Source organism: Scyliorhinus canicula, chromosome 17 (assembly GCF_902713615.1).
Source record: "Scyliorhinus canicula chromosome 17, sScyCan1.1, whole genome shotgun sequence".
Taxonomy (NCBI): domain Eukaryota; kingdom Metazoa; phylum Chordata; class Chondrichthyes; order Carcharhiniformes; family Scyliorhinidae; genus Scyliorhinus; species Scyliorhinus canicula.
In genome coordinates this window covers 103,668,570-103,740,658 of record NC_052162.1, presented here as the reverse complement: position 1 = coordinate 103,740,658, position 72,089 = coordinate 103,668,570, and the positions used below count along the sequence as shown (strand labels likewise).

General features: G+C 46.6%; 1 protein-coding gene and 1 long non-coding RNA gene across 2 annotated transcripts; one reads left to right on the top strand and one right to left on the bottom strand.

Moving 5' to 3' along the window:
• Window positions 1-27,636: 27,636 nt before the first annotated feature.
• On the bottom strand, window positions 27,637-40,374 carry LOC119951432 (zinc finger protein 239-like). Its single transcript, XM_038774613.1, has 4 exons — window positions 40,306-40,374; window positions 39,476-39,565; window positions 36,123-37,095; window positions 27,637-29,320 (listed from the first exon to the last, which is right to left on the bottom strand). Exons 3-4 carry the CDS (start codon window positions 36,986-36,988, stop codon window positions 29,239-29,241), a joined length of 948 nt encoding a protein of 315 aa, XP_038630541.1. The 5' UTR covers window positions 36,989-37,095; window positions 39,476-39,565; window positions 40,306-40,374; the 3' UTR covers window positions 27,637-29,238.
• A 1,206-nt stretch (window positions 40,375-41,580) lies between these two features.
• LOC119951447 lies at window positions 41,581-58,792 on the top strand. The gene is made up of 3 exons (XR_005457628.1): window positions 41,581-41,768; window positions 57,896-58,110; window positions 58,529-58,792. It is a non-coding gene; the product is annotated as an uncharacterized LOC119951447 (long non-coding RNA).
• Window positions 58,793-72,089: the final 13,297 nt, after the last annotated feature.

Below are 72,089 nucleotides of genomic sequence, written 5' to 3'. Positions count from 1 at the left end.
TGCAGACCTTCTCGGTTGACACGATACCTTAAGTACATAACCTTAGAAAACGCATTTTCCTCTCTTAAAGGCAGACATCTGTCTCAGAAAACCAGGTGTTTCTTTTTGAAAAATGAAATGAAATGAAAATCGCTTATTGTCATGAGTAGGCTTCAATGAAGTTACTGTGAAAAGCCCCTAGTCGCCACATTCCGGCACCTGTCTGGTACGGGAATCGAACCGGCTGCTGGCCTGCTTGGTCTGCTTTAAAAGCCAGCCGGCGACCAGGACGTAATCCAAGTCGACTACCACTCGTGGAGGATGTTTTCCATTAACCTCTGGAAAATAGCGCATGCTGTTGACACTCTGAATTGCAACCTTGAATATTCATAGAGACCTGTGTGGGTATTATTGGTCGCTAATAAAGAATAAAGAACAAAGAAAAGTATAGCACAGGAACAGGCCCTTCGGTCCTCCAAGCCTGCGACGACCATGCTGCCCGCCTAAACAAAAATGTTATACACTTCCAGGATCCGTATCCCTCTATTCCCATCCTATTCATGTATTTGTCAAGATGACCCTCAAACGTCACTATCGTCCCTGCTTCCACCACCTCCTCCAGCAGCGAGTTCCAGGCACCCACTCCCCTCTGTGTCAAACACTTACCCCGTACCTCTCCTCTAAACCTTGCCCCTCGCACCTTAAACCTATACCCCCTAGTAATTGACCCCTCTACCCTGGGAAATCTGACTATCCACACTGTCTATGCCCCTCATAATTTTGTAGAGCTCGATCAGGTCGCCCCTCAACCTCATTCGTTCCAGTGAGAACAAACCAAGTTTATTCAACCGCTCCTCATAGCTAATGCCCTCCATACCAGGCAACATCCTGGTAAATCTCTTCGGCACCCTCTCTGAAGCCTCCACATCCTTCTGGTAGTGTGGCAACCAGAATTGAATACTATATTCCAAGTGTGGCCTAACTAAGGTTCTATACAGCTGCAACATGACTTGCCAATTCTTATACTCAATGCCACGGCCAATGAAGGCAAGCATGTCATATGCCTTCTTGACTACCTTCTCCACCTGTGTTGCCCCTTTCAGTAACCTGTGGACCTGTACACCAAGATCTCTCTGAATGTCAATACTCTTGAGGGTTCTACCATTCACTGTATATACTTTACCTGTATTAGACCTTCCAAGTAGTTGAGTTCATCCTTGATCTTTGTCAGAAATGTGTAGGGAACTGCATGGACCCTGATGTACTTTGGTTGGGCCTCAGGGTCTACATTTATTTACATAGGCTCTCCTGAAAACCTCTGGGTACTCCCCCAGGACTTTTTATAATCCTCCAGTGCCCATCCTGAAAATACACTGCCAGTCGAATTAGAGCCTCTGTAGCCGATCACAGCTCAGCAGACTTGGATCAGGGCCCTGTAATACAGCAGCCTGACGGACTGCTGGCCGTAGGCAATTGGGGTGATTGTAGTATCTGTGATGGTGATTTCCCCCATGTATGTTGCCAACCTCGCCTCAGTATCACTTAAGTTCAAATGCTGGATTCAATTAAGTTACCGTGAAAAGCCCCGAGCCGCTACATTCCACCGCCTGTCTGGGTACACTGAGGGAGAATTCAGAATGTCCAAATTACCTAAAAGCTCATCTTTTGGGGCTTGTGGGAGGAAACCGGAGCACCCGGAGGAAACTCACGCAGACACTGGGAGAACGTGCAGACTCCACACAGACAGTGACCCAAGCCGGGAATCAAACCTGGAACCCTGGTGCTGTGAAGCAACGGTGCTAACCACCACCCATGATTGCTCTTTTGGGAGCTGGTGAGATATGATGGGCCAAATGGCCTCCTGTGCTGTAAAATAATAACAAAAATGGCAAAATAATATATTTTAATTGTTAAAATATTGTGTGCGTCACTGGTTAAACCAGGATTTATTGCCCATTCCTAGTTGCCCTTCAGAAGGTGGTGGTGAGTTGCCTTCTAGCACTGCAGTTCGATAGCGGCGGCCCATGACACTGCAATGTAATTCAACTACGTGCACTCGTCCTCATCAGGCTGCTGTAGGTGCAAGGTCCTGGCTGTCGGCAGACAACTCCTGAGATCAGGGTGACGCACTTGTTGACTGGCCTGGCATTGTTGTTACCTGTGGTTTCTCCGGCCACGGGTGCCGCACCTCTGTGAATCCTCCTCCGGTGTTTCTGGGGAAATGTCCCACCTGGCTGCAGTGGCCCTCGCACTGGGCTTAGCCCTGTTCATGTTGTGGAAAGGGAGGGTTCCCAACCCCGCTCCGAGGTAGCACTGCTTGTCGGAATGGGGAGACATTCTGCATTATTCACCTCCATCCCCAATGTAACCTGGAGCTCCTGGACTCCCTTTTCCAAGCTCTCCCGTGAGAGGAATATCGGGAAAGTAGGACAACTCTCAAACGCGCAATAAAGAGGGCTAAAAGGGGTTATGAAATATCTTTGGCTAACATGGTTAAGGAAAATCCCAAAGCTTTTTATTCGTATATAAGGAGCAAGAGGGTAACCAGAGAAAGAATTGGCCCACTCAAAGACAAAAGAGGGAATTTATGCATGGAGTCCGAGGAAACGGGTGAGATTCTTAATGAGTACTTTGCATCAGTATTCACCAAGGAGAGGGACATGACTGATGTTGAGGCTAGGGATGGATGTTTAAATACTCTAGGTCAAGTTGTCATATGGAAGGGGGAGGTTTTGGGTATTCTAAAAGACAGTTAAGGTGGACAATTCCTCAGGACTGGATGGGATCTATCCCAAGTTACTGAGGGAAACGAGAGACGAAATAGCTGGAGCCTTAACAGATATCTTTGCAGCATCCTTGAGCTTGGGTGAGGTCCTGGAGGTCTGGAGAATTGCTAATGTTGTCCCTTTGTTTAAGAAGGGTAGCAGGGATAATCCAGGGAATTATAGACCTGTGAGCTTAACCTCAGCGGTAGGCAAACTGTTGGAGTACATACTGAGGGCTAGGATCTATTCACATTTGGAAGAAAATAGACTTATCAGTGATAGGCAGCATGGTTTTGAGGAAGTGACAAAGTTAATTGATGAGGGAAGGGCTTTAGATGCCATATACATGGACTTCAGTAAGGCGTTTGATAAAGTTTCCCATGGCAGGTTGATGGATAAAGTGAAGCCGTATGGGGTTCAGGGTGTACTAGCTAGATGGATAAAGAACTGGCTGGGCAACAGGAGACAGAGAGTAGTGGTGGAAGGGCGTGTCTCAAAATGGAGAACGGTGACTAGTGGTGTTCCACAGGGATCCGTGCTCGGACCACTGTTGTTTGTGATATACATTTTCATTTCATTTCATTTCATAAATCATCCAGACGAAGGTATAGGTGGTCTGATTAGCAAGTTTGCAGATGATACTAAGATTGGTGGAGTTGCAGATAGCGAGGAGGACTGTCAGAGAATACAGCAAAATATATATAGATTGGAGAGTTTGGCAGAGAAATGGCAGATGGAGTTCAATCCAGGCAAATGCGAGGTGATGCATTTTGGAAGATTTAATTCAAGAGTGGACGATATGGTCAATGGAAGAGTCCTGGGGAAAATTGATGTACAGAAAGATCTGGGAGTTCGGGTCCATTGTACCCTGAAGGTGGTAATGCAGGTCTATAGAGTGGTCAAGAAGGCATACAGCATGCTTGCCTTCATCGGACGGGGTATTGAGTACAAGAGTCAGCAGGTCATGTTACAGTTGTATAGGACTTTGGTTAGCCACATTTCGAATACTGCGTGCAGTTCTGGTCACCACATTACCAGAAGGATGTGGATGCTTTAGAGAGGGTGCAGAGGAGGTTCACCAGGATATTGCCTGGCATGGAGGGTGCTAGCTATTAAGAAAGGTTGAGTAGATTAGGATTGTTTTCGTTGGAAAGATGGAGGTTGAGGGGGGACCTGATTGAGGTCAACAAAATTATGAGAGGTATGGACAGGGTGGTAGCAACAAGCTTTTTCCAAGAGTGGGGATGTCAATTACAAGGGGTCACGGTTTCAAGGTGAGAGGGGGAAAGTTTAAGGGAGATGTGCATGGAAAGTTTTTTTCGCAGAGGGTGGTGGGTGCCTCGAACGATTTGCCTACAGAGGTGGTAGAGGCGGGCACGATAACATCATTTAAGATGCATCTAGACAGATATATGAACGGGCGGGGAACAGAGGGAAGTTGATCCTTGGAAAATAGGCGACAGGTTTAGATAAAGGATCTGGATCGGCGCAGGCTGGGGGGGCCGAAGGGCCTTTTCCTGTACTGTAATTTTCTTTGTTCTTTGAGGGAGATCTCAATGGCCCTATTTAGGTCTAACGACGATTTAGCAAGCAATTTACGCTGAGTTGCGGAATGTACAAGGTAGCATCTCAGATAGGGATTGTCCTTTGTCAGTGTTCTGCCAGTTTGCGTAATCGTTGCAGTAAACTCAGTAACAGACACCCAAAGGATTTTCTCAGCCACATTAAATGGGTATCTTTGGACAGTGGCCAAAGTTTTGGGGGCAAAGTTGTTTGTCACTAGTGCCCCCAATTTCTCACGCATTTTGGCAGTCTGAGGCTGCACCCTGCAGGGTTAGGTTCTTTATGATGCTGGAAGTGGGGGCCCCACGGGCAGTCAAAAGAATAACCTTCTGCCCCAGTTTGCCCTTCAGAAATGGTACATAAGCTCCATGTACTGGGCTGTCTTCCACATTTGCGTCAAACACATCGAGTCTACCAAAGAGCGAAATTTTTGTAACAGTCCAAATCTTGCTCCTTTGCATTGAGAAACAGCCATAGTCATAGCCAGCAGCGCCTCTGTAGTTCTGTTTTATCCTGATCGCCAGTATTGTAGTCAACGAAGAATCCCGAAAAGGTGAGTCAAAAGTAGTTTATTTCCAACTCATAACTCAGAAATACAGCAACTAAGAAATTGTCAAGTCCCAGCCGGGACCATCCTGAGATGCCGACTCCTTCCTGGGCCAGCTTTTATCTTGAGGAATTAACTCTGTTGGGCCTCCGCCCCTCAGTGAGGGAGCTTGTACTCCATGAGCCCCACGGGGAGACCAGTCTGGATGCCCCTGTGAGTCTCGTGAGGGTCATAACATTGAGGATGGCGACTACTATGTGTTTAACGCTTGTTGGTTCCCTCACCACCTGTTGCAGACCCAGTCTAGGAGTTATTACCTTTAGGGTTCAGTCATTCTTGGTGATGGACATTGAAGTCCCCTATCCTTGCCACCCTCAGTACTTCCCCCAAGTGGTGTTCAACATGGAAGAGTGTTGATTCATCAGTTGAAGGTGGACGGTAGTGGTAACCAGCAGGAGGTTTCATTGGGTTCAGAGTCGATGTTAAGGACTCCCAGGGCAACTCCCTCCTGATTGCATACCATTCTCCTGCCACCTCTGCTGTGTCTGTCCTGCCGATGGTGATAGTAATAGTCTGGGAAGTTATCTGTAAGGTATGATTCCCTGAGCATGACTATGTCAGGCTGTTGCTTGACCACTCTGTGAAACAGCTCTCCCAATTTTGGCCCAAGGAGCACTTTCCAGGATCGATAGGGCTGTCATTTCCACTGTAGTCATTTCCAGTGCCTTGGTCAATAGAAAGTTGCTTTATGTGTGGGTCACGACATCGAATCGTATCACAGTTAGAAATGTCTTCTTCCAGGGCCTGTGCCAGAGACATGTCCCTGACAGAGTAAACAGGACTGTCCTGTGTTTGTCAGCCAGCAAACTGCAATAGAAGATTTAATAATAATAATCATATATTGTCAGAAGTAGGCTTCAATGAAGTTACTGTGAAAAACCGCTAGTCACCACATTCCGCCGCCTGTTCGAGGAGGCCGGTACGGGAATTGAACCCACGCTGCTGGTCTTGTTCTGCATTACAAGCCAGCTATTTAGCCCACTGTGCTGAACCAGACTCTATGATTTCTTCATAAAAGAGAGAGAAAGTGAACAATATAATATGCCATGCATTTCTGAAGATTTTATTAGGTTATTGGACACAGCTTTTTGACAATCCATTACTTGGATTGAATTTGTCTCCATTCCCGTGTCGAGTGGATTTCTGTACCAGGCGGGAGTGGTGACATTTGGGTACACTCTATTCTCCTCCAGTTCCAATTCTTTCTGCTGGATAATGCAGGTGTCAATATGTGGAATGTGCAAGTCAGTAAAAATTGTCAGCAAGAATTAATCAGCACTTTCTCATTGGAGGTTTTAATCAGTGGAACCTCCCCGACAACAAATTGCAGTTTGTACCAAAGATCAATTTTGGATTGAAATAAAAGTTGGAAAATTGAATCCTTTCCCACAGTCCATAAGTTTCCCTGGTTTCTCCAAGGTGCATGGGTGATCGTGTTAAGGACTCCCATAAATATCAGTTGACTCCTTGTCCACACACAAAACGTGTCGTTTTTCCTCGCTGTGAAAGGTGTTATGTTTTTTCAGGCTATGTAACTGGTTAAAACACTTTCCAGTCTTTTCACTGGAACACTCACTTGGGTGTGTGTGTGTAATGGTGCTTTTAATAGTCACATGGGTGTTTGAAATCTTCTCCCACAGACAGAACAGATAAACATTTCTCCTTCCATATTCAGGTCCTGATCAATCAAGTGACTGTCAGATCTTGATGTGATGTTTGCGTTTTCTGTCGCAAGGAGTGACGATACACGAGGTGGGTAAGGTGGTGTCTGACCATAGTGACTGTACTTGGAGGCGGAGGTGGGGATCCTGGGGGATCAATGCAAGTCTCTGTGAGTGAAGGTGGAGGACCAGGAGAACAGGCAGCAGAACATGCGAATTGTGGGCCTGCCAGAGGGTATGGAAGGAAAGATTGCCACAAAGTATGTGCCGAGGATACTGGCCTGGATGGTGGGGGTGCTGCACAAGGCCTCAGACGTGGACCGGGCCCATAACTCCTTAAGGCAGAGGCTGAGGGCAGGGGAGCCTCCGCGGGCAGAGATTGTGTGGTTGCACAAGTTCAGGGAGAAGAAGATTTTAAGGTGAGACTGCAAATGGAAGGGGAATCATGTCTGAATATACCAGGACATTGATGTGGAGTTGGCAAAGAGGCGAGCTGGATTCAATAGGGCTAAGGCGGTGCTGTGCTGAAGGAGGATTCAGTTTGGGGTGTTGTACCCGGCGAAACTGTGAATCACGTTTGAAGTCCGGGAGTACTATTTTAAGACAACAGAGGATATGAATTTATAAGGCACCATAAACTGGGGGAGAACTCAGAGTTGGTGTGAGATGGAGGAGCTAAATCTGCAAAGGTTGGATATTATGGCTGTTGTGTGTAACCAGAGGGTGGGAATTTTTTCAGGAGGTGTAAGTTTGTAAGGGTATGTTCACCCCCTCCTTCCCGCCATTTTTGTTGTTTTTCTTTTTGGGAGGAGGTGATTTGTGATTGAGTTTGAGTTATTTTCTTCACGGGTAAGGGCTGAGTATGGTGGGGCCCATTGGTTGGGATTGCAGGCTGAAGAGTATTCAGGTGGGTAAGGGGCCATTTGCACAGGCTCAGGAGGGGTGTGCAGGGGGAGCTTTGTGCGGGAGTTGCCACGCTAGCAGATAATGCTGATGAATGGAGATGAGGTGGGGGAGGATGTCGTGAGAGGTGGCTAAGTTGGGGGGGTGGAGAGTTGCGGGGGGGGTTGCGATGTGGCAGGTTTGGAGACTGAACGTGGTCATGGGCGGGGAGGGGGGTCATCTTGGATGGGCCCTGGTTTAGGGCAGTTTTAAAGGAGGTAGAACCGGTGGGTGATGATAGTGGATGGTAGAGTGGAATGAAGAAGTAAGCCTCCGGTCAGAGTTGTGACATGGAACGTCCGAGGGTTAAACGGGCCAATTAAGACGTTCCGGGTTTTTGTACAGCTGAGGAGTTTGAAAGCGGGGGTGATTTTTCTACAGGAGATGCACCGCGGGGTGAAGGATCAGGTTGGGCTGAAGAAGAGATGGGAGGGACAAGTATTTTACTCAGAGTTTGACTCGAAGATGTGGGGGTGGCCATTTTGTTGAACAAAAGGACGGGGACTGTGGGGCCAAGGAAGTGCGTGACCCAGAGAGAAGGTATGTGATAGTGAGTGCGGTGTTGGAGGGGATGCTGGTGGTGTTAGTCAACATATGTGCGCTGAATTGGGAAGATGTGGGGTTTGTAAAGGGTTTAGTGGGAGCTATCGCGGACTTCGATGAACCAGCTGATTATGGGTGGAGATTTTAATTGTGAGATGGAACCGAAGGTGGACAGGTCGAGCCCAAAGTCCATGGGAAGGTTGAGGATGGCTTAGGAGTGAGGTAAGTTGAGAGTGACTGCCCTTGACATAAATCTGACCTTAATTCCATTTCTCTCCAGCTTTGTCAAAGAGCCATCCAGACTCTAAACGTTAGCTCCCTTCTCTCTCCACAGATGCTGTCAGATCTGCTGAGATTGTCCAGTATTTCTGGGGGGGTTTCCAGATCCACATCTGCAGTAATTAGCTGTTATGAACATGGTTCAGTCCTGAATGTGATCAACATCAGCAAGAAGTTGCATTTATATAGCACCTTTAACATATTAACACATACCAAGGTGCTTCACATGAGCATTATCAAAGAAATCTCATCAGCAAGACACAACAGGAAATATGAACACAAGTTTTAGTGAGGAGCTAAAGGAAATTAGTATTAGTAAAGAACTAGTTTGGGGGAAATTAATGGGATTGAAGGTGGATAAATCTACAGGGCCTGACACAGTACTTAAGGACGTGGCCCTGGAAATAGTAGATCTATTGATGGTCATTTTCCAAAATTCTATGGACTCTGGAATGGTTCCTACAGATTGGAGGGTAGATAATATGACCCGCTTTTCAAAAAGGGAAGCAGAGAGAAAACAGGGAACTCTCGACCAGTGAGCCTAATGTCGGCAAGGGGCTGGTTTAGCACAGGGCTAAAGAGCTGGCTTTTAAAGCAGACCAAGACAAGCCAGCAGCACGGTTCAATTCCCGTACCAGCTTCCCCGAACAGGTGCTGGAATGTGGCGACTAGGGACTTTTCACAGTAACTTTATTTGAAGTCTACTTGTGACAATAAGCAATTTTCATTTTCATAGTAGGGAAGTTGCCAGCATCCATTATCATAGCACAGCATTTGGAAAACAGTGGTACAATCAGACAAAGTCGGCATGGATTTACAAAAGGGAAATCATGCTTGACAAATCTACCGGAACTCTTTGAAGATGTAATTAGTCGAGTTGACCAGGAAGAACCAGTGGATGTGTTTTATTTTGATTTTCAGAAGTCTTTAGTAGATTAATATGTAAAGTTAAAGCACATGGGATTGCGGGTAGTGTCTTGAGATGGATAGAAAGCTGGTTAGCGGACAGGACGCAAAATGTTGGAATAAATGGGTCTTTTTCCAAATGGCAGGCAATAATTGGGGTGCCACAGGAATCTGTGCTAGGACACCCAACTGTTCACATCATATATTAATGATTTGGACAAAGGAACTAAATGTATTATCTCCAAATTTGCAGATGATACAAAGTTGGGTGGGAGGGTGAGCTGTGAGGAGGATGCAGAGAGATGCTTCAGCAGGATTTGGACAGACGGAATGAGTGGGCATGTGCATGACAGATGGAATATAATATGGATCAATGTGAGGTTATCCGCTTCAGTAGCAAAAATAGGAAGGCAGATTATTATTTGAATGGGTGTAAATTGAGAGAGGCGGATACTCAGTGAGACCTTGGTGTCCTTGTCACTGGAAGCACGCAGGTACAGCAGGCAGTAAAGAAGGCAAATGATATTTTGGCCTTCATAGCGAGAGGATTTGAGTATATGAATAAGGATTTTTTACTGCAATTGTCTCAGGAATTGGTTCGGCCATATCTGGAGTATTGTGCGCAGTTTTAGTGTCCTTATCTGAGGAAGGATGTTCTTGCTAAGGAGGGAGTGCAAAGAAGGTTTACCAGACTGATTCTTGGGAAGGCGGGACTGTCATCGATGAGAAGAGACTAAGTCGATTGGATTATATCCTTTGGAGTTAGAAGAGTGAGGGGGGATCTCATAGAAATGTATAAAATTCTAACAGGATTAATCATGATAGATTCAGAAAGAATGTTCCTGATGGTGGTGGAGTCCAGAACTAGGATTGAACATAGTTTGAGGATAAAGGGGTAAACCTTTTCGGACTGACGTGAGGAGAAATTTCTTCACCGAGAGGGGTGAACCTGTAGAATTCACTACCACAAAAAGTAATCGAGGCCAAAACATTTTGTAATTTCAAGGAGGAATTAGATATCGCTCTTGGGACTAAAGGAATCAAGGGATATGGGGGAAGGGGGGGATGGGGGATTGAACTTGGATCAGTGGCGTGCAGAGGTCTGGTGATGCCCGGGGCAAATCTTGATTGTATGCCCCAAAGACTCAAGTATAAGGCCTAATATACTGAGAAATATTATGAGAAAGGAAAACATTTTGAATAAACACAGATGAAACATGAAATAAACGCTTTATTCGATTTTAATATAAATGAATCAAATTTATTAAGTTCTTTTCCCCAAATGATACCTCCTGTCACAAAACACCTGAACTACTTCACTTTTTACATCAGCTGTGAGAAATTCTTTTTCAATGCTAATTAAAGCCAGGTTGGTCAGTCGCTCCTGTGACATAGAAGACCTCAGATATGTTTTTATTAATTTCAGTTTTGAAAATGACCTTTCACAGCTTGCGACTGAAAATGCGATTGTAAGCAGTAATCTGTACGAAACACACAGCTTCGGAAAGACATCCCTCCCATACTGCAGTAAAGACTCCAGAGCATCTTTAGGATCAGGGGGAACTCTATTCCCTCCAGCTCGAAGGAACATCACAAAATCAATAATTTTGTCATATAACTGAATTGCAACCACATCATTGTCATAATAATTTGCACAGTCTGAACATTCCTTTTTTAATTTCTCTCTTTCTTGTTCATCTTCAATCACTCCTGAATTCAAGTTCAGAAGAAAAGAAAATCGGTCACTGAGTCTTTGAAGACGGACACTGCGATCTTCAATTTCAGTTTTTAATCTGTTCACAATCTCTACCATTACTCTATTCATTTCTTCTTGTGCCGTCAGTCCACTATCTCTTGCTGACTCTCCAGGCATTATTCTTCTTCTCCTTGTTCGTGCAATTGGTATTCCCCAATTTTGACAATATTCATTGGCTAAATCTATTGCATTGTGGATAATTTCATCATTCTTCAAATTCATGATATGAATAAGTCCTCTCAGATCACAAGAAGCTTCATGGAACCCCATTTTCGGATCCTGCAAACGTTTTGAGACTTTATCCACTGATGATAAAACTGAGTACCAAAAATTTAATAAAGCTATAAACGGGAACTGTTGAATAGAGTTCAGTAGCGATCCTGCATCAGATTTAGTTTCCCTTGAAAATTCTCCTTCCAGCAGGTGTTGAAGGCTTGCAATAACGTTGTCACACTCTTCGTGGATTACTTGCACAGCATCATGGCTGGAACTCCATCTTGTGTCACACTGTCTTTTCACAGTCCGAGTGACAAATGATTTTAACACTTCCCAACGAGAAGTAGAAGAAAAAAAAGTAAAGAGTTTTTCTAGAATGCCAAAAAATGTAACAACAGGTTGCACCTCACTTGCATGGACACAGGACAAATTGAGGCTGTGGTTCTCGCAGTTCACAAACACAGCTTTTGGGTTAACTTCAAGAATTTTTTGTTGAACACCTCCTCTCACTCCAGCCATAACTGCTGCGTTATCATATGCTTGACCACGACAGTCATTCATGGAAATTTTGTCTTCTTCCAATTTTTCCTGAATTTTATTTACCAGGCTGACTGCATCTTTCTTGTTGACTTGAAAAAATCCCAGAAATGTCTCCTTTATTTCTACTTTTCTGTTTTCATCAATATGAACGTAACGCAGAATTTCAGAAACCTGATCTTCATGGGCAATATCTGGAGTTGAATCCAGCATTATGCTAAAATATTTTGCGTCCTTAATTTCAGAAATTATATTTTTCTTGACAGTTTCACCAAGAAGATTGATTATTTCGTTTTGAATTCTGTTGGACAAGTAGGTGACGCTTTTTGGTTTCTCTTTCCCTCTCTGCGAGTGTTTTACTAAGATGTCATCATATTTGGCCAAAAGTCTGATTGTTGCTAGAAAGTTTCCTGTATTTTCACTGACTGTCTCCCCTGGCTCTGATAACCCAGATATTCCTTCTCCTCGATGTCCACGATAGGCCAGATTCTGTTTTGCCAGAAAGGATATAACCTCGACAATCCGTTCAGTTATAGCTTTCCATCTTTTCTTTTCAGCAGACATTTGCTGTTGAAGTTCAGCATCTATCGTAGTTGAATGATGGAGTCGAACTACAAGGTTCAGGTATTCCCTCATGTGAGCTCTATGAGAAGGGCTTTTCTCACGGTCAGGTATTGTTGGATTTCATTTTCTCCAAGTGGAGAAACCGTCTTCCTTTCCAAAGTTTGACACAGACGACAAATGCTCCTTTGAAAACAAAAAGCAAACAAAACAGTAGCATGCTTTCCGATATGGAGAGTATAACAACCATTTTCTCTCCACAATTTCTCCGTTTGTGGAAACTTTATCAAACCACTGTTTGGAAAATGATCTCCCATCCTTCTCAGCAAATGGACCACTTTTATTCTGATATCTTTCAGGGCAATGTTGTAATATTGTCATCTTCAAATGATCTGGAATCGGTTTCTTCAAACAGCCAAAATCGCTTCTTTGCAAAAATATGCAAATATCTTCTTTATTTTCTTCACATGGATCATCATCCTGACAACGAGACTGAGGAGAGAGAGTATTATGTTCTGACCGAGCTGAATCCGTATCAGAAAAATCCTTCTCTGCACCCACATCATCTTTTACTTCTCCAGGTTCTCCTACTTCTTCTTTACTTCTTTTTATCCATGCATCTAATGCCCCTCTTTGATGGGACTCTTCTTCGACTCTGGCCCTCTTTTTTTTCCTGTTCTGTGCTCCACTCGGTTGTACACGAAATACTCGTAACATTTCATTTTCTATCTCAAAAACCGTAAGACGCATGAGAAAATGGGAAGAAAATGGTAAACAATCGGTCAGTTGCAGACGGATAAACCATATTTCATTTCTTTGTTCCTTCGTATCAAATTATTTCACACTGATTCTCCACTGATAATTTTGTGCAATTTATATCATAGACTTGCAAATTAGTGGTATCTGTATTCGAATATTAGCATGTTAAGGAATAAATGTCTCCTATTCCGAGATTAAATGCCATAGCAGTCCTCTGATCATCCAGGCTTCACTCTTACTACATCCCACGTAAATATTTCATTAAATATCGCCAAAAAACCTATAAAAACCGTAGTTGCACCTGTTCTAGAGCTATTCACTGACCTGAGTAGGTAAAAGAACTAATCTAGATGCACAAAAAGCTGAAGACAAGACGAGTTATGACTCGAGGAAATGCAGGAACGAACAGCCACGTCTGCTTGTTGCTTTTGATGGTTGCACCACGTACATCATCCGCATGCGTGTGGGGGGATGGGGAGAAGGACCATTTTCTCTAGACAGAAAGGGTACACCATGTTAAAGGAATAAAGGGCTAACAACTGCCTCTGCGGTGTGGTGAGCCTCCAAAAATTGATTTATCACCGCTGAAATTTTAAAATTACTATCTTATTTCCTTCTCTGGGGCAGCATGGTGGCCTAGTGGTTAGCACAACCGCCTCACGGAACTGAGGTCCCAGGTTCGATCCCAGCTCTGGGTCAATGTCCGTGTGGAGTTTGCACATTCTCCCCGTGTCTGCGTTGGTTTCGCCCCCACAACCCAAAAAATGTGCAGAGTAGGTGGATTGGCCACGCTAAATTGCCCCTTAATTGAAAAAAATAATTGGGTAATCTAAATTTTAAAAAACAAATGTAAAAAAAAAAAAATTTTTTTTTTTTTTTTCCTTCTCTGATTGGATGCCCCCATCCAATGGATGCCCGGGGCCAATGCACCGTCGCCCCCCCCCCCCCCCCCCCCCCTCTGCACGCCACTGACTTGGATGATCATAATGAATGGCAGAACAAGCTCAAAGTGCTGAACGTCCTTCTCCTGCTTGTATTTTCTTTTGATATACATATGTAACAGTGGATCAATGCAGCAGGTTTTAAACTACCTCGTAAAAGAGAGGAGAGAATGTTAGAGAGGAGATGGGTAGAGAGGTAATTCAAAGCTCAGAAGCCAGGCACGTCCGGCATTGATGGTGCAATGAAGATGTGTAAGATTCCAGAATTGGAGGAGCAGAAAGGTTGCAGAGGAATATTGGGCTGGAGGGGTTCGATATATGGAAGGGCAAGGGTTTGCATGGAGGAATTTTAAGAAAAAACCTCAAGAGTTCAAAAATCTGACCAGTGCCAGAACAGACACCAAATAATTAAGTCAATAACTTGTGAATGCGACTAGCTGCCAGACAGGATACAGGAATACAGAGGTGTGGTGACAATGTCACTGGACGTGTAATCCAGAGAAGCAGGCTAATGTTCTTGGTGAACCACATTGGAGAGGGGCAGAGCTGGAGAACCTACCATTCAAACAAGCCCAAAACAGACTGCTGAAATCTAAATTCAATAAATAAATCTGGAAGTGAAAGCTAGTGCTAGTCAATTTGGACCATGAAACTAACATTAATTTTTGTAAAAACTCATCTGGTTTATTAATCCACTTGGAGAAGGAAATTTGCTGTCCTTACCTGGTCTGGCCTACATGTGACTCCTGACCTACAACAATGTGGTTGAGTCTGAACTGAAATACTCAGCAAATCATTCAGTTCAAAGTACAATTAGGATGGGCAACAAATACTGCCTTTGTCACATCCCAAGGAAAATTTTAAAACAGGCACCAATGTTCTGGATTTACAGTGAGTGAAGTATAAGGGGAGGGTTTGGATTGTTCTGGAATTCTGGAATAGTTGGATAGAGAAAAGGCAGGGGTGAGGTGATTCAGCAGCATATAAACTGACGCAGAAGAGAAGGGACATGTCACAGAGGTGGATGTTGAGAGAGAAAACCTTTAACAATATCAGTGAACTACGAGACCTACAGACCCATTTTGCTGCTCAACGTCGACGCGTAAATACTGGCTCAGATCCTAGCCAGGCGACTGGAGAGCTGCGTACCAGAGGTGGTCACAGAGGACCAGACAGGCTTTGATAAGTGTAGACAGCTAACATCAAACATCAGGCATCTTCTGAATGTGATAATTACTGCATCCGGGGAAAGAACACCAGATGTGATCGTCTCCCCGGATGCAGAAAAGGCCTTTGACAGAATCGGTTGGAAGTACTTCATAGAGTTACTGGTGCAGATTGGGCTTGGAGCAGAGTTCACCTCCTTGGTGAAACTTCTATACAGCTCTCTCATGGCGAACATGTGGACTAATAACACCAGCTGTAAATAATTTCAGCTGCAGAGGGGCACAAGGCAGGGATGCCTTCTGTCCCTGTTTCTATTCGCCCTGGTGATCACCCTCAGAAGGGCATAAAATTGTAAGGGGAGAGACAGCATGGAGTCTCACTCTATGTGGATGACCTGCCCCTCTATGTCTCGGACCCCAAAGCAGCATAGAGGGGATCATGAAGTTCCTCAAATTGTTTGGATACTTCTCGGGCTGCAATCTCAACCTGAGCAAAGGTGAAATCTTCCCAGTGAACCACAATGGAGGGGCAGAGCTGGAGAACCTACTGTTTAAACAAGCCCAAACAAATTCTGCTACCTGGGGATCCGAATTGCCCACGACTCGACACGGTTCCACAAATGGAACCGGAGATGTCTGGAGGAGGAAGTAAAGGAGGACCAGCAGAGGTGGGGCACAATCCCACTCTCCCTGGCAGGAAGGGTGCAGATGATCAAGATGAACTTCCAGGTTCTTCTTCCTGTTCAGATCCATACCGATCTACATCCCCAAGACCTTTTTTAACATCATAGACAAAATGATCATTGCGTTTGTGTGGGGAGGGAAAAATACAATAATTCTCAACAAAGTCCTGCAAAGAGAAGCACGGGAGGTTTGGCCCTGCCAAACCTGCAATACTACCACTGGGCGGCCACAGCAGGATGAGTGAGAGGATGAGTAAGGAGAGCCAGAAACAGAGTGGGTAAGGATGAAGAACTCCTGCAGAGACATCCCTCCAGGCACTTGCCACAGCAACACTCCCACCCCCGCCAGCCAAGCACTCTACAAGCCCACTGGTAATAGTCATGCTCCGGACATGGAACCAACTAAGACAACACTTTGGCCTGACCGGAATGTCCACATCTGCAATAGTCACAGGTTCGCACCAACCATAATGGACGCCATGTGTAAAAGGTGCAGACAGGATGGATGGGGGGGGAGGGGGGGCACTGACAGTTAGGGACTGCCCCATGGACGACAGTCTAGCAAAGCTATAGGAGCTGACGGAGAGGCTTCAACTGCCCAAAGGGAACAAACTACACCCTTACAAATCAATGATGTGGAGATGCCGGCGTTGGACTGGGGTGAGCACAGTAAGAAGTCTTACAACACCAGGTTAAAGTCCAACAGGTTTGTTTCAAACACGAGCTTTCGGAGCACGGCTCCTTCTTCAGGTGAATGGAAAGGCTTGTTCCAGAAATGTTTATATAGACACAGTCAGAGATGCCCCGGAATGCGAGCACCTGCAGGCAATCAAATCATCAAAGATGCAGAGAGAGAGGTAACTCCAGGTTAAAGAGGTGTGAATTGTCCCAAACTCTGCAAGACATGCCAGATCATCGACATGGACACCACCATTACACGTGGAAACACCACCCACCAGGTACGCGGCGCATACTCGTGCGACTCGACCAATGTAGTCTACCTCATACGCTGCAGGAAAGGATGTCCCGAAGCGTGGTACATTGGCGAGACCATGCAGACACTGCGACAACGAATAAACGGGCATCGTGCGACTATCAACAGGCAGGACTGTTCCCTTCCAGTTGGGGAACACTTCAGCAGTCAAGGACATTCAGCCTCTGATCTCCGGGTCAGCATTCTACAAGGAGGCCTTCAGGAGACGCGACAACGCAAAATTGCTGAGCAAAAACTTATAGCTAAGTTCCGCACGCATGAATGCGGACTCAACCGGGATCTGGGATTCATGTCGCATTACATTCGGCCCCCACCAACAAGCCTGGACTTGCAGAGGCCTACCGACTGAACTGGCTTGGGACAATTCACACCTCTTTAACCTGGAGTTACCTCTCTCTCTGCATCTTTGATGATTTGATTGCCTGCAGGTGCTCGCATTCCGGGGCATCTCTGACTGTGTCTATATAAACATTTCTGGAACAAGCCTTTCCATTCACCTGAAGAAGGAGCCGTGCTCCGAAAGCTCGTGTTTGAAACAAACCTGTTGGACTTTAACCTGGTGTTGTAAGACTTCTTACTGTGCTTACAAATCAAAACCTTCCTCCCTAAAGAAACAACAACATACCTACAGGTGCAAGGACACTCACTAATAGAGGAGCTGTTGGACGGGGGCGACTTAGGGATGGGAAACTGTGGGGACCTGTATGGGTGACTGTTAAAGGGAACATATTCCCTGCTGGACGAGAAATGGGAAAAAAGGGAAGAACCAGCAGAGGGCAGCAGAGCAGAGCTACTGATCAGCTGTTCTGGGGAAATTTGCATACGTGCAGTGCGGTCAGCCTAAGTTGAAGGTGAACCTGCGAAGAAGACCCAAGGAGTTTGAGTAAAGGCAAGCAACCAGCAGAGGGCAGCAGAGCAGAGCTACTGATCAGCTGTTCTGGGGAAATTTGCATACGTGCAGTGCGGTCAGCCTAAGTTGAAGGTGAACCTGCGAAGAAGACCCAAGGAGTTTGAGTAAAGGCAAGCAACCAGCAGAGGGCAGCAGAGCAGAGCTACTGATCAGCTGTTCTGGGGAAATTTGCATACGTGCAGTGCGGTCAGCCTAAGTTGAAGGTGAACCTGCGAAGAAGACCCAAGGAGTTTGAGTAAAGGCAAGCAACCAGCAGAGGGCAGCAGAGCAGAGCTACTGATCAGCTGTTCTGGGGAAATTTGCATACGTGCAGTGCGGTCAGCCTAAGTTGAAGGTGAACCTGCGAAGAAGACCCAAGGAGTTTGAGTAAAGGCAAGCAACCAGCAGAGGGCAGCAGAGCAGAGCTACTGATCAGCTGTTCTGGGGAAATTTGCATACGTGCAGTGCGGTCAGCCTAAGTTGAAGGTGAACCTGCGAAGAAGACCCAAGGAGTTTGAGTAAAGGCAAGCAACCAGCAGAGGGCAGCAGAGCAGAGCTACTGATCAGCTGTTCTGGGGAAATTTGCATACGTGCAGTGCGGTCAGCCTAAGTTGAAGGTGAACCTGCGAAGAAGACCCAAGGAGTTTGAGTAAAGGCAAGCAACCAGCAGAGGGCAGCAGAGCAGAGCTACTGATCAGCTGTTCTGGGGAAATTTGCATACGTGCAGTGCGGTCAGCCTAAGTTGAAGGTGAACCTGCGAAGAAGACCCAAGGAGTTTGAGTAAAGGCAAGCAACCAGCAGAGGGCAGCAGAGCAGAGCTACTGATCAGCTGTTCTGGGGAAATTTGCATACGTGCAGTGCGGTCAGCCTAAGTTGAAGGTGAACCTGCGAAGAAGACCCAAGGAGTTTGAGTAAAGGCAAGCAACCAGCAGAGGGCAGCAGAGCAGAGCTACTGATCAGCTGTTCTGGGGAAATTTGCATACGTGCAGTGCGGTCAGCCTAAGTTGAAGGTGAACCTGCGAAGAAGACCCAAGGAGTTTGAGTAAAGGCAAGCAACCAGCAGAGGGCAGCAGAGCAGAGCTACTGATCAGCTGTTCTGGGGAAATTTGCATACGTGCAGTGCGGTCAGCCTAAGTTGAAGGTGAACCTGCGAAGAAGACCCAAGGAGTTTGAGTAAAGGCAAGCAACCAGCAGAGGGCAGCAGAGCAGAGCTACTGATCAGCTGTTCTGGGGAAATTTGCATACGTGCAGTGCGGTCAGCCTAAGTTGAAGGTGAACCTGCGAAGAAGACCCAAGGAGTTTGAGTAAAGGCAAGCAACCAGCAGAGGGCAGCAGAGCAGAGCTACTGATCAGCTGTTCTGGGGAAATTTGCATACGTGCAGTGCGGTCAGCCTAAGTTGAAGGTGAACCTGCGAAGAAGACCCAAGGAGTTTGAGTAAAGGCAAGCAACCAGCAGAGGGCAGCAGAGCAGAGCTACTGATCAGCTGTTCTGGGGAAATTTGCATACGTGCAGTGCGGTCAGCCTAAGTTGAAGGTGAACCTGCGAAGAAGACCCAAGGAGTTTGAGTAAAGGCAAGCAACCAGCAGAGGGCAGCAGAGCAGAGCTACTGATCAGCTGTTCTGGGGAAATTTGCATACGTGCAGTGCGGTCAGCCTAAGTTGAAGGTGAACCTGCGAAGAAGACCCAAGGAGTTTGAGTAAAGGCAAGCAACCAGCAGAGGGCAGCAGAGCAGAGCTACTGATCAGCTGTTCTGGGGAAATTTGCATACGTGCAGTGCGGTCAGCCTAAGTTGAAGGTGAACCTGCGAAGAAGACCCAAGGAGTTTGAGTAAAGGCAAGCAACCAGCAGAGGGCAGCAGAGCAGAGCTACTGATCAGCTGTTCTGGGGAAATTTGCATACGTGCAGTGCGGTCAGCCTAAGTTGAAGGTGAACCTGCGAAGAAGACCCAAGGAGTTTGAGTAAAGGCAAGCAACCAGCAGAGGGCAGCAGAGCAGAGCTACTGATCAGCTGTTCTGGGGAAATTTGCATACGTGCAGTGCGGTCAGCCTAAGTTGAAGGTGAACCTGCGAAGAAGACCCAAGGAGTTTGAGTAAAGGCAAGCAACCAGCAGAGGGCAGCAGAGCAGAGCTACTGATCAGCTGTTCTGGGGAAATTTGCATACGTGCAGTGCGGTCAGCCTAAGTTGAAGGTGAACCTGCGAAGAAGACCCAAGGAGTTTGAGTAAAGGCAAGCAACCAGCAGAGGGCAGCAGAGCAGAGCTACTGATCAGCTGTTCTGGGGAAATTTGCATACGTGCAGTGCGGTCAGCCTAAGTTGAAGGTGGTTTGTGGAGGGGCTGTTGGCAAGTGACAGTTAAACCCGAAACACTTTGTGAGTGTTTCCCACCCTACCTCCTCCTCTAACCAACCCCCCCACCCCACGGTGGTTGGGAAGCGGGAGCAGGGGCCTGTCGTGAAGGTGAGTGAGTGCCTTTAAATTTGCTTACCTTTCAGCAGGATCAGGGTTTGAGGTAATATCAGGTAAGCTCTTCCTTTCTTTTTCTTTTTCTTGTTTTTTTTTTTAATCTAGAGGGGATGTCAGGGAAGGCAGTACAATGCTCCTCCTGCAGAATGTTTGAGGTGAGGGACGCCGTCAGTGTCCCTGCTGATTTCATCTGTGGGAAGTGCACCCAACTCCAGCTCCTCAAAAACCGTGTTAGGGACCTGGAGCTTGAGCTGGATGAACTTCGGATCATTCGGGAGGCAGAGGGGGTCATAGATAGGAGCTTCAGGGAAGTAGTTACACCAAAGACTGGAGATAGATGGGTAACTGTAAGAGGGACTGGGAAGAAGCAGTCAGTGCAGGGACCCCCTGCGGTCGTTCCCCTGAGTAACAAGTATACCGTTTTGGATACTTGTGGGGGGGACGACTTACCAGGGGTAAGCCATGGGGTACGGGCCTCTGGCACGGAGTCTGTCCCTGTTGCTCAGAAGGGAAGGGGGGAAAGGAGTAGAACATTAGTAATTGGGGACTCAATAGTCAGGGGCACAGATAGGAGATTTTGTGGGAGCGAGAGAGACTCACGTTTGGTTCCGGGTCCTTAAGGGGGAGGGGGAGCAGCCCCAAGTCGTAGTCCACATTGGCACTAACGACATAGGTAGGAAAGGGGACAAGGATGTCAGGCAGGCCTTTAGGGAGCTAGGATGGAAGCTCAGAGCGAGAACAAACAGAGTTGTTATCTCTGGGTTGTTGCCCGTGCCACGTGATAGTGAGATGAGGAATAGGGAGAGAGAGCAATTAAACACGTGGCTACAGGGATGGTGCAGGCGGGAGGGATTCAGATTTCTGGATAACTGGGGCTCTTTCTGGGGAAGGTGGGACCTCTATAGACAGGATGGTCTACATCTGAACCTGAGGGGCACCAATATCCTGGGGGGGAGATTTGTTAGTACTCTTTGGGGGGGTTTAAACTAATTCAGCAGGGGCATGGGAACCTGGATTGTAGTTTTGGGGTGCGAGAGATTGAGAGTAGAGAGGTCAGGAGCACAGTTTTGACTTCGCAGGAGGGCGGCAGTGTTCAGGTCTGTGGTTTGAAGTGTGTCTATTTCAATGCCAGGAGTATACGAAATAAGGTAGGGGAACTGGCAGCATGGGTTGGTACCTGGGACTTCGATGTTGTGGCCATTTCAGAGACATGGATAGAGCAGGGACAGGAATGGTTGTTGCAGGTTCCGGGGTTTAGGTGCTTTAGTAAGGTCAGAGAAGGGGGCAAAAGAGGGGGAGGTGTGGCGCTGCTAGTCAAGGACAGTATTACGGTGGTAGAAAGGATGCAAGATGGGGACTCTTCTTCCGAGGTAGTATGGGCTGAGGTTAGAAACAGGAAAGGAGAGGTCACCCTGTTGGGAGTTTTCTATAGGCCACCTAATAGTTCTAGAGATGTAGAGGAAAGGATGGCGAAGATGATTCTGGAAAAGAGCGAAAGTAACAGGGTAGTTGTTATGGGAGACTTTAACTTTCCTAATATTGACTGGAAAAGATATAGTTCGAGTACATTGGATGGGTCGTTCTTTGTACAATGTGTGCAGGAGGGTTTTCTGACACAATATGTTGACAGGCCAACAAGAGGTGAGGCCACTTTGGATTTGGTTTTGGGTAATGAACCAGGCCAGGTGTTAGATCTGGAGGTAGGTGAACACTTTGGAGACAGTGACCACAATTCGGTGACCTTTACGTTAGTGATGGAAAGGGATAAGTATACCCCGCAGAGCAAGAGTTATAGCTGGGGGAAGGGCAATTATGATGCCATTAGACATGACTTAGGATGTGTTGGTTGGAGAAGTAGGCTGCAAGGGTTGGGCACACTGGATATGTGGAGCTTGTTCAAGGAACAGCTATTGCATGTTCTTGATAAGTACGTACCAGTCAGGCAGGGAGGAAGGGGTCGAGCGAGGGAACCGTGGTTTACCAAAGAAGTGGAATCTCTTGTTAAGAGGAAGAAGGAGGCCTATGTGAAGATGAGGCGTGAAGTTTCAGTTGGGGCGCTTGATAGTTACAGGGAAGCGAGGAAGGATCTAAAGAGAGAGCTGAGACGAGCAAGGAGGGGACATGAGAAGTCTTTGGCAGGTAGGATCAAGGAAAACCCAAAAGCTTTCTATAGGTATGTCAGGAATAAAAGAATGACTAGGGTAAGAGTAGGGCCAGTCAAGGACAGTGGTGGGAAGTTGTGTGTGGAGGCTGAGGAGATAAGCGAGATACTAAATGAATACTTTTCGTCAGTATTCACTCAAGAAAAAGATAATATTGAGGAGGAGAATGCTGAGACCCAGGCTATTAGAATAGATGGCATTGAGTTGCGTAGGGAAGAAGTGTTGGCAATTCTGGACAAGGTGAAAATAGATAAGTCCCCGGGGCCGGATGGGATTTATCCTAGGATTCTCTGGGAAGCCAGGGAAGAGATTGCTGAGCCTTTGGCTTTGATTTTTAGGTCATCATTGGCTACAGGAATAGTGCCAGAGGACTGGAGGATAGCAAATGTGGTCCCTTTGTTCAAGAAGGGGAGTAGAGATAACCCCGGTAACTATAGGCCGGTGAGCCTAACGTCTGTGGTGGGTAAAGTCTTGGAGAGGATTATAAAAGATACGATTTATAATCATCTAGATAGGAATATGATTAGGGATAGTCAGCATGGTTTTGTGAAGGGTAGGTCATGCCTCACAAACCTTATCGAGTTCTTTGAGAAGGTGACTGAACAGGTAGACGAGGGTAGAGCAGTTGATGTGGTGTATATGGATTTCAGTAAAGCGTTTGATAAGGTTCCCCACGGTCGGCTATTGCAGAAAATACGGAGGCTGGGGATTGAGGGTGATTTAGAGATGTGGATCAGAAATTGGCTAGTTGAAAGAAGACAGAGAGTGGTAGTTGATGGGAAATGTTCAGAATGGAGTTCAGTTACGAGTGGCGTACCACAAGGATCTGTTCTGGGGCCGTTGCTGTTTGTCATTTTTATAAATGACCTAGAGGAGGGCGCAGAAGGATGGGTGAGTAAATTTGCAGACGACACTAAAGTCGGTGGAGTTGTAGACAGTGCGGAAGGATGTTGCAGGTTACAGAGGGACATAGATAAGCTGCAGAGCTGGGCTGAGAGGTGGCAAATGGAGTTTAATGTGGAGAAGTGTGAGGTGATTCACTTTGGAAAGAATAACAGGAATGCGGAATATTTGGCTAATGGTAAAATTCTTGGTAGTGTGGATGAGCAGAGGGATCTCGGTGTCCATGTACATAGATCCCTGAAAGTTGCCACCCAGGTTGATAGGGTTGTGAAGAAGGCCTATGGTGTGTTGGCCTTTATTGGTAGAGGGATTGAGTTCCGGAGCCATGAGGTCATGATGCAGCTGTACCAAACTCTGGTACGGCCGCATTTGGAGTATTGCGTACAGTTCTGGTCGCCTCATTATAGGAAGGACGTGGAAGCTTTGGAACGGGTGCAGAGGAGATTTACCAGGATGTTGCCTGGTATGGAGGGAAAATCTTATGAGGAAAGGCTGATGGACTTGAGGTTGTTTTCGTTAGAGAGAAGAAGGTTAAGAGGTGACTTAATAGAGGCATACAAAATGATCAGAGGGTTAGATAGGGTGGACAGCGAGAGCCTTCTCCCGCGGATGGAGGTGGCTAGCACGAGGGGACATAGCCTTAAATTGAGGGGTAATAGATATAGGACAGAGGTCAGAGGTGGGTTTTTTACGCAAAGAGTGGTGAGGCCGTGGAATGCCCTACCTGCAACAGTAGTGAACTCGCCAACATTGAGGGCATTTAAAAATTTATTGGATAAGCATATGGATGATAAGGGCATAGTGTAGGTTAGATGGCCTTTAGTTTTTTTTTTTTCCATGTCGGTGCAACATCGAGGGCCGAAGGGCCTGTACTGCGCTGTATCGTTCTATGTTCTATGTTCTATGTAAATTGGTATAGCAATAGAGTGTGGATTCTTGTGCAAAGCTTTGAACAGGGCCAACTCCACTTCCACATGCGCAAGACTAAGCCTAATGCAGCTGAAAGTGGTGCACAGAGCGCACTTAACCAGAACCCGAATGAGCAGTTTCTTCTCAGAGGAGAACAAATGTGAACTATGCGAGGGATGTCCGGCAAACCACACCCCACATGTTCTGGGCCTGCCCCCGACTTGTCGGGTTCTGGACAGCCTCTTCGAGGCAAAGTCCAAGGTTGTGGGATGAGGGTGGAGCCAAGCCCAAAAGTGGCAGTCTTTGGGGTATCAGATGAGCCAGAATTCTTCAGGCAGAGAGAGGCCGACAATCTTGCCTTCCTAATCGCCCACCCAAGAACCTGCTCGGCTGGTGGTCAGCAACTTCACTCTAACAGAGACTTGCTATCCGACGTATCGAATTTCTCCAACTGGAGTAAATCAAATTCACCATCCGGTGGTCAGAAGAGGGCTTCCACAAGACGTGGAAGCCATTCACCAACTTATTCCAAGACCTGTTTTCAGCCAACAGTCAATAGAGTGGGTGGGAGGGGGGAACCGGGGTGGGGGCAAAGATGAGCCACAGATCGTAAAGGAAAGGGAAGGACAGGGGATGGGGAAAGGGGCAAAAACCCATAAGACCACGAGACACAAGGGGCACAGCCGCAGGGACAGATCCAAGGGCAAATGGAGGACCAGAGGGAGCAGCAACACATGGAGAAACACACAAGCTAGGGCCAACAGTAGGCAGGATAACTGAGGTCGACTGGCCAAATGGGGCCCACAGCCACTGAAGGTAGACGAAACATGCAAATGAAAACATGTATAGCGATCCTCGTTTGTGTGTGCTTTGATGGGTTTTTAATTTTTCTTGTGGAATTATCACTTCACCTTGATTGCTTTTGTAATATTCTACACGTTGGTATGACACTTGTAACTCAACGTTCAAATTGAAATTAACAAAATGTGAAAACTAATAAAAAAATTTAAAATACAACAATATCAGTGAACATGGGGAAGTTGGGTAATCAGCAGTTTTGCGAAAATGCGTTAATGGAACAAGAGGTGTGTATCCTGGACAAGATGAGCACTGAAAGGGCATGAGGGGAGATAGCAGCGAAACTGGAGAAAGATGTGAGATTGGGCCTAAGGCAGGAGAACTTAAGAAACAGCTTGTCCTGGTGGGCGAGTGGAAGGGGGTGGAAGCACCAGAGGCAGTTGATTGGATTGTCTTAATCTTAGTGACACACATGTTCCATGAGCTCCTCAGACTTGTTGGAGGTGTGGACGGAGGAGACAGGGGGAGCCCTTCAAAAGGAATTAACTTGTGTCAGGGATTTTAACAAGATTCAACAGCCTGTATTTTTAACACACCACTGATTTATTTGACTTTTTGTTGAATAGTGACATAAATAACTGGACTGGAATTCATTAACATCAACAGGATAGTCCTCAGTGAACAGTGGTGGGTGTGATTAATAGCAAAACTCAATCATTTACTGGTACTTACTTGTGAACTCACTCGTGACTCTAGAGAGGATGACGACAATCAAATCTCTTCCCACACACAGAGCAGGTGAACGGTCACTATTACACATCACCCACACACAATCTATGCCGCGACTGATGAAGGCAGGTGTCCCATATGCCTTTTTAACCACCCTATTAACCTGCCCTTCTGCCTTCAGAGATCCATGTTCAAAGATGCCAAGGTCCCTGTGCTGCTCGGAAATTCACAGTGCCATGCCATTCATTCAATACGTTTGTTGTCAAATTTCTCCTTCCAAAGTGTATCACCTCACTTAAGGTTAAATTCCATCTGCCACTTATCTGCCCATTTGACCATCCCTTCTATATCTTTATCATGGTCACCAGTTTATGTTGATTTAGTCGATTTATGGGGTACTGGTTGTTTGTAATAAATCCCCAACTATAAATAAATTCATATGAAATGAAAAAGTGAAATGAAAATCGCTTATTGTCACAAGTAGGCTTCAAATGAAGTTACCGTGAAAAGCCCCTAGTCACCATATTCCGGCGTCTGTTCGGGGAAGCTGGTACGGGAATTGAACCCTCCCTGCTGGCCTGCCTTGGTCTGCTTTAAAAGCCACCTATTTAGCCCTGTGCTAAACCAGCCCATATTCGACAAGAATGAACACTTGAGATGGCGAATTTAAAAGATTTATTTAACCATTGAATATAGAAAGAATACAAGCTAGAAAGATCAAAAGCAAAGTGTCACTTAACAGTAATGAACAGTAAGAGGAGAAAGCTCAACTTTAACAAATTAACAGACTTCTCACAACTCCCTCGATGGATTAGGCTGAAAAGTGAAGTGATAATCTCAAAATGTGGATAATTTATGAACAAAAATAGCTTCTTGAAACCTTTACATTTAAAAGGTGTTGTAAACCCTCCTTCGGCGAGGGGGAGCCAGTGAATGTGGCATATTTGGACTTTCAGAAAGCTTTTGACAAAGTCCTGCATAAGAGATTAGCATGTGAAATTAAAGCGCATGGGATTGGGGATAGTGTATGGAGATGATAGAAAACTGGTTGACAGGCAGGAAACAATGAGTAGGAATTAACGGGACTTTTTCAAATTGCAGGCACTGAGTAGGAAGGTACTACAGGGATTAATATGTATTAATGATTTAGATGAGGGAACAAAATGTAATATATCCAAATTTGTTGAGAGGGTGAACTATGAGGAGGTTGCAGAGATCATTCAGTGTGATTTCGACAAGTTCAGCGATTGGGCAAATGAATGACAATGCAGAATAATTTGGATAAATGTGAGATTATCCACTTTGGCAGCAAAAACGAGAAGGCAGACTATTATCTGAAAGGCCATAAATTCAGGGAGAGGAATGTTCACCGACACCTTGGTGTCCTCGTACACCAATCACTGAGGGTAAGCCTGCAGGTACAGCAGGCAGTAAAGAAGGCAAATGCTGGCCTTCATTGCGCGAGGATTCGAGTACAGGAGTAGGGATGTCTTGCTGTATTTATACAGGGCCTTATGAGGCCACACCTGGAATATTGTGTGCAGTTTTGGTCTCCTTATCTAAAAAACAAAGAAACAAAGAAAATTACAGCACAGGAACAGGCCCTTCGGCCCTCCCAGCCTGCACCGATCCAGATTCTTTATCTAAACCTGTTGCCTATTTACCAAGGTCTACTTCTCTCTGTTCCCCACCCATTCATATATCTGTCCAGATGCATCTTAAATTATGCTATCGTACCCACCTCTACCACCTCCGCTGGCAAAGCATTCCAGGCACCCACCACCCTCTGCGTAAAAAACTTTCCACGCACATCTCCCTTAAACTTTCCCGCTCTCACCTTGAAATCGTGACCCCTTGTCATTGACACCCCCACTCTTGGAAAAAGCTTGTTGCTATCCACCCTGTCCATACCGCTCATAATTTTGTAGACCTCAATCAGGTCTCCCCTCAACCTCCGCCTTTCCAACGAAAACAATCCTAATCTACTCAACCTTTATCTAATCTACTCAACCTTATCTAAGGAAGGATGTTCTAGCTATAGAGGGAGAGGAGCGAAGATTTACTAGACTGATTCCCGGGATGGCAGGTCTGATGTATGAGGAGAGATTGAATCGGTTTGAATTGTATTCGCTGAAGAATGAGGGGGGATCTCAGAAACCTATAAAATTCGAACAAGACTAGACAGGGTAGTGACAGGAGGATGTTCCCAACGGTGGCTGTGTCCAGAACCAGGGGGTCACAGTCTGAGTATATGGAATAGACCATTTAGGTCAGAGATGAGGAGAATTTTTTTCATCCAGAGAGTGGTGAGCTTGTGGAATTCATTACCACTAGAAGTAGTTGAGGCTAAAGCATTGTATGTTTTCAAGAAGCTGTTAGATATAGCAGTTAGGACAAAGGATATGGGAGAAAAGCGTGACTAGGCTATGGAGTTGGATGATCAGCCATGATAATAAATGATGGAACAGGCTCCAAGGGCCGAATAGTCCCCTCCTACTCCTATTTTCTATGTCTCTATGCTTTAGCTAATGGTGCATGTCGTCTTAACCTTTAAACAATGCTATCTCCTAAGTGTCGAACAATAATTAAATGTAACTGTCTGTCAATATCTAATTTTCAGCTGACATGTTCTCGCATCTCCTGATGTTTTAATACAGAGACTAACTGAAAGATCAGCCAGTTCGAATAAAGGTTTACCCAACTGAACGTAGCTGGCAGCTTCCCAGAGTTCCACCGTATATTTCTAGTCTGCTGGAAAAACACCATTTTACATTTCCCATGATTTATGACTAGTGTACTTGATTTTAAGTTATTGTAAAGCATTAAACACAACAGATTTTGTGTTACAATTTACATTACCAACCTTAGTTATACATCTATCAATTAAAAGCTTACTCTTTAATTGTCTCACAATTAAGGCTCTTTATTTGACAAATCTGGCTGGTTTCAGATAAATGTCTTAAAATGTCTTGTAGATTAATTTAAAATGGTTTGTGACCATGCTAATTTACAAAAATAAGCAACATTGATTCAGGCTGCAAAATGGCTTTCACCCTAAAATTTGTGATTTGGAACCTGCTGGCATTCAGTAACTTGTGAACTTGCTGGTGTTTCACCAGGTGGGATGACTCAGTGACTTCTCAGTGTAGGTGAACAGCATTAATTCACTGGTGTTTCAGTAGGACAAATGAATCAGCGAACCCATTTATATACAAAGCATAAAAACAGTCTCTCTCAATAATGAGCTCACCTACTATTTCAGTGGGGTTGACAACCGAGTGAATCCCTTCCCACACTTGGAGCAGTGAACGGCCTTTCCCTAGTGTGACTCCACCAATACATTTCTAGCGAGAATGGGTAATTAAACCCCATCCCATTTCCCTTGATGCTTCTAAGTGCGACTGCGCTTGTTTCAACAGGTAAAATGATTGGCTGAAGCCTCGTCCACACACAGAACACGTGTACGGTTTTCCCCACTGTGAACGGTGCTTTTTCCTTCCATGTTCAAAATCCAATGATATTCAGGTTACAATAAATTGAGAAACTTCAGAAGATCCTGAGGTGATGTTAGGTCTGAGTTTCCCGACTGCAAATCCTCTCCCGATACCCTGTGAAATTGATTTAAAACAGAAAAAAAGGAGTGAGATAGAACCCACAAAAAGACAAAGGCAGGTTGTGAAATTGAGCTGAATTAATCTGGTAATTTATGGCATCTGCACGAGTTAAAAGTGACCATGAAAGCTGCTGGATTGTTGTAAAAACCCAACTGGTTCACTAATGTCCTTCAGGGAACCTGCCAACTGGTTGACAGAATATAGGGGTCATTCAGCATCTCAAGCCTGCGCCACCATTTAATACGATCATGGTTGTTCAGACACTTTTACCCTCATTATCCCCATAATTTGTGGATAGCACAAATGCTTCACAGCTCCAGGGTCCCAGGTTCGATTCCGGCTTGGGTCACTGTCTGTGCGGAGTCTGCACATCTTCCTCGTGTGTGCGTGGGTTTCCTCCGGGTGTTCCGGTTTCCTCCCACAGTCCAAAGATGTGCAGGATAGGTGGATTGGCCATGATAAATTGCCCATAGTGTCCAAAATTGCCCTTAGTGTTGGGTGGGGTTACTGGGTTATGGGGATCGGGTGGAGGTGTTGACCTTGGGTAGGGTGCTCTTTCCAAGAGCTGGTGCAGACTCGATGGGCCGAATGGCCTCCTTCTGCACTGTAAATTCTATGGTAAAAACCCTTTACGTTATTGTTCATCAGAAATCTATCAATCTCTGCTTTAAACTTAGACAATTACTGAGCTTCCACAGCCCTCTGGGATAGAGAATTCCAAGAATTCATAACCCTCGGAGTTAAGTGTGTAATTGGGAAATTGGTAGAATCCATTATTAAGGAAGTTATAACAGGACATTTGGAAAGTCAAAACGCACCCATCAGAGTCGGCATAGTTTTATGAAGGGTGTATCATGGAATCATATCATAAAATTCCTACAGTGCAGAAGGCGGTCATTCGGCCCATCGGGTCTGCACTGATCCTATGAAAGAACACTCCACCCAAACCTACTTCTCTGCCCTATTCCCACAATCCCTTAACCTAACCAATACATCCCTGGACACATAAGGGGCAATTTAGCATGGCCAATCCACCTAACTTGCACATCTTTGGACTGTGGGAGGAAACTGGAGCACCCGAAGGATACTCACGCAGACACAGGGAGAATGTGCAAACTCCACAGACAGTGACCCAAGACTGAAATTGAACCAGGATCCTTAGTGTTGTGAGGCAGCAATGCTAACCAATTTTCCACCATGCCGCCATCGTGTTTGGCTAATTTGCTAAAGTTCTTCAAAGATGTAACAAGCCAAGTGGATAATGGGAATACTGTAGATGTAATCTATCTGGACTTTCAGAAGACATTTGATAAGGTACCACACAAAAAGTTAGATCACATGGGATTAGAGGTAATTCAATAGCTTGGAGAGAGGACTGACAAACCGCAGAAGGCAGGGTCGAGATAAATGGGTCTTTTTCTGGTTGGCAAGATGTAACGAGTGGGGTGCCACAGGGATTGGTATTCATGCCTCAACTATTTACAGTATTAATGACTTGATGACTTGGATGGAGGGATAGAAATTACAATAGCTAAATTTGCAGACAACACAAAAATATGTGAGGAAATAAGTTGTAATAAAGAAATAAGAAATTTTCAAATGGATATGGATAGGTTAGGTGAGTTGCCAAAATTTGGCAGATGGAGTTAAACGTGAATAAGTGTGAGGTTATTCACTTTGTTTGGAAAAATGTAAACGCGATTTATGGTCTAAATGGAGAGCAACTTCACTGTGCTTCGGTGCAGAGGGATCTGGGTGTCTCAATGCATGAATCGCAGAAAACTAATATGCAGGTAAAACATGTAATAAAGAAGGCACATTTTGGCATTTATGGCGAAAGGAATAAAGTAGGGAAGGGTTGCTGAAACTGTACAAGGCCGCACTTGGTCAGACCGCACCTGGAGTAGTGTGTACAGTTTTGGTCCCTTCCTGGAGGAGGGATGTAGTTGCTTTGGAGGGAGTTCAGAGGATGTTCACGAGATTGATTCCAGAGATGAAGGGTTTGTCTTATGAAGAGAGATTGAACTGTTTCGGCCTATACTCTCCTGAGTTTTGAAGAATGAGAGACATATTCGACTTCCTAATTCAACTCGACTTCGACCATATATTCTTCCCCATAGACCACAATTAGTAAGGATAAACAACAACACCTTCTCAACACCCCAGCTCCGCAAGGCTGTGTGTTTAGTCCCCTACTATACTCCCTATACACACACAACTGCGTGGCAAAATATGGTTCCAACTCCATCTACAAGTATGCTGATGACACAACCGTAGTGGGTCAGGTCTGGAACAACAATGAGTCAGAATACAGGAAGGAGATGGAGAACCTAGTGGCACAGTGTAACGATAACAATCTCTCGCTCAACATCAGCAAAACCAAGCAGCTGGTCATTGAATTCAGGAAGCGAAGTTTCGTACACACCCCTGTCTGCATCAATGGTGCCGAGGTGGAGATGGTTGATAGCTTCAAATTCCCAGGTGCGGATATCACCCCAACAATCTTCCTGGTTCACCCATCTCTTCGCTGTGACCAAGAAAGCACAACAGCGCCTATACTTCCTCAGGAAACGAAGGAAATTTGGCAAATCCACATTGACTCTTATCAATTTTTTTAAAGATGCACCATGGAAAGCATCCTATCTGGCTGCATCACAGCCTGGTGTGGCAAGTGCTCGATCTAAGACCATGAGAAACTGCAGAGAGTCGTGAACACCAGCCCAGTCCATCACGTGAACCTGTCTCCCATCCATTGACTCTGTCCACATCTCCCGCTGCCTTGGGAAAGCAGGCAGCATAATCCAAGAATCTTCCCATCAGGGCTATTCTCTCTTCCAACCTCTTCCATCAGGCAGGATACAAAAGTCTAAGAACACGCACAAACAGATTCAAAAACAGGGTGGCACGGTAGCACAGTAGTTAGCTCTGTGCTTCACAGCTTCAGGGTCCCAGGTTCGATTCCTGTCTTGGGTCACTGTGCGGAGTCTGCACGTTCTCCCGGTGTCTGCGTGGGTTTCCTCCGGGTGCTCCGGTTTCCTCCCACAGTCCAAAGATGTGTAGGTTAGGTGAATTGGCCATGCTAAATTGCCTTTGTCCAAAAAAAAGGTTATGTGGGGTTACTGGGTTATGGGGATAGGGTGGAGGTGTGGGTTTAAGTCAGTTGTTCTTTCCAAGGGCCGGTGCAAACTTAATGAGCTGAATGGTCTCCTTCTGCACTGTAGATTCTATGATTCTTTCCCATTGTTAACAGACTTCTGAACTGCCCTCTTATGGACTGAACTGTTCTCTCCAGGCATCTTCTGAGTAGTTACTACACTCCGTATGTTTCACCCGATGTCTATGTATTTACATTGTGTATGAATCGTATGTCCTATGCTTTTCATGTATGGAACAAGATGTCTGGACTGTATGCAGCACAATACTTCACTGTACCTCGTTACACGTCACAATAAACCCAAATGCAATCAAATTTGTGGCATATTAGAGGATAATAGGTATTGTCAAATTACCCATTGAGCAGATGTCTGTTCTTGTGAGGAAGAAATGTAGAATGAGAGATCATGGTTTGGGGAAAAGAGATTGCAGATTTAAAACAGATGAGGATAAATTATTTCTCTCAAAGATTTGTGAATCTGTCGAATTTATTACCAAGGATGCGGTGGATGCTGGGATGTTGAATAAATGTAAGGAGGAGATGGACAGATTTTTAATTAGTAATGGGTTGAAGGGTTACGGAGACCAGGCAGTAAAGTGGAGTCGAGGCCTGGATGAGATCAGCCATGGTAATACTGAATGGCAGAGTGGGATAGAGAGGCTGAATCGCCTATTCCTGCTCAGTGTTCTTATATTCTTATGTAAAGATATTTCTCCTCATCTCAGTCCTAAGTGGCTTCCCTCTTATGTTAAGATTGTGCTCCTTGGTTACAAATTCCCCTACCAATTAAAACATCTTACCAGCATCTACCCTGTCTGGTGAACCTTTGTTCCACTCCCTCTATGGCAACAAAATCCTCTCTGAGGTAAGGGGACCAAAACTGCAAATACTCCAGGTGTGGTCCAACCAAGCTCCTCTACATTTGTAGCAAGACCTCACTATGTCTGTACTCAAATCTCCTTGCAATAAAGGCTAATATTCCATTAGCATTCCAAATGTCTTCCTTCACCTGCAGGCTAACCTTCAGTGACTTATGGACAAGGACACCCAGGTTCCCCTTTGACATCTCCTTTCTATTAAAAAGTCTTACAACACCAGGTTAAAGTCCAACATGTTTGCTTCAAACACTAGCTTTCGGAGCACTGCTCCTTCCTCCGAAAGACTCCAAACATGAAAACAGACACAAAGTAATCATTTAGAATTTCTGTCATTTCTCTATTCTCCATTATGAATTCTCCTAACCCTGCCTGTAATGAACCCACATTTGTCTTTGCCAAAAGCTTTCATTATTCATACCTATAAAGGTTTTCACAGTCTGTCTGATTTTATATTGTTTGCTAGATTGCATTCACATTCTGTTCTCTCTTTCTTGATCAGTTTCTTGACCTTCATTTGCTGTATTTCAAAGACCTCCCAATCCTCAGGTTTATCATGGGTGGCACAGTAGCATAGTGGTTATCACTGTTGCTTCACAGCTCCAGGGATCCGGATTCGATCCCTGGCTGTGGTCACTGTCTGGGCGGATGATCTCCCCATGTCCTCCGGTTTCCTCCCACAAAGCCCGAAAGACGTGCTTGTCAGGTGAATTGGACATTCTGAATACTCCTTCAGTGTGCCCGAACAGGCACCATAGTGTGGCGAGTACCTTCATTGCAGTAAGTCTACTTGTGACACGAATAAAGATTATTATTGTTATTTCTGGCAAATTTATAAGTCTTTTATTTTAATCTTATACAATCCTTAGTCAACTATGGTTGACTTTTCTTGTCGTTTTGCACCCTGAAGCAACGTATAGGTGCAGTACGCTATGTAATTGTTCTCTGAAGACTATCCATTGCCTCAGTGGGGGGTGTAGCTCAGTTAGAGATCAGGGCACCCTTTTAAAATGGAGGCACGATCTCAGAGAAGCCAGTCTAGCTCCCCAGTGATGAAAATAATTCTTAAGTGTGGGCTAAACCAATAAGAAACACCCCAGGACCTACAAAAGTGACTAAGTGTGATTAGATAGTGGGGGGGGAACTAATTGACAGAGCCAGCGGGAATCACCGAGCAAAGCCCGCCACAAATGACACTTCGAAACTTTTGTGTTAGAATTTTACATTGGGTGCAATCTATCATATTGTGGTCACTCATCTCTAACTAGATTATTAATTAGCCCTTTTTCATTACACAAGACTCGAGCTACAATAGCCTGTACTCTAGTTGGCTCCTCAACAAACTCCTCTAGAAACCTATCCCTAACCCACTGCAGAAAATTCTCTTCCTCGCATTAGTGCTCAACTGGTTGATTCACTCTACATGCAGATTGAAGTCACCCATTATCACAGCATTACCCATGCTACATGCTTCTCTCACCTCCTGATTAATGTAGTAACAAGTCTTACAACACCAGGTTAAAGTCCAACAGGTTTGTTTCAAACACGAGCTTTCGGAGCGCAGCTTTCGGAGCGCAGCTCCTTCCTCCTTCCTGTGCTCACCCCAGTCCAACGCCGGCATCTCCACATCATGGCTCCTGATTAATACTCTGCCCCACACTACCGTTTGGTAGCCTGTAAACAACTTTAATCAATGTCTGTTCCCTTTGCTGTTTCTTCACTCCATCCAAACAGATTTTATACATTGTTCTTACAATCTGAGATCCTCCCTTACTACTGCATTGATTCCATTCTTTATTATCAGCACAACTCTACCTCTTTTCCCTTCTTGCCTGTCCTTCCTAAACATGGAATATCCTCAAATATTCAGTTCCCAGTCTTGGTCACCATGTAGCTACCTTTCGGTAATGACAGTTATATCATACATTCAGGTAGAGCTTCCTTTCTTTTTGACACCATTCCACATTTGACACATACTCCAATGCTTTGTTTTGTTTCTCCTGCCTTCTAGTCCATTACTACTTCCTGTTACCAACATTACTTCGTTCCAATTTGGGCCACCCTTCAGAATCTCATCCGGACAAACTAGTTTAAACCCACTCCTCTACAACCTTCCAATATAATAGAGATAATAAGGTTAATAGAAAGGGAGATGGGAAAGGCAAGGATGAAGCAGAGGGATCCTGCAGATCAACTACTAAACCAGAATATTGACGGCACTTCCCAAACCTTAACCTTCACTGCTAAGGTGGGTAGCAGGTGTAGATGAACACCATCACCTCAAAGTTCCCCTCCAAGTCACCCACCTTCCTGATTTATCTGACATCCAGTACTGGACGAACAGAAATATCCTCTATTTAAATATTGGGAAGACTGAAGTTATTATCTTCAATCCCGGCTACAAACTCCACTCCCTAACCATTAATACCATCCATCTCTCTCACAGCTGTGAGGCTGAACCAGACTCTTCACAATCTTGGTGTCATATTTCACCCCACACTGAGGTTCTGACTACATATCACTAAGATCATCCATTTCTAGCTCAGTAGCTTTCTCGAACTTCACTCCTGCCTCAGCTCATCTGCTGCTGAAATCATCCATTCCTTTGTCGCATCTAAACTGGACTAAGCTGAATGATTTGGTTTTCAGCCAAAATTTTGACACGTTAACATGTGCTGGAGATTATAAACATGAGCAGGAACAGATCCCAATCAAAATGGTTCAGTCCAAGATGTGATTTACCTCATAATCCAATCACTATACTTACTTGTGAACTCGCTGATGGGTCCGCAGGTCAGATGACTGAGTAAATCCCTTCCCACACTCAGAACAGGTGAATGGTCTCTCCCCAGTGTGGAATTGTTGGTGTTTCAGCAGGTCAGATGATCGAACAAATCCCTTCCCACATTCGGAGCAGGTGAAAGGTCTCTCCCCAGTATGAAATCGCAGGTGTAGAGTGAAATTAGATGAATGCTTGAACCCAGCCCCACATTGAGAGCATCTAAATGGTCTCTCATCACTGTGCACACGTTGATGGGACATGAGTTCCCCGGAACTTTTATAGCACTTTCCGCAGTCCGGGCATTTAAAAGGTCTCGCGTCAGTGTGAATTCGCTGGTGGGCCAGCCGGGCAGAGGACTGACTGAATCCCTTCCCACACTTGGAGCAGATGAACGGTCTCTCCCCAGTGTGAGTGCGCTGGTGTATCACCAGGGTGGATAACACAGCGAATCCCTTCCCACACGTGGAGCAGGTGAACGGTCTCTCCCCTGTGTGAATTCGCTCATGTATCAAACGGTCCGATACCCGAGTGAATCCTTTCCCACAGATAGAGCAGGTATACGGCCGCTCCCCAGTATGAACCCGCTGGTGTCTCAGTAGGTCAGATGACCGAGTGAATCCCTTCTCGCACTCGGAGCAGGTGAATGGTCGCTCTCCAGTATGGCACCATCGATGAATTTCCAGCTCTGATGGAGATTTACATCCCTGCCCACATTCCCCACATTTCCACAGTTTCTTCCTACTGTGACTGCGTTTGTGTTCTGACAGACTAGATGATTGGTTGAAGCCACGTCCACACACAGAACACGAGAACGGTTTCTCCTCACTGTGAACGGTGCTTTCCCCTTCCATGTTCAAAATCCTATGATATTCAGGTTATGATAAATTGGACGACTGTCAGATCCTGAGGTGATGTTTGGTTTCAGTTTCCCGACTGCAAATCCTCCTTTTCTAACACCCTGTGAAATTGATTTAAAACAGAAAAAAGGGGGTGAAAGAGAACCCACAAAAACACAAAGGCAGGTTGTGAAATTGAGCTGAATGAATTTGGTAATTTGTGGGCTGGCATGGGACACAGTGACCATGAAAGTTTCTGGATTAGTGTAAAAATCCAACTGGTTCATTGATGTCCTTCAGGGAAGGGAACCAGCGACTGGGTTTGGAACTATACGAGACTCTTGCCTCTATGGGAAGAGAGAGCGTGGGATGGATGGAGAGATAGGGAGAGAGAGAGGAGAGAGGAGACAGAGAGAGGAGATAGAGAGAGAGATAGAGACAGAGATAGAGAGAGATGGAGATAGAGAGAGATAGAGATAGACAGAGATAGAGAGAAAGAGAGAGGAAGAAAGAGACAGAGACAGAGAGAAAAAGAAAGCAAAAGAGAGAGCGAGGGAGAGAGAGAGACAGAGAGAAACATAGAGAGAGAAAATGAGACAGAGATGGAGAGTAAAAAAGGGCGAGAGAAAGAGACAGAGAGAGGCAGGGCGAGAGAAAAAAGGAGAGAGACAGAGAGAAAGAGAGACCAAGAAAGAGAGAAACAAGACAGAGAGAGAGACAGGCAGAGAGAGAGAGAGACAGGCAGAGAGAGAGAGAGAGACAGGCAGAGAGAGAGAGACAGACAGAGAGAGAGAGAGACAGGCAGAGAGAGAGAGAGACAGAGAGAGAGAGACAGGCAGAGAGAGAGAGAGACAGGCAGAGAGAGAGAGAGAGAGAGACAGGCAGGGAGGGAGAGAGAGAGAGACAGAGACAGGCAGAGAGAGAGAGAGACAGGCAGAGAGGGAGGGAGAGAGAGAGACAGACAGAGAGAGAGAGAGAGAGAGACCGAGAAAAACATATAGAAAAAGACAGAAAGAGTGAAAGAAAGACAAAGACAGAAAGAGTGAAAGAAAGACAGAAAAAGTGAGAGAAAGACAGAAAGAGTGAGAGAAATACAGAAAGAGTGAGAGAAAGATAGAAAGAGTGAGAGAAAGAGAGGCAGGGCGAGAAAGGCAGCGACAGGGGGAGAAAGGCAGCGACAGGGAGAGAAAGGCTGCAAAGTACTCATTTAGTACCTCGCCCATTTCCTCTGTCTCAACACATAGATTCCCCCCCATGTGAAGACCATCACCTCCACATCACACTCCATCCTGACTCGTCACAAATCCAGTACTGACTAAACAGAAATTTTTTCCCAAAATTTCTGTTCACAAATTGTGCTTCCATGCATGTTTCTCCATCAGTAGGTCACACATCAGTCACGTGAGAGATGACATCCTGAGTGAGACACAGTCCGAGTGAGTATATTTGGAAATTTTGAACAAAGTGAGGATTCAGTACATAGAGGAAGGTGCTCTTTTGCTTTCTATAACTTTTCCGCCCTTCAGATAGTGAAAATGCTCTGTTGTAGGAGAAGAGGTAGTTATTTGAAATGAAAATGAAAATCGCTTATTGTCACGAATAGGCTTCAATGAAGTTACTGTGAAAAGCCCCTAGTCGCCACATTCCGGCGCCTGTCCGGGGAGGCTGGTACGGGAATCGAACCGTGCTGCTGGCCTGCTTGGTCTGCTTTAAAAGCCAGCGATTTAGCTGAGTGAGCTAAACCAGCCCCTATTTGGTGAGTATTTCAGCTCAGTGTGAGGCAGCAGTGGTAAAACGTGGTATCACAGAAAACTGATAAGTTGATTGGCCGGTAAGGGCTCAGTGTAAGGGGCCGTGTGTAAAAAACTAACGCCTGGAATAAGGAAAGTTATGGCCTATGTATAAAGGTAAAGCAAGTAGTTCAAAATAGAATAGTTACCGCAAGGGCAGTACATTAAGGTAGGGCAGCTTAGTCAACTGGAATGCTTGTCCTGTATTAAGTGCCAAGTCATAGATAGCCGTGTCTGAGATGACCACAGGCGCAGGAACTGATGCCAGCTCCAGAAACTGGAGCTTCGGGTTACAGAGCTCGAGCAGTGGCTGGAGTCACTGTGGCACATCCTCAACATGGTGGGTCAGATAATCAAGTGAATCCCTTCCCACGCTCAGAAAAGATAAATGGTCACTCTCCAGTGTGACACCATTAATAAATTTCAATGAGGCTACATGAATAGCACGTTCAGAGAAGTGGTCACACTGCAGTCCAGTCACACAACCGCAATTCCAACATCTCTCCTTATTGACATCTGTTTTACCTCACATTATCTGCAGAGTCCCGGGTTCGCTCACCGATCACACTGTCCTCACTGGCCTACACAGGCTCCTGCTTAATGGCAACTCAATTTAAAATTCTCATCCTTCTTTTCAAATCCCTCCGTGACATAGAACTTCCCTATTTCCAGTCACGCAGATGTTTGAACCTTTTTCCACAGACACACTTACATTCAGTTCTGATGAATCGAGTGATTCTGTCAGGTTTTCATCTGATGTCTGGTTTGAGATTTCCGCTTTAGATCCTGACCCTCAATTATCCTGCAAGTAAAAATCATTACTTTTAGTCTAGGATTGAAATTGAGATGAGACAAGCATGTCTCTTGGATTTAGTTTTCTATGTGCAAATCCTCCCCTCTAATCCCTGCTGGGGGGGGGGGGGGGGGGGGGCACGGTAGCACAGTGGTTAGCACAGTTGCTTCACAGCTCCAGGGTCCCAGGTTCGATTCCCGCTTGGGTCACTGTCTGCGGAGTTTGCACTTTCTCCTCATGTCTGGGTTGGTTTCCTCCAGGTGCTCCCGTTTCCTCCCGCAGTCCAAAGATGTGCGGGTTGAGTGGATTGGCCATGCTAAATTTCCGTTATATCCAACGGTTGGGTGGGGTTGCGGGGAAAAGGGGCTTAGGTAGGATGCTCTTTCCAAGGGCCAGTGCAGACTGGATGAGACAAATGGCCTCCTTCTGCACTGCAAATTCTATGAAAAAGGAGTTTCCAAAATCTATCAGTGTCAGTCCAGGATAGAAATTCACAAGATTTGTTCTATAATGCTCTATTTTCTCCTCCTGTGGCTCAGAGCAGGATGACGGCGCATGCGTCCTATTGTACAATGGTCCTAAGGAAAGTGGTCGTTAACTCGGGGCCTCCAACTCAGGCAGCTCCTGTCGCAGCTTTGTTTGGTGCGAACGCGGGACCCATCGGCTCTATTTGAGTTTTGCAATATCCCCTGGGTGTTTATGAAGTCTCCCCGCTGACTCAGCCGCTTCCATTACCCTCCAGAATTCACCTTTTGTCTCAATCTTCGGAGCCAATAAAACGGCCTCCTCTGACTGCAGTACCCCACTGCGCATGTACCAATCAGAAACGACATTGCGCATGCGCTAGTAAAACAGACCGCCTTGACGCAAGCGCAACGAGCTCCTGTTCTGAGGAGACGGGGGCATTCCGCTGCGAATGCTTGGTAAGGTGCCCAAAGTTTGTTTCGTAATTTAATTAGAATAGGAGCCTTAGGACCACGGGACGATAATATTAAAACCACTAATAAAGAAACTAAATTTCACAGAAACTATAGTTCTGTCCTGGGTCTAATTTACAGCAGAACAAACCTATGCAATTAAATTTAAACTTAAAAAAAATAAGTTTACAGTACCCAATTATTTTTTCCCAATTAAGGACAATTTAATGTGGCCAATCCACCTAACCTGCACATCTTTGGGTTGTGGGGGTGAAACCCATGTAGACACGGGGAGGGGCTTTTCACAGTAACTTCATTGAAGCCTACTCGTGACAATAAGCGATTTTCATTTCATTTCATGTGCCAACTCCACACAGACAATTAAATGTAAACTTAATTAATTCTCAGCCGTTGTAATGAACAAGTGTTTTAACCACGCACGGAACGTTTAAAGTGAGCCTTGTCAATATGAATGTGGATCAAATGCTTTGAATTTTTAAAGCTGGGATGTAAACGGTATGGGCGGGGAGGGGGGAAGGGTGACTGAATAAATCCCTTTGCACAGGTGAAGTATCGAATGGTCTCTCTCTGGTGTGACTGCGCTGCAGTATCCGTAAATGGAATGCCTGAGTGAATCCCTTTCCACTTCCAGCTGGTAAATACTCATTTCAAGATGGAATTTTACCACTGGTTTACCAGCTCAGACGTGGATCTCAAACCTGTCATGATGGGTTCCATATTCACAACACTCCGCGTAAACCAAAGGAAATTACTGCAGATCTAGGGCATGTGAAAATCACACCAGAAAATACTGCAAATTTAAACAATAAGACAGAGCAGCAGAATTAGGCCACTCGGCCCATCAAGTCTGCTCCACTATTCAATCATGGCTGATATTTTCTCATCCCCCTTCTCCTGATAACCCCTGATCCCCTTATTAATCAAGATCCTATCTATCTCCAGATCCAGCAGGGGGCAGCAGAGCAGAGCTACTGATCGGCTGTTCCGGGGAAATTTGCATACATGCAGTGCGGTCAGCCTAATTTGAAGGAGACCCGAGGAGTTTGAGTGAAGGCAAGCATCCAGCAGAGGGCAGCAGAGCACAGCTACTGATCGGCTGTTCTGGGGAAATTTGCATACGTGCAGTGCGGTCAGCCAAATTTGAAGGTGGTTTGTGGAGGGGCTGTTGTCAAGTGACAGTTAAACCCGAAACACATCGTCAGTGTTTCTCCCCCTACCTCCTTCTCTAACCAAAAAAAACCACGGTCGTTGGGAAGCGGGAGCCTGTCATGAAGGTGAGTGAGTGCCTTTAAATTTGCTTACCTTTCAGCGGGAGCAGGGTTTGAGGGAATATCAGGTCAGCTCTTCCTTTCTTTTTCTTGTTTTTTTTTTCATCTAGAGGTGATGTCAGGGAAGGCAGAACAATGCTCCTCCTGCAGAATGTTTGAGGTGAGGGACGCCGTCAGTGTCCCTGCTGATTTCATCTGTGGGAAGTGCACCCAACTCCAGCGCCTCAAAAACTGTGTTAGGGAACTGGAGCTGGAGTTGGATGAACTTCGGATCATTCGGGAGGCAGAGGGGGTCATAGATAGAAGCTTCAGGGAGGTAGTTACGCCAATGAATAAAGATAGATGGGTGACAGTGAGAGGGGCTGGGGCTAAGCAGTCAGTACAGGGATCCCCTGTGGTCGTTCCCCTTAGTAACAGGTATACCGCTTTGGATACTGTTGGGGGGGGGGGACTTACCAGGGGTCAGCCATGGGGTACAGGTCTCTGGCACAGAGTCTGTCCCTGTTGCTCAGAAGGGAAGGGGGGAAAGGAGTAGGACATTAGTCATTGGAGACTCCATAGTTAGGGGGATAGATAGGAGATTCTGTGGGAACGAGAGAGAGTCGCGGTTGGTATGTTGCCTCCCAGGTGCCAGCGTCCGCGATGTCTCAGATCGTGTTTTCGGGATCCTTAAGGGGGAGGGGGAGAAGCCCCAAGTCGTGGTCCACATAGGTACTGACGACATAGGTAGGAAAAGGGATAGGGATGTAAGGCAGGAATTCAGGGAGCTAGGGTGGAAACTTAGAGCTAGAACAAACAGAGTTATTATCTCTGGGTTGTTACCCGTGCCACGTGCTAGCGAGTCGAGGAATTGGGAGAGAGAGCAGTTGAACACGTGGCTGCAGGGATGGTGCAGGAGGGAGGGCTTCAGATTCCTGGACAATTGGGGCTCATTCTGGGGTAGGTGGGACTTCTACAAACAGGATGGTCTACACCTGGACCAGAGGGGTACTAATATCCTCGGGGGGAGGTTTGCTAATGCTCTTCGGGAGGGTTTAAACTAGTTCAGCAGGGGCTTGGGAACCTGAATTGTAGCTCCAGTACACAAGAAGCTGAGAGTAGTGAGGTCATGAGTAAGGTATCAAAGTTGCAGGAGTGTACCGGCAGGAAGGAAGGTGGTCTAAAGTGTGTCTACTTCAATGCCAGGAGCATCCGGAATAAGGTGGGTGAGCTTGCGGCATGGGTTAGTACCTGGGACTTCGATGTTGTGGCCATTTCGGAGACATGGATAGAGCAGGGCGAGGAATGGTTGTTGCAGGTGCCGGGTTTAGATATTTTAATAAGTTCAGGGACGGTGGTAAGAGAGGGGGAGGGGTGGCATTGTTAGTCAAGGACAGTATTACGGTGGCTGAGAGGACATTTGATGAGGACTCGAATACTGAGGTAGTATGGGCTGAGTTAAGAAACAGGAAAGGAGAGGTCACCCTGTTAGGGCTTTTCTATAGGCCTCTGAAAAGTTCCAGAGATGTAGAGGAAAGGATTGCAAAGATGATTCTGGATAGGAGCGAAATTAACAGGGTAGTTGTTATGGGGGACTTTAACTTTCCAAATATTGACTGGAAACACTATAGTTCGAGCACTTTAGATGGATCCGTTTTTGTCCAATGTGTGCAGGAGGGTTTCCTGATGCAGTATGTAGATAGGCCAACAAGAGGCGAGGCCATATTGGATTTGGTACTGGGTAATGAACCAGGACAGGTGTTAGATTTGGAGGTGGGTGAGCATTTTGGTGATAGTGACCACAATTCGATTACGTTTACTTTAGCGAGGGAAAGGGATAGGTATAAACCGCAGGGCAAGAGTTATTGCTGGGGAAAAGGCAATTATGATGCAATGAGGCAAGACTTAGGATGCATCGCCTGGAGAGGAAAACTGCAGGGGATGGACACAATGGAAATGTGGAGCATGTTCAAGGAACAGCTACTGCGTGTCCTCGATAAGTATGCACCTGTTAGGCAGGGAGGAAGTGGTCGAGTGAGGGAACCATGGGTTACTAAAGCAGTTGAATCACTTGTCAAGAGGAGGAAAGAGGCTTATGTGAAGGTGAGACATGATGGTTCAGTTGGGTCGCTTGAGAGTTACAAGTTAGCTAGGAAGGCTCTAAAGAGAGAGCTAAGAAGAGCCAAGTGAGGACATGAGAAGTCTTTGGCAGGTAGGATCAATGATAACCCTCAAGCTTTCTATAGGTATGTCAGGAATAAAAGAATGACTAAGGTAAGAGTAGGGCCAGTCAAGGACAGTAGTGGGAAGTTGTGCGTAGAGTCCGAGGAGACAGGAGAGGTGCTAAATGAGTATTTTTCGTCAGTATTCACACAGGAAAAAGACAAAGTTGTCGGGAATACTGAGATACAGGCTACTAGACCAGAAGGGCTTGAGGTTCATAAGGAGGAGGTGTTAGCGATTCTGGAAAGTGTGAAAATAGATAAGTCCCCTGGGCCAGATGGGATTTATCCTAGGATTCTCTGGGAAGCTAGGGAGGAGATTGCTGAGCCTTTGGCTTTGACCTTTAAGTCACCTTTGTCTACAGGAATAGTGCCAGAGGACTGGAGGATAGCAAATGTTGTCCCCTTGTACAAGAACGGGAGTAGAGATAACACCCGGTAACTATAGGCCAGTGAGCCTTACTTCTGTTGTGGGAAAAGTCTTGGAAAGGTTTATAAGAGATAGGATGTATAATCATCTGGAAAGGAATAATTTGATTAGGGATAGTGAACATGGTTTTGTGAAGGGTAGGTCGTGCCTCACAAACCTCATTGATTTCTTCAAGAAGGTGACCAAACAGGTGGATGAGGGTAAAGCAGTTGATGTGGTGTATATGGATTTCAGTAAAGCGTTTGATAAGGTTCCCCACGGTAGGCTATTGTAGAAAATAAAGAGGCATGGGATTCAGGGTGATTTAGCAGATTGGATCAAATTGGCTAGCTGATAGAAGACAAAGAGTGGTGGTTGATGGGAAATGCTCTGACTGGGGTCCAGTTACTGGTGGTGTGCCACAAGGATCTGTTTTGGGGCCGTTGCTGTTTGTCATTTTTATGACCTGGAGGAGGCGTAGAAGGATGGGTGAGTAAATTTGCGGATGACACTAAAGTTGGTGGAGTTGTAGACAGTGCAGAAGGATGTTACAAGTTACAGAGGGACATAGATAAGCTGCAGAGCTGGGCTGACAGGTGGCAAATGGAGTTTAATGCAGAAAAGTATGAGGTGATTCATTTTGGAAGGAATAACAGAAAGGCAGAGTACTGGGCTAATGGTAAGATTCTTGGTAGTGTGGACGAGCAGAGAGATCTCGGTGTCCATGTCCATAGATCCCTGAAACTTGCCACCCAGTTTGAGAGGGTTGTTAAGAAGGTGTACGGTGTGTTAGCTTTTATTGGTAGAGGAATTGAGTTTCGGAGCCATGAGGTCATGTTGCAGTTGTACAAAACTCTGGTGCGGCCGCATTTGGAGTATTGTGTGCAGTTCTGGTCGCCACATTATAGGAAGGATGTGGAAGCATTGGAAAGGGTACAGAGGAGATTTACAAGAATGTTGCCTGGTATGGAGGGAAGATTATATGAGGAAAGGCTGAAGGACTTGAGGCTGTTTTCGTTAGAGAGAAGAAGGTTAAGAGGTGACTTAATTGAGGCATACAAGATGATCAGAGGATTAGATAGGGTGGACAGTGAGAGCCTTTTTCCTCGGATGATGATGTCCAGCACGAGGGGACAAAGCTTTAAATTGAGGGGAGATAGATATAGGACAGATGTCAGAGGTAGGTTCTTTACTCAGAGAGTAGTAAGGGCGTGGATGGCCTGCCTGCAACAGTAGTGGACTCGCCAACACTAAACGCATTCAAATGGTCATTGGATAGGCATATGGACGATCAGGGAATAGTGTAGAGGGACTTTCGAGGGGTTTCACAGGACGGCGCAACATCATGGGCCGAAGAGCCTGTACTGCGCTGTAATGTTCTATGTTCTGTCTTAAAGACACTCAGCGATTTCACCTCCACAACCTTCTGCGGCAAAGAGCTCCACAGATTCACACGCAGGCTGAAGAAATTCTTCCTCACCTCTGTTTTAAAGGATCATTCCTTTATTCTGAGATGGTGTCCTCTGGTTCTAGTTTTTCCTACAAGTGGAAACATTCTCTCCACGTCTACTCTATCCAGGCCTCGCAGTATCTTGTAAGTTTCAATAAGATCCCCCTCATCCTTCTAAACTCCAACGAGTACAGACCCAGAGTCCTCAACCATTCCTCATACGACAAGTTCTTCATCCCAGGAATTTCTGATCATTCATCAGAACTGCACTGCATCAGTGCATACACTGAAGTGTTAACTCATCCCACAGACATTGCCAGATCAGCTGAGTATTTGAAGAACTTTCTGTTTATCTCTGGTTGGTCCTGAATTGTGCATTAGGTTTACAGGTGACTAAATTACATTTATTCTCCTCCATCAACGCCTGAGAACATCTTCCGCTTGCCTATTCCGACAAACTCTTTAATTATCTTAAAAGCCTGAATCAGTCCAGCCCTCACTTTCCAAAGACAATATATTCATGGACATAGATATAGAATTTGCAGTGCAGAAGGAGGCCATTCATCCCATCGAGTCTGTATTGGCCCTTGGAAAGAGCACCCCACTGAAGCCCACCTCCGCCTCATGCCCGTAGCCCAGCAACCCCACCAAACCCGTTTGAATACTAAGGGTAATTTAGCATGGCCAATCCACCTACCCTGCATGTCTGTGGACTGCAGAAGGAAACCGAAGCTTCCGAAGGAAAGCCATGCAGACACGAGGTAGGAATGTGATACCTAAATAATGATAATTCTTCTGCCGTGTTTCGAACCAGGGACTTACCATGTGTGAGGTACCATACTCCCCATCCCCCTTTAGACAAAATGCTCTGTGAAAATCCCAATGGAGCTGACTAGAATGGCAAACTGTGGCATCATGGAGCAGCAGATGACTGGGAACACCATCACCTGGAGGTTCCACTCTGAGTCACTCACCACCCTGATCTGGAAACATATCACCGTTCCTTCACTGTTGGTGTGGCAAAATCATGGAACTCCCTCCATAACAGCACTGTGAGTGTACCTACATCTCAAGGACTGGAGCAGTTCAAGAAGGCAGCTCAGCAACACCTTTTGAAGGGCAAATAGGAATGGGCATTAAATGCTGGCCCAACCAGCGATACCCACAACCCATAAATGAATCAATTAAAAAAGCATTTTGGGGCTTTTTGAAGAAATTGAATTTGGCTGTTCTCATTAGGAATGCTGGAGGCAGACTGTTCAACAGCATCATCACCAAATGGAAAGCACTATAAGAGGACCTTCCACCCTTCATGTATATCGAATTAGATGAGCAGAGATATCTCAAAGGATCATCACCTTCGAGTGGACAGATATATCAGGGTTACTTAAGAGCGAGAGGCACAACCAAGTGGAATACATGAACATTGAGGAAAGGAATATGTATGTGATGTGCATATTGCTGTTGAGGATGTGAGTGGGCAGGAGAAGAGGGATTAGAGGAGGCCATTGTGACCCTGTTTGTCGATAGGATACAGTGGAGTGAATGAAGAGCCAAGAACAGGATGGGCGATAGATGAACAACACGGGACGAAATTAAAAGTGGAATCTATTTGACAGGTAACGAAAACAATGCTGATGTAAAAAAACTGATGTTTACAAGAATCTTAAGGGAAAAACATGCAGTTTAGCTGGTGTCCATGGACACAAGGGCAAAATATCTTTTGAAGAAGAGATGGACTGGACATTAACGAAAATCTGAAAGCCAACAACACTGTTGTTTGAATTTGGGATAATTCTGCGATATAGAAAGGCAATGTAATTAAGCAAGTTACTTTAAAATATATATGTAATTTGTAAGAGCGTTTTCAGGAACTGAGTATTGTTCTGACTTTTACGTGGGGGTCCTGCCTCTTAGTTACAGCTCACCTAAACACAAAGACATGCAAACACATCAACTTTGGGTGAGACGGCTTTATTTTCCAAGCTTGGTCAACGTATAAGTGCGTGTGACTTGGATAAATGCCAAAACCACTCTACTTTACATTCTGCAGGTGCAACAGTTATAAATTTTCCAAAAATCAGTAACCCACTCCAATTGGACTCGATCCAATCCTTGTAGCTGTCCTTTACCTTGACCAATGAATTTTACTTTAGGCAGTATGGTGACTGCATGATCAGTTCAAGATTTAACCGCATTCTGTTCTCTGGCCATCTGTTGTTTTCCATTATTCTTTTATCCGCTACATCGTGTTCTCTCCTACTCCTATCTTCCTTTTTCTCAGTGGATCCTGTCTGAACCATTCTTTCATAGAATGTAGAGTGAAGAAGGGGGCCATTCAGCCCATCGAGTCTGCATCGGCCGTTGGAAAGAGCACCCCACTTAAGACCACACCTCCACCCCTATCCCCATAACTCCACCTAACCTTTTGTATTGGACACTAAGGGCAAATTATCGTGGCCAATCCACCTAATCTGCACATCTTTGAACTGTGGGAGGAAACACAGAGCACCTGGACACAGGGAGAACATGCAGAATCCGCAAAGACAGTGACCCAAGCAGGGAATCGAACCTGGGACCTTGGAGATGTGAAGGAACTGGGCAAACCACTGTGCTACCGTGCTGCCGTGTTTGTCTGGGTGCAGGCTGTTGAAGCTGATCCTCTTTGTACCATTGATTGTATGAACACAGGATGTTGGGGCTACTGATAAGAACTGCATATTGACCTGGCTATATTATTGCTGACCACGTTATTTCTGTATGATTCTGTTTGTCTTAAGAAAATGGGCAAGTTAGCAAGCATAAATCCCATCAGAAATTTGGCCACTACTTTTAGCAAGAGTTTGAATCCTGGCAACATCCTGGTGAACCTCCTCTGCACCCTCTCTAAAGCATCCACATCCTTCTGCTAATGTGATGACCAGAACTGCACGCAGTATTCCAAATGTGGCCTAACCAAAGTCCTATACAACTGTAACATGACCTGCTGACTCTTGTACTAAATAACCCGTCTGATTAAGGCAAGCATGCCGTATGCTTTCTTGACCACTCTTTCGACCTGCGTTGCCACCTTCAGGGTACAATGGACCTGAACTCCCAGATCTCTCTGTACATCAATTTTCCCCAGGACTCTTCCATTGACCATATAGTCCACTCTTTAATTAGATCTTCCAAAATGCATCACCTCGCATTTGCCTGGATTGAACTCCATCTGCCATTTCTCTGCCCAACTCTCCAATCTATCTATATTTTGCTGTATTCTCTGACAGTCCTCCTCGCTATCTGCAACTCCACCAATCTTAGTACCATCTGAAAACTTGCTAATCAGACCACCTATACCTTTATCCAGATCATTTATGTATATCACAAACAACAGTGGTCCGAGTCACCTTTATCCATTTTGAGACACTCCCTTCCACCACTACTCTCTGTCTCCTGTTGCCCAGCCAGTTCTTTATCCATCTAGCTAGTACACCCTGAACCCCATACGACTTCACTTTTTCCATCACCCTGCCATGGGAAACTTTATCAAACACCTTACTGAAGTCCATGTATATGATATCAACAGCACATCCCTCATCAATTAACTTTGTCACTTCCTCAAAGAATTCTATTAGGTTTGTAAGACATGATCTTCCCTGCACAAAACCATGCTGCCTATCACTGATAAGTCGATTTTCTTCCAAATGTGAATAGATCCTATCCCACAGTATCTTCTCCAACAGTTTGCCTATCACTGACATCAAGCTCACAGGTCTATAATTCCCTGGATTATCCCTGCGACCCTTCTTCAACAAAGGGACAACATTAGCAATTCTCCAATCCTCCGGGACATCACCCGTGCTCAAGGATGCTTTGTACCGAGATCCCTCTGTTCATCTACACTACCAAGAATCTTGCCATTAGCCCAGTACTCTGCATTCCTGTTACTCCTTCCAAAAGTGAACCACCTCACATTTTTCCACATTAAACTCCATCTGCCACCTCTCAGCCCAGCTCTGCAGATTATCTATGTCCCTCTGTAACCTATAACATCCTTCAGCACTATCCACAACTCCACCGACCTTCGTGTCAGCTGCAAATTTACTAACCCATCCTTCTACACCCTCTTCCAGGTAATTTAGAAAAATGACAAACAGCTGTGGCCCCAAAACAGATCCTTGCGGTACACCACTAGTAACTGAACTCCAGGATGAACATTTGCCATCAACAACCACCCTCTGTTTTCTTTCAGCTAGCCAATTATTGATGCAAACCACTAAATCACCTTCAATCCCATACTTCCATATTTTATGCAATAGCCTACCGTGGGGAACCTTATCAAATGCCTTACTGAAATCCATATACACCACATCAACCGCTTTACCCTCACCCACCTGTTTGGTCACCTTCTCAAAAAACTCAATAAGGTTTGTGAGGCATGACCTACCCTTCACAAAACCGTGTTGACTATCGCTAATCAATTTGTTCTTTTCAAGATGATTATACACCCTATCTCTTATAACCTTTTCCAACATTTTACCCACAACCGAAGTAAGGCTCACAGGTCTATAATTACCAGGGTTGTCTCTACTCCCCTTCTTGAACAAGGGGACAACATCTGCTATCCTCCAGTCTTCCGGCACTATTTCTGTCGACAAAGACGACATAAAGATCAAGGTCAAAGGCTCTGCAATCTCCGTGTACCTATCCAATAGCCGCTTGAAGGTGCCTAATGTTTCCGACTCAACTACTTCCACAGGCAGTGCATTCTTTGCCCCCGCTACTCTCTGGGTAAAGAACCTACCTCTGACATCCCCCTATATCTTCCACCATTCACCTTAAACTTATATCCCCTTGTAATGGGTGTGCTAGTGCATGAGTCACAGAAAGTTGGTTTACAGGTACAACAGATGATTAAGAAGGCAAATGGAATTTTGTCCTTCATTGCTCGAGGGATGGAGTTTAAGACTAGGAAGGTTATGTTGCAATTGTATAAGGTGTTAGTGAGGCCACACCTGGAGTATTGTGTTCAGTTTTGGTCTCCTTACTTGAGAAAGGACATACTGGCACTGGAGGGTGTGCAGAGGAGATTCAGTAGGTTAATCCCAGAGCTGAAGGAGTTGGATTATGAGGAGAGGTTGAGTAGCTGGTATAGCACACCCACTGTGCTATACCAGCTGCTTCAGCATGTTATCTACGGTCTGTCATCAAGAAATTAGGAAAACAAGTTCGTTGTTAGAAATAGTGAGGTTAGTGAGAAAATCAGTTGTGAGAAGTCAGATGTCCCCTTCTCAAGATGGGGACATCTGTAATAAATTATTGTCTAATCAGCTTATAAAATCTTCACAGATGTATTGAATATTATAGCAATCATTCTCTCTCTCGGATGAAGAAAGCTTTCTGGGTTGACAAACACTGCACAATGTGGGTCTGTTATCTCCGCAAAGGACATGTATCTAGCACAGATCCTGAAACAAAACAAACTTGATAAGGTGCAGCAATCTCATGTCTGAGTAAAGGTTAAACGGTATTTCCAAGCAAGTGATAAGCCACAAAATGATTTCATGGACCTCTGATGGAAATAAGAGGGATCAATTTGAATATCTGTTCCTTGCTAATGGACAATTGAATAAGTGATTGACATAAGATCCACAGAAATAAAGTTTATAAACTGGTTTTCGAGAGGGAAAATTATGTCAAGCAGTAAAGAGCTTCCCGAAATCATCCATCCATCCACATATGCTCCTCTTCACTGGGAGTGTCAGAGAGACGTTTGTAGGTCCAGCATAATGTGCAATGATTGATGACACTTATAAAGCGGAAAGTTCCACTCAAGCCCTTGAACCAAAAAATGGGGTGTGTGTTGCCATGGCAGCCTGCACTCTTGCGTATCTGTGAACTGTTCCCATGTACAGAGAGATCAGTCCAAATCACTTTGGAAAGTGATGATTGCATCTGCTTCCACCAGTAATTCAGACATTGTGTTCCAGATCAGCATAATTCATTACGTAAGATAATCTCTCCTCATCGCCATCCTGGATATTTTACCCAATTTTTTTTCAAAATGTTTTCATTGGGTTTTCACATCTTGGCCGGTATTCTCCATCGGCTGGCGTCGAAATTGGGAATTGGGTGGAGAATCGGCTTTGACGCCAAAATAATGACAGATGCCGGGTTCACTCCAAATCGCAATTTTCTGATTCCTGGGCACCGGCATCAATGCATTTTACTCTACACGTACAGTAAACACCATTTGCATATCATTAGTGGGCCTGACCCAGTGTTCTCCATGACCTCAGCGATGCTCCCCCCTCTACTGGTGGGATTCCCCATGGCGAGGTATTTTTGCTATGAAAATTGGGCAACAGGCACTGGTTGATTAGGGAGAGAGGAGGTAGGGCATAGAGAGACGCGACCGTGGGCTGCCAGTCCTGGCAATGGCCAGGTTGGCTGGAGTGGGGGGCTCCAGCCAGGGCCTGGGGGGGGTGGCTGGATGGGCCGTGGGGCCAGGGTGACTTCCCATGGGACTGGGGTGTCCAGGCACGGACCACCATTGCCACAGCCTGCAAGGCAGCCATCTTGCCGCACATCCTACTGGCCGCCCAAAGTGGACCCTGCACAGTGCCACCAGTCCCCAGCCTCCACCCCATGAACCCTGCACCACGAGGTCTGCTATACCCTCACCCCATCAACTGGCTACCTTCGCCGATAAGGCATCATGTGGCCCACCCAAGTGCAATGCCACATCAGCCCCGAAAGGGGGTGCCGGACGGGGTCCATGGAGCATGCCACAAGCAAGGGCAGAACCAGCTGACAGTACCCCGAGCAAGAGGGACAGGCACCAGGGCCAGAGGCCCCCATGGTGTTGGGTACCAACGGGGCCAGGGGTACAGGGATGGGGGTACATGTGGGGCAGGGTCCACAGTGCCAACCGGGACACCATGTAGCCCGGTGGACCTGATTTGGCAGGGGGGTTACGAACCAATCCAACATGTTGGCCTTTCAACCTCTGTAGACAATGGATATTGGAATACCGCCTGCAATGGTGGCATTCCTCCTAGATGCCAGAGCCCAGGGGAATCCACTAAGGCTGTATGAGCTGGAGCTGCTCGAGGAACAGGAGGCAGCCAGTGAGGATGGAGAGCCGGCCATCCAACAGGCCGAGGAGATGCAAATGAGGTGCTGCACGAGGCCTCTTGTGTATTGGCAGCACTTGTCATTTGAGGACCTGCCGGTCCGGGCATGCTGTTGAAGCGGTTGAGCAGGGGCGCAATGCAACATATCTGCTGGATCATGATACACCTGGCACCACAGGAGAATGGGGAAAGGACACCTGCTCCCAGTGGTCATCATGGTGATGGCCGTTTATGCCATGGGGTCCTTCCAGGTGCCAAGTGGGGCCCTGTCTGTGATCTCAGAGCGTGGTGCACAGGTGCATCCTCACCATCATGGAGGCCCTGTATGCGCAGTCGGTTCAATACATCCATTCCAATGTGGACAGAACCCACCAGGATGGCCGGGCTGCAGGGTTCGCCACCCATTGCTGTCATGCCCCAGGTCCAGGGGGTGATCGGTGTGGTTTGTCTCCCCCTATAAGGACCTGAAGATGACAGGCCGATCTTCACAAACCAAAATGGGTTCCACTCGATGAACTTGTTGTTGGTGTGTGATCATGAGATGCGCATCATGCGCGTCTGCACCCGATATCCGAGAGCAGTGTGCAGGATGCCTTCATTTTGGCACACTCAATGGTCCCTGGTCTCTTTGAGATGCCCCCCCCCCCCCCCCCTTTGGTCTTGGGGATTGGCTCCTGGATGCAGGAGTTATCTGCTGCAGTTGTGGCTGATGACACGTCCCTGGAGGCCACAGACCGATGTGGAGACTCGCTTCAACGCCGCCTATGCAATGACAAGGGGCATGATCGTGTGATGCTTCGGCATCCTGGAGATGCAGTTCAGGTGATGGACTGCTCTGGAGGGGTCCTCCAGTATAGCGCTGGAAGGTTCGCCCACATCATGGTGGCCAGCTGCGTCCTCCATATCGTGCAGCAGAGGGGTGACATGCTGGAGGAGGAAAATGAACGTCAGTTCTTGTCCAGCGAGGAGGATACGGGGGCGGCTGAGGATAGGCAGGACGTGGGGCCTGGGCAGGCATGGGAGGCCGCACATGTGCACCAGGGCCAGTGCAAACAGGACTCCCTGATCGACTCCAGTTTTACCAACGAGCGGGAGGGACTGGTCAGGGGCACAGATATGGCATCTCACCCCAACACCCCACCAACCCCCAACCGTACCCCCCCCCCCCCCCCCCCACCTCCCGCCCACAACCCTCCTGCGTTATACCTACCTGCTGCATTACAGGGTGCAGCCCTTGGTTGGCAGTAACAGTGAGTAGGTCCACGGGATTGAGGATGTAACAACCCACTCTGCAAAGAGCTCTGGTGCTCCACATCATTTGGCAACATCGGACACCTGCCCACGGTAGCAATTTCTACTGCTCACCTGGGTGATTCCTTCCTGCGAGCTGGCCACTCAGTCACACGGTCCCAATTAATCCCTGGGGGTGGCAGAGGTGGGAACGGGGGCTGGGACACCAGTTCGGTGAGCTGCATTCCTGGGCCAAGCCCATCCCGAACATCCACCCATTCCCCTCGACCCCACCGTGCCTAGAACAGCACACACCCTTCTGACAGAGCATCGAGGCAGATTGTAACATTGTACACGGGTTTAATGTGGAAACATACATACAGGTTTGTGCCCTATCCCCTATTGCTAAACTGTGCCCTGCACTCATGCCAACTTAACTCATGTCTAATTTTCTGGACATACGGGACCTAATGTTACACCGAGGTGGATCCCTCGTTGGTACATCAGGAGTAGAGGAGGCCTGCTGTGATTCCCGTCCTGGGTCCCCTGTGGTGGCCAACTTCAGGGGCCCGGCTGCTGCTCAGGTGTCCCAGGTGGTGTGGTGCCTCCCTGTTCTGCCCGCTGTCCGTGTGATGCCCCAGGAACAGGAGGGGTGAGTCTGAGGTGCTGTGGTGTTCCAAGACCTCCCCTGTGGGAGTCACCGGCACAAGCCTCATCACCTCCTCCTTCCTTGAGATGCCCAGTGGCCCCCAGGCTACTCTATGGGAATAGGGGTGCCAGCAGAGCTAACCCCTAAGGCTCACCAGCCAATGGGTGCAGCAGTCCTGGAGGCCAGCTGCTGTCTCAACCAGTGTATGCATGTTTGCTGCCATGGAGCACAGGGAGTGGACCACATCCATCTGGGACTGCGCCACAGCACGCTGTGACTGTGCCACCATTTTCTGGGTCTGTGCCACATCAGCCAGTTACTCCACCACCTCCTTCATGGACTGGGCCACCTTCCTCTGTGTCTGTGCCATGTCAGCCAGCGCCTGGGCAATGCCACGGATGCTCTCAGTCATGACCCACTGTGACTGGGCCATGCTTAGGAGCACTGCTGGAATATCCAGGTGGCCTTGGCACATGACTGCCTGTGAGAGGGCAGCCTTGTCCTGGGCCTCAGCCACCGCCGACAAAGAGTGCTCCAGGGCTTGGACATGTTGGTTCATGGCTGAAATGTTCGCCCCAAGGCCTCCATGGCGGATGCCACCCGTGCTGTGTTGGCCTGGATGGCATGCATGGTTAGCACCATCTCCTGCACGCAGTTGGACTCCTCCAACTGCACCTGCAGGTACTGGATGCTTGTCAATAACCCCTCATATCGTCCCTGGTTCTGAGCCTGTATAGATAGAGAAATACAGCACAGAACAGGCCCTTCGGCCCACGATGTTGCGCCGAACTTTTGTCCTAGGTTAATCATAGAATTTTGGACAATTTGTCATGGCCAATCCACCCAACCTGCACATCTTTGGACTGTGGGAGGAAACCGGAGTACCCGGAGGAAACCCACGCAGTCACGGGGAGGATGTGCAGACTCCACACAGACAGTGACCCAAGTCGAAATCGAACTTGGGACCCTGGAGCTGTGAAGCAATTGTGCTATCCACAATGCTACCGTGCTGCCCTTAAGAAGTTAACCTACACTCCCTTATTCTACCCTAATCCAAGTACCTATCCAATAGCCGTTTGAAGGTCCATAAATTTTCCGACTCAACTACTACCACAGGCAGTGCATTCCATGCCCCCACTACTCTCTGGGTAAAGAACCTACCTCTGACATCCCCTCTATATCTTCCACCATTTATCTTAAATTTATGTCCCCTTGTAATGGTGTGTTCCACCCGGGGAAAAAGTCTCTGACTATCTACTCTATCTATTCCCCTGATCATCTTATAAACCTCTATCAAGTCGCCCCTCATCCTTCTCCGTTCCAATGAGAAAAGGCCCAGCACCCTCAATCTTTCCTCGTATGTCCTACTCTCCATTCCAGGCAACATCCTGGTAAATCTCCTCTGCACCTTTTCCAAAGTTTCCACATCCTTCCTAAAATGAGGTGACCAGAACTGCACACAGTACTCCAAATGTGGCCTGACCAAGGTTTTGTACAGCTGCATCATCACCTCACGGCTCTTAAATTCAATCCCTCTGCTAATGAACGCTAGCACACCATAGGCCTTCTTCACAGCTCTATCCACTTGAGTGGCAACTTTCAAAGAACAATGAACATAGACCCCAAGATCTCTCTGCTCCTCCACATTGCCAAGAACCCTACCATTAACCCTGTATTCCGCATTCAGATTTGTCCTTCCAAAATGGACAACCTCACACTTGTCAGGGTTAAACTCCATCTGCCACTTCTCAGCCCAGCTCTGCATTCTATCTATGTCTCTTTGAAGCCGACAACAGCCCTCCTCACTATCCACAACTCCACCAATCTTCGTATCATCTGCAAATTTACTGACCCACCCTTCAACTCCCTCATCCAAGTCGTTAATGAAAATCACAAACAGCAGAGGACCCAGAACTGATCCCTGCGGTACGCCACTGATAACTGGGCTCCAGGCTGAATATTTGCCATCCACCACAACTCTCTGTCTTCTATCGGTTAGCCAGTTTGTTATCCAACTGGCCAAATTTCCCACTATCCCATGCCTCCTTACTTTCTGCATAAGCCTACCATGGGGAACCTGTATCTTCACAATTGATGGGCCTGTCCATTCCAGAGGCCCGAAAACTGCCCTCCAACTGTCCGCCCCCCTCAGGAGTTCCTCCCTCACCTGCTGTACCAGAACACATTTGTGGTGCGCACAGATAATGCCCCAGGAGCAACTTCAAAGTGCCCAACCAAGGTGAGTGTCTCTGGGATGGTGGAGGGCATTGGAGACAGCTGTGACAGGAAATCTGTGTCATCTCCAGAGTCGAACTCCATGGTGTCCTGGGAATTGAGGTTGCTGGTTCCTGTCCATGTTGTTGTTAACTCATTGCTGGTCGACACCTGGGGTTGTGGTTGTGATTGAGGTCGGGGGCAGGGAACACCAGAAGGGCCCACCCCATCGCCAGCAGCTCCTGCAAGACACAAGACAAGATGCATGATTGCGTTGTGAGCTGAGGGAGAGTGGGAGGGGGAGGTGGATGTATTTGGAAGGGAGGTGTAAGGGTAGTGCTTGGTGGTAGAGCGGGGTAGTAGGGGTGGGGCTGGGATGGTGTGAGTGTGAGGGTGGTGGCGGGTGTGAAGGTGGTGTGGTGGTGGGGCTGGTGACACATGTGCCATGGGGTATCGTAACTCAGCGGGGTCGCACTTCCTCGCCCAATGCCAAACTCCACCCTGGTGACTGCCCTTTTCTGGGGCCCACCGATCATGTCCAGTACCCTCTGCTGTGCTGTGGTGAGAGGCCGCAGGTCTGGCCTTCCCCTTCCAGTCTTCTCCCTCTCATGGTCGTTATGGGCGGTGTTCTCCTGGGAGCAGTGGAAAACGAAAATGCACAGTGTTAGACAGTCAGATGCATGCAGCCCAGCCGGTGGGTATCTGGTGGGTTCAGTGGCCTGGCACCTTGCCATGGTGGCCAGAATGGGTGCCTGGATGTGGTGCAGGGTGGAGATGGGTGTGTGGGATGGAGATTGGTGCCAGCGGCACAGTGCTGCCTACTCACTCTGGCCACACTGAGGAGGTTGACCATTTTTTTCAGGCTGCAGGCCAATCCAGATGGTATTGCCACGGCACTGACCACCTCTGCCACCTGCGTCAAGGCCCAGTGAATGGCAGCGGCTGACAGCCTCCTTTGCACCCTGGTCGCCCGCTTCCCCTCCATGGCATCTGGCATGGTTTTGCTTTCCACGTCGGTGAACCCCGAGCACAGCCAACAAGATTCTGCCAAACAGAAATCATCTCATCTATTTCCAGGTAATTGTCTTTCCTCCCAGTGTTGCCGTGCCCCCCCCCCCCCCCCCCCCCCCCCCCTTTAGTCTGCATACATCAGTTACAATCCCCAGTATGGCCAGAGCATGAATTTACAGATGTCTATATACAGTTTAATTTTGGGCTTCAGCTTGCCCTCAGACCAGTCCTCTGTGTGTCTTCGCCCCCCCCCCCCCCCCCCCATTCCTCCTTCCCTCTTCCCCCCACTTCTTTCCTTTTCCTCATTGTCCCACGGCCCATTTGTGTCTCGCCTCCACTCCCTCTCCTTCACCTTCACCCCTTCTGCATCCCCCTTACTCTCCTGATTGTCACTTATGAACAGATCATGGAACAAGTTGTTGAACTTCCATGTCCTCTGGAAACCCTCTTCTGATCCCGGATGACAAATTTTATTTTGTTCCAGCCTGAGAAATTCCGCCAGATTGGACAGCCAGTTTACAACTTTGGGTGGTGCTCCCAATCGCAAGCCGAGCAGGATTCTCCAGCAGGCGATCAGTGATGCAAAGGTTAGGGCGCCGGCCCCCTCCTCCCCATAAAGAGTTCTGGCAGATCTGAAACTCAAGACACCTACTTTTGCGCAGTCCTTTCCATATTTAAACAGGAACCGTTAACTCAGAGAAAGCTGACTTTCTCGGGGAAAATAAAAATGTCAGCAGCAGCAACAATCCGTGGGGGGGGGGGGGGGGGGGGGGGGGGTGAGTGCTTCATTGGGATGGTGTGGGAAGACTGGGTCGTGTGGGGTAATGTCTAATTAATTGTTATTGTATGTTCTCTTTTTACACTATGTTAATAGTCACTCTAGTTTGTTTTGTTATTGTTGTTACTACTGTTTTATTATGAAAACCTCTGCAAAACCTTAATAAAAATACTTTTTTAAAAATCAAGAAGAGAAATAGAATGCTATCTTTTATTATGAGAGGAATAGGAATTGAACATAAAAGTAGGGATATTATACTTCAGTTATTCAGGGCAGTTGTAAGACCGCACCTCGAATATTGTTTGGATCTCCTCATTTAAGGAAGGATGTAATTGTGTAATTGAGGCATTTCATTATTAAATTGATACCTGGAACTAGCGGGTCATCTCTTGAGGAAAAGTTGGAAAGGCTGGGCTTGTTTCCATTGGAGTTTAGAAGAGTGAGGGATGACTTTATTGAAGTATATAAGATCCTGAATGGCATTGATGAAGTGGACACTGAAAGGATGTTTCCTCTTGTGGGTGGATTCAGAAATAGGGGACACTGTTTTCAAATTATGGGAGCTCTAAGACGACAGAGATGAGGAGTTTTATTTTGTCTCCCAGGGTTGGCAACTCTCTGCCTCAGAAGGTGATGGAAGTGAGATTGCTGAATATTTTCAAAGCAGCGGTGGTTAGATTTTTGTTCGGCAAGGGAAACAAAGTTTATTGGGGTAGTTGGGAAATGTGGCACTCAACGCAAACAGATCAGCCATGATCGTAGTGAATGATGAAGCAGACTCGAGGGGCCGAATGGCCGACTCCTGCTCCTATTCCATATGTTTGCTATTTGAAATTGAGTTGCTGTTTAACTAGGAGCCATGTAGGTCAGTGAGGACAGGGAAATGGGTGAGTGAATTGGACTCAATGTTGTTCTGGGGCAGGGTTTCGAAAACACCAAAGTACATCAAAGTACACCTGAATCACAACTGTTTATAGATTTTGGTTACGAGGAGCACAAGGGCCTACTTTTCAGGTGTTATTTTAGACGCCTTAAGCACTTTAAATAAAAAACAAAGTGTATTCTACAAATTCAGTTAACATTTCTATAAACACACATAGGCAGCATTTTTATCAACTACAAACATTAATACCCCACACAGCTACAGTTCTTATATATATATATATAACCCTTAATAACTTCCCTTTCAACTGAATCAATTTGATAACAACATCCACTACCAGAAAAATACTTTTAACAAAACAGTATGTTTGAATTCTTGACAGAAAAGTTATCACTTCGAAATTATCAAGTGATCTGGACACCTTTTAACATAGAGAGAGAGAGAGACAAGAGAAGCCTTCTTTGTATGAATCCAGCTTCCAACTGTGTAAACCAAAAGTAAAACTCAGAGCCATAGCCAGCTCCCAGCTCAAAACTAAAGTAAAAGCCAGAGCTACTGCCCAGCTTCACCCACACAATGACATCACTGAAGCCATTTGATAAAACACACTTTTCTTGAAGGAACAATCCCATGACAGTGTAAAGGACACAAACAGCAGTGATAATTATAATCTTTATTGTCACAAGTGGGCTTACATTAATACTGCAATGAAGTTTTTTTAAAGTATTTTTATTGTCATACTTTTTCACATTTTCTCCCAAATTTACACCCACCAACAATTATCAGTAACAAATGCAATGTCAATCCCCATATCAATAACAATTCCATCCTCCCACCAAACCCCCAAACAGCAGCTTGCATGTTAACATAAACAAATAACAAAAAGGAATCAGGAATCATCCATAGTCACCATTAACACATACTGTCCCCCTCCCCGCAACTAATGTTCGATGTTATCCAGTTCTTGAAAGTACATAATGAATAACACCCATGAATTGTAGACCCCCCCCCCCCCCGATCCTTCCGCTCAGTTCAAATTTGACCTTCTCAAGAGTCAAGAATTCCAGAAGGTCCCCCCGCCACACCAGGGCACAGGTGGAGAGGTTGTTCTCCATCCCAACAGTATCCGCCTTTATGCGATCAACGAGGCGAAGGCTACAACATCTGTCTCCACACCCGTTTCCACGCCCAGCTGGTCCGACACCCCGAACATGGCCTCCCGAGGGCCCGGGTCCAGTTTCACGTGCATCACTTTAGAGATTACACTAAAAACCTCTTTCCAGTAATCCTCCAGCTTTGGACAGACCAAAACATATGAACGTGGTTGGTGGGACCTCCTCCCATCCCCCACCAACCCCGCAACGTTCACACACATCTTCTACCCCCTCAAAGAGCCGGCTCATCCTCGCGCTGGTGAAGGGCGCTCTATATACCACCTTCAGCCGTTTCAGCCCCAACCTTGCGCACGAGGTGGAGGCATTCACTCTCCGGGGCACCACACACCAGAACCCCTCCTCCATACCCTCTCCCAACTCTTCCTCCCACTTTGCTTTGATCCTTTCCAGCGGTGCCTTCTCCTCCAAAATAGCCCTGTAAACCACCGACACTACCCCCTTCTCCAGTCCTCCTGTCGTCAGCACCTTCTCCAGCAATGTGGAAGCCAGCTCTACTGGGAAGCTCTGTATCTCCTTTCTGGCAAAGTCTCGAACCTGCATGCATCTAAATATTTCCCCCTGCTCCAGCCCATACTTCGCTTCCAGCTCCTTCAATCCCGCAAAACGACCCCCAAGAAATAAATCTTTTAGTGTTCTATTTCCTGTCTCCTCCAATCTCCAAAAATTACCATCCCACTTCCCTGGTTCAAATTTATGGTTCCCCCGAATCGGCATTTCCCTTGACTGTGCCCCCAACCCGAAGTGCTGTCGAAACTGCCTCCAAATTCTCAACGAAACTATTACTGCCGGACTCCCCGAGTATCTCCCCGGGGCCATGGGAGCAACGCTGTCGCTAGCGCCTTCAATCCCGACCCCCAACATAAACTCTCCTTCATTCTGACCCATTTGGAGTCAACCCCTCTGACCCAGCTCTGTACCTTCTCCACATTCGCCGCCCAGTAATAATAGATCAGGTTCGGAAGACCCAAACCCCCTGCCTGCCTTCCTCTCTGCAGCAGCACCATTCTAATTCTGGCCATGTTCCCTCTCAATATGAACGAGGAAATCATCCCTTTAATCTCTCTAAAAAATATCTTTGGCAGGAAAATCGGCAGGTATTGAAAAATAAACAGGAATCGCGACAGCGCATGCATTTAACTGCCTGTACCCGACCCGCCCATGACAGAGGGAGACCATCCCACCTTGCCAGATCAGCTTTCACCCTCGCCACCAAACTAGAAATGTTGTACCTACAGAGAGCCCCCCCCCCCAATCTCGAGCAACCTACACCCCCAGGTATCTAAAGTGAGTTCCTGCCTTATGCAATGGCAGCAAACCCACACCCCCCCAACCCCTGGCCAAGACACCACAAAATATTCACTCCTTTCTAGATTTAGTTTGTACTCTGAGAAAGACGCAAACACCCGAAGCAGCTCCAGTATTCCCCCTATTGACACACTTGGTTCCGACACGTATAATAACAAGTCATCGGCATATAAGGACACCCTGTGCTCTATCCCGCCCCCCCCGCCGCGGCCCCCCCCCCCCGCCGCGGCCCCCCCCCCCACCACCACACTATCCCTTTCCATACCCCCGAACTTCTTAATGCAATGGCCCAATCGCGAGTGCAAACAGCAGGGGGGACATAGGACATCCCTGCCTCGTCCCACGGTGGAGAGGAAAGGATTCTGAGCTGATGTTATTTGTGCAGACCCTGGCCTTCGGCTCCTTATATAATAGTTTTACGCAGTCCACAAATCTGTCCACACCAATTCCAAAACGCTCCAGAACTGCCATCAAGTACTCTCATTCTACCCAGTCAAAAGCTTTCTCAGCATCCAATGCCACAACCACCTCTGTTTCCTTCCTCTCCGCCATAACCACGTTCAATACCCTCCTAATGTTCGAAAAGAGCTGCCTCCCTCTCACAAATCCCGTCTGATCTTCACCTATCACCTTCGGGGGGCACTCCTCCAGGCTACCTGCCAATATCTTTGCGCCCACGTTTAAAGTGATATGGGCCTATACGACCCACACTCCGTCGGATCCTTATCTTTCTTAAGTAACAGGGAAATCAATGCCTGCCTCAGTTTGTGGTAACACCCCCTTCCCTATCGCCTCTTCAAACACTCCCACCATCAGCGGTTCCAGCTTATTTTTGAATTTTTAATAATATTCCATCGGAAACCCATCCGGCCCTGCCACCTTCTCCGACTACATCCTCCCAATTGCATCTTTTATCTCCTGCTCCATTACCGCCCCTTCTAATGTAGCCCTGTCCCCCTCCCCTAACCTCGTGTACTCCAGCCCATCTAGAAATTCCTGCATCTCCCGGCCTCTCCCAGGAGGCTCTGACCTGTACAACCTCTCATAGAATTCCTTAAAGACCTTGTTGATCTGATCTGGAGCTACCACCAACTTCCCTGCCCTGCCCTCACTGCGACTATTTCCCTTGATGCAGCATCCCTACGGAGCATGCCCGCCAACATACATGCTCGTATACTGCCCGTCTTGCTTCCACTGAACAGTTAACTGGTGTGAACCAGAGTGTGGATGTTGGGCAGAAGTTGATTTAGTTCACATTTAATCAGAATATTAATCTCTAGACCAGTTCCAGGGATGATTAAGGTACGCAAAAACAAACTCCATCTGTCAGAATGAACATGATTCAGTCCTGGGTGTGATTAACAGTAGCACTAGCAACAGAATCCAATTCCTGCAGTCAATTGTGAACTAGCTGGTGTCTCAGCAGGTCAGCTGATTGAATCCCTTCCCACACTCAGAGCAGCCGCTCTCTGGTGTGTATTCGCTGGTGGGGCTTCAGCACCTCAGAGAATCCAGTAAATTGTTTCTCACATTCAGGGCAGGTGAACAGTCTCTTTCCAGTGTGAGCCTGCTGGTATGTCAGTAGGACGGCTGACTGCGTGAATTTCTTCCCACATTCGGAACACATGAACTGCCTCTCTCCACTGTGAACTCGCTGGTGTGTCAGCAGATTGGATGACTGAGTGAATCCCTTCCCACACTTTGAGCAGATGAATGGTTTCTCCCTCGTGTGAACACGATGGTGTATCAGCAGGTGTGATAACCGAGTGAATCCCTTCCCACACTCGATACAGGTGAATGGTCTCTCCCTGGTGTGAATTCGCTGGTGTGTCAGCAAGTGAGATGACTGTGTGAATCCTTTCCCACACTCGGAGCAGGTGAACGGTCTCTCGCCAGTGTGAATTCGCTGGTGTACAGCAAGGTTGAATGTAGACCTGAATCTCTTTCCACAGGAAGTACAGCTGAACGGCCTCTCCTCAGTGTGAATTCGCTGGTGTGTCAGCAGGTCAGAGGATCCAGTGAATCCTTTCCCACATAAAGGACAGGTGAATGGTCTCTCCCCAGTGTGGATTCGCTGGTGTCTCAACAGGTAAGCAGACTGAATAAATCCCTTCCCACACTCGGAGCAGGTGAATGGCCTCTCTCCAGTATGAGTGCGTCGATGAATTTCCAGTAGAGATGGGTAATTGAATCCTTTCCCACAATCCCCACATTGCCAAGGTTTCTCCATGGTGCGCTGACCTTGTGTCTCTCCAGATTGGATACTGAGTAAAAGCCTTGCACACACAACACGTGAACAGTTAAACCCCCACTGTGAATGGTGTGATTGTATTTCAGGTGGTGTAACTGGTTAAAGCTCTTCCCATGGTCAGTTCACTAAAACACTGGCACTGTGTCCTGGTGTTTTTCCAGTCACATTAGTGTTTTCAATCTTTGCACAAAAGCAGAACAAACATTTCTACTTCCAGATTCAAAGGCTGATGAAATTCAGGTCCTAATGTAATAAATGACTGTCAGGTTTTGATGTAATGTTTGGTTTGAGTTTCCCAACTGTAAATCCTCCACTTTTAACTCTGCAATACGAGTTTCCAAACGTTATGACTGCCAGTACAGGACAGAAATTCAGAACAAGAAATTCTAGTCCCTATGCACCGTTTTCTTTCCTCTCTTGTTCCCCTGAAGCTGCAAATCCCTGTCCCCACTCTCCCTGTGGTGAAATCCAAATTAAGTATTGACAATTATTTGTGTATCTTTTTAACAATTGTGTACAACTAGAGATAACAATATGTTTGATCATTCACTTCTGACTTGAAGACAGGTTTCAGTCCCTGCTACAATCTCCACTGACTAGATCCCAACTCCGTCCCTGTCTCTAGGAACTCTCTTGAGATGAAATCAGTATGGTCACAATCGAGCCATTGCACCCACGAAAGCGCTCACTTGCTCAGTCCTTATAAAGATGGCTGCCGCACATGCGCTCATTGCCCACATACCCCACATAGCCTCGATTGCTCATTGACTGCTCTAAAGATGGCTACATTTAACTCGGGCCTGTTTCTGGAGAAAAGCCTCAGTCGTGATCCCACTTTGTCAAACGGGGGACCGATTGCTTCTTATTGAGCGTTTGGGGATGGCAGCGTGAGTTTATGGAACCTCCCAACCCACTCGCCCACCTCGTATCTTTTCACGGGTTTATTTTCGGCTTCCAGATCCGCACTTGGTCTTTTAAATCCGCTCGCTTCGGCTCTCACCGTCTGTATGCATTGAGTGCGCATGCTTTCGCTCATAATGATAGACGGCAGCTCCGAACCAATAGGAACATGATACGAGACCGAGTGGGCGAATCTGGTCATCCACCCATTTGAAGTGAACGCGGGGCGGGGCTGGAGGACCGAGTGGGCTAGTCTGGTCCTCCACCGATTTGGAGTGAACAGGGGCGGGTCTGGAGGACCGAGTGGGCGAATCTGGTCATCCACCCATTTGAAGTGAACGCGGGGCGGGGCTGGAGGATAGAGTGGGCGAGTCTGGTCCTCCAACCATTTGGAGTGATGGGGGGCGGGACTGGAGGACCGAGCGGTAGCGGCTGGTCATCCAACGAATGAGTGTGAATGGGGAGGCGGAGTTGACCTGGATCTTCCTCATTGGCTGCATCTCTGCATCTTTCGCAAAGCTGATTGGTGTGAAACTCCTGGAGAAAAGTGGATCTTTGTTTCTAACTTTAAACGGATGAAACCCTGTGGATGAGGAACGAACATTTCAACATTTGTTACTGAAATGTGACAACATGATGGAGCAATGTAAACGTAAAGTCCCAAAGGCCTTTGGGGTGGGAGAAAAGCTGACTGGTGGTGATTTAATCTGAAGATCACAGGCAAGGGGCAAGGTTGAGAAGGCTCGGCCTTCATGAATGACCTCTTTCAGTCTGGAAATTGAACCCTCGCTCTGCATCACAAACCAGCAGTCTAGACGACTGAGCTAAACCGGCCGGATAGGGCAATCTGACTGGGCGGACAGGTAGAGTCCACATTTGAACAAGGTTTCAATAAATTAACCAGCAGAAGGCTTAGGACAGGTTAGGATGAAGGTTCATACTGTCAGCATTCAGTACAACAAATGAAACCCAGGGGATGAGAATGGGGGGGGGGGTCCACCAAAGACAGCTTGAGAAGGGAAATTTACCTTGTCTCAGTCACAGAGAATGTCATTTGTGCCTGTGATCAGAGCTGGTTCATGTCGGTGACAGAAACCTGATGGTGGCATGGGGGATTACAAACGTGGAGATCTGTAAAAATGTTTAACTGGGAAGTGAGATTAGAGATGCAACGCTACTTTTCAATACTGGGGTAATGAAAGGCTGGTTCATTTGAGGACAGAGTTAAAGGAGAGAGGGAGAGTACCTGAAGAGGGAAATCATTAACAATATCAGCAAACATGGGGATATTGGCTGAGCAGCTTAGTGGGAATAGGGTTAAGGGAGCAGATGATGCACACAGAGCATGCAGGCGTGAGGAGAGATGGGAAAAAACTGGAGAAAGTTCAGGCTTCGGATAAAGCAGAATGTTAGAAACAGTTTTTCCCGGTTGGTAGTGGAAGAGGTGGAACCAGGAGAGGCAGCTGATCGGATTGTCTCAATCTTAGTGACAAGAAGCTCCATGAGCTCCTCACACTTGTTGTTACATGTGACGATGGAGGAAACTGGGGAGAGCTCTTCAAAAGGAACTAATTAGTGTCCGAGATTAGAATTAGAATTAGAACTAGAACAGTACAGCACAGAACAGGCCCTTCGGCCCTCAATGTTGTGCCGAGCAATGCTCATCCTACTCAAGCCCACGTATCCACCCTATACCAGTAACCCAACAACCCCCATTAACATTATTTTTTTTTTTTTTTAGGACACTAAGGGCAATTTAGCCTGGCCAATCCACCTAACCCGCACATCTTTGGACTGTGGGAGGAAACCGGAGCACCCGGAGGAAACCCACGCACACACGGGGAGGACGTGCAGACTCCGCACAGACAGTGACCCAGCCGGGAATCGAACCTGGGACCCTGGAGCTGTGAAGCATTGATGCTAACCACCATGCTACCGTGCTCCCCACCATGCTACCGTGCTCCCCCCATGCTACCGTGCTCCCCCCATGCTACCGTGCATGGTACATGGTTGACCGATTGTCAATGAATTGGCCAGAAGGCAATATTCTGCCCTGTAACAGATATTGAAAACATTTAACACACTTTGTTCTGCACTGGTTCATTTGGCTTTTGTCCAAAATATACAACCGAGCTGGAGTGTATTCACATAATCAGGAACAAGTCCAATGAACATGGTCCAGATATCAATGTTATCAGCAACAATATCAAACCCCTGCTGTTACGTGTGACTTGCTGGTGTTTAACAGGTTTAATGGGTCAGTCAATCCCTTCTCACAAGGTGCAGTGAACAGTCTATTCTGAGTATGAGTCCATTGGCATCTCTGTCGGACAGATGAATCAGTAAATCTCTTCATACTGAGCAATTGAACAGGCTCTCCCCAGTGTGAATGCCTTGGTGTGTCAGCAGAGGGTATAATGGTGTAAATCCCTTCCCATACTCCGAGTAGGTGAACGGCCTCTCCCAATGTGAACGTGCTGGTGTTTCAGTTGGGTGGATCAATCAACATATCCTTTTTTACACACAGTCGAGGTCAACAGCCTCTCCGTGTGAACCTGCTGGTGTCGGAAAGTGGCGACCAGGGACTTTTCACAGTAACGTCATTGCAGTGTTAATGTAAGCCAACTTGTGACAATAAAGATTATTATTATTATAAATCACAAAGACAGGTTGGGAGATTGACCTGAATGTAACCATAAAAATGCAAGATTGTCGCAAATAAACTCAACTGCTTCACTATTGTCTTCAGAGAAGAGAACCTGCCAACTGGTCGGGGCCTGTGCAGAATTTCAGAGTGAGAGGGTAAGATAGGAGAGGCAGGGATGAAGGACAGGAAGGTTACATATCTACAACTGAACCAGAATTTTTGCAGAATGTCCCAAATGCGCGTGATCCTCCACCACCTTAAAGGACCAGGGGAGCCAGTGTATATATGAACACCGTCCCCTATACTTCCCCTTCAAGTCTTTTGTTCTTTGTTCTAAGTTACACACCATCCTGAATTGTCTGACATCCAATTCTGGAGTTGAAAAGAATCTCCATTTAACTATTATGAATAATCAGATCATACTCCCGAACCATCAATACCATCCAACTCTCTTACACCTTTGAGGCTGAACCAGACTGTTCACAATTTTGGTATAATATTTGTCTCCAAGCCGAGTTTCTGACTCTTGCAAGGATCCTTCCCAATGATTCCCTTATTCCCATTTATTTTTATTTTGTCATTATCATTTTGATCCATGGATGCTTAATGGACATATATTTTGAATCAAGCAGCGGAGAGAGAATGAGGAATTCAGAATGTTGCAACATAGTATATGGTCCTAGGTTTCGAGCAGCCAAACTATTTTTGCGGCACCCGAGAGATGCGGTGGGACTTGGTTCAATTGGTTGACCGATAGTCAATGAATTGGCCAGAAGGCAATATTCTGCCCTGTAACAGGTGGTGTTTGGATCCTGCCTGAGTGGGGTGATTTGCAGAGACCAAGGAAAGCAGAGTTGGTCCTGGACGCTCAAGGAAGAAGGAGCTGCGAGTGCCTGCTCTCCCTCTCCTCTCTAGAAATACTGTACTGCTGAATCTACAGAGACCACCTCTAACTCAAAGCCTAAATTCAAGGAAAGTGTGCTATAATACAACCATCTAAAACAAAGAATGTTATCCCTTTCTTTATTATTTTTACACCCCTTTTGTCCCCTTTGTATTTAAATGTCATGTGTGTATATATAGAGGGTGGGGGCAAGTTAAAGTGGGGATTAGGAATTAGATAATAGTTAACCAGTTGTTTTTGCTGCATATTTTATTATAATGTGGAGATGCCGGCGTTGGACTGGGGTGAGCACAGTAAGAAGTCTTACAACACCAGGTTAAAGTCCAACAGGTTTGTTGGTTTGTTTGAAACAAACCTGTTGGACTTTAACCTGGTGTTGTAAGATGGGAGAGGGGGTAGAACCCTCCCACTACGAGTAGGGCAGGGCACATAGGCCATGAGCCACCAAGGGCGGTTATAATCTGCTTTCATAAGTTCCATGTGAAGGGGAAGGTCTTGAGCTGGGTGAAGCAGAGACGAGAGATAACATGGGAAGATGTTAGTATACGAATATATGATGGCGGAGCAGGCAAGAAGGTGGGCGGCCTTTGGAAGGGTGAAGATAGCATTGTCTATTAGCAGAGTGAGTGCATAGAACATAGAACAGTACAGAACAGGCCATTCGGCCCTCGATGTTGTGCCGAACAATGATCACCCTACTTAAACCCACGTAACCCGTATACCCATAACCCAACAATCCCCCCCATTAACCTTACACTACGGGCAATTTAGCATGGCCAATCCACCTAACCCGCACATCTTTGGACTGTGGGAGGAAACTGGAGCACCCGGAGGAAACCCACGCACACACGGGGAGGACGTGCAGACTCCACACAGACAGTGACCCAGCCGGGAATCGAACCTGGGACCCTGGAGCTGTGAAGCATTGATGCTAACCACCATGCTACCGTGAGGCCCCTTTAGCTCGGGGGATTTTTGTTTTGAGGTGTTGGAGGCGGCAGAGGCGTTCGAGAAGGCTGAAGGACTGGGACTGAGATGAGAGTTGGGACTTGGACTTGGTTTGTGGGGACAGGAATGGTGGTTTTTCTTATGGAGGGTTTTCTATTTAGTTGGGGTTTTGTTTTTTCTGTCTCTTGAATGAGGGAGGGTTGTTTACATTTGTTCACATGTGTATTGGTTGTTAGTTTTATTTCTTTTTTCTGTGGGCACGATTTTGTATTGTTCTTACATCTGCCAGACCGTAGCCCATTCACTTAACCTATCCAAATCCCTCTGTAGACTTCCAGTATCATCTGCACTTTTTGCTTTACCACTCATCTAAGTGCCATCTGCAAACTTGGACACATTGCACTTGGTCCCCAACTCCAAATTATCTATGTAAATTGTGAACAACTGTGGGCCCAACACTGATCCCTGAGGGACACCACTAGCTACTAATTGCCAACCAGAGAAACACCTATTAATCCCCACTTTATGCTTTCTATTAATTAACCAATCCTCTATCCATGCTATACTTTATACTTAACGCCATGCATCATTATCTTATGCAGCAACCTTTTGTGTAGCCTTGGTGCAAACATGGACAAAAGAGCTAAATGCCAGAGGCGAGGTGAGAGTGACTGACCTTGACAAAAAGGCAGCATTTGACTGAGTATGGCATCAAGGAGCCCTAGATAACCTGCAGTCAATGGGAATCAGGGGTAAAACTCTCCGCTGGTTGGACGCATACTTGGCACAAAAGAGGATGACTGTGGTGGTTGGAGGTCAATCATCTCACCTCCAGGACATCACTGCAGGAGTTCCTTGGGGTAATGTCCGAGGGTCACCATCTGCAGCTGCTTCATCAATAGCTTCCTTTCCATCATAAGGTCAGAAGTGGGGAAGTTTGCAGATGACTGCACAATATTCACCACTATTTGTAACTCCTCAGATAATGAAGCAATCCATGTCCAAATGCAACAAGACCTGAACAATATCCAGGCTTGGGTAGACAAGTGACTAGTTACATTCAGGCCACACAAGTGCCAGGCAATGTCCATCTCCTACAAGAGAGGATCTAACCACCACTCCCTGACGTTTAATGGCGCTGAATCCCCCACAATCAACATCCCAGGGGGTGACTACTGCTCAGAAACTGAACTGGACTAGCCATATTAATACAGTGGTTACCAAGGCTGGTCAAAGGCTAGGAATCCTCAGTCTTCAAGGCTCCAAATGATCCGGGGCGACACAGTGGTGTAGCGGTTAGCACTGCTGCTTCACGGCGCTGAGGACCCAGGTACGATCCCAGCCCCAGGTCACTGTCTGTGTGGAGTTTGCACATTCTCCCCGTGTCTGCGTGGGTCTCACCCCACAATCCAAAAAGGTGTGCAGCGAAGGTGAATTGCCACGCTACATTGCCCCTTAATTGGATCAAAATTGGGTACTCTAAATTTTTTTTTAAAAAAGGCTCCAACTGACCCACTGCATCCACAGTCTTTTGGGGTAAAGTGTTCCACATTTCTACTCCATTTTGTGTGAATGTTAAAGCTCTAACTTTAAGATGATGCCACTTTATTCTCGATTCCCCACGAGAGGAATAGTTTCTCTGTGTCTATCCACTTGGCACATCAAACAATTTTTTGTTGATTCTCTTTGATCCAGACACCAGCAATGGGCGGGCTGTTTTATGACGTCAATCTGGACAATTGGGAATGTATGCCCTGGAGCTCAGAAGAATAAGAGAAATAATGTGAGAGCTTTACATTACTTCCGCCCATCATGTCTCTGCCGGCCCTCAAACACCTATCTATTCTCCCATTTTCCAGCACCTGGTCCAATGTTGTGGCATTAATCATGCTGAAAGGCCTTGACAAGATGGAAGTAGAGAGGCTAGTTCCTCTTGTTGGAGAATTAAGAACTAGGGTTCGCCGTTTAAAAATAAAGTGGCGTCCGTTTAAGGCAGAGCAGAGGACATTATTTTTCTCGCAGTACTCTTTGAAACTCTTCAAAAGCCAGTGCAAGGGGAGTCTGACTGTTTTGAAGGCAGATCTAGATAGATTTTTTGAAGCAAACGGGCGAAAGGTTATTGGAGGTAGGCAGGAGTGTGAAATAGAAATATGATCAGAACAGCCACGATCATACTGAATGTCAAAACAGAATTGCGGGGCCGAGTGGTCTCGTCCGGCTCTTAATTCGGATATTTGTATGGGTTCCCCTACCA

What these genes read in the sequence shown, in the direction of transcription:
- LOC119951432 (XM_038774613.1), bottom strand. Translation starts at nt 36,988, where the DNA reads ATGGAAGGGGAAAGCACCGTTCACAGTGAGGAGAAACCGTTCTCGTGT. An exon ending in ACCCATCAGCGAGTTCACAA is followed by an intron (nt 29,321 to 36,122) that starts GTAAGTATAGTG and finishes TCAATTTCACAG; the next exon opens with GGTATCGGGAGAGGATTTGC.